At 42.1% G+C, this 62,852-nt stretch overlaps 4 protein-coding genes across 6 annotated transcripts in view; 1 reads left to right on the top strand and 3 right to left on the bottom strand.

Moving 5' to 3' along the window:
* meak7 (MTOR associated protein, eak-7 homolog) overlaps positions 1–1,281 on the top strand; it is a 7,468-nt gene extending 6,187 nt beyond the window's left edge. For 2 of the 3 annotated variants that reach the window (XM_079500578.1, XM_079500579.1), the window contains one exon: positions 387–1,281. In XM_079500578.1, the coding sequence (XP_079356704.1) occupies positions 387–515 (129 nt within the window). In that variant the 3' untranslated portion in view covers positions 516–1,281. The remainder of the gene's footprint in view (positions 1–386) is intronic. The other variant, XM_079500580.1, reaches the window with a different exon arrangement.
* A 2,172-nt stretch (positions 1,282–3,453) lies between these two features.
* On the bottom strand, positions 3,454–6,066 carry cUnh11orf96 (chromosome Un C11orf96 homolog). Its single transcript, XM_079501180.1, has 2 exons — positions 5,747–6,066; positions 3,454–5,081 (listed from the first exon to the last, which is right to left on the bottom strand). Exon 2 carries the CDS (start codon positions 5,034–5,036, stop codon positions 4,602–4,604), a length of 435 nt encoding a protein of 144 aa, XP_079357306.1. The 5' UTR covers positions 5,037–5,081; positions 5,747–6,066; the 3' UTR covers positions 3,454–4,601.
* Positions 6,067–8,595: 2,529 nt separating this feature from the next.
* LOC306924010 (kinesin-like protein KIF2A) lies at positions 8,596–11,073 on the bottom strand (the record flags this gene model as incomplete). The annotated part of the gene is made up of 1 exon (XM_079502353.1): positions 8,596–11,073. One exon carries the CDS (start codon positions 11,071–11,073, stop codon positions 8,596–8,598), a length of 2,478 nt encoding a protein of 825 aa, XP_079358479.1.
* A 20,246-nt stretch (positions 11,074–31,319) lies between these two features.
* Positions 31,320–59,904, bottom strand: alkbh3 (alkB homolog 3, alpha-ketoglutarate dependent dioxygenase). The gene is made up of 10 exons (XM_079501044.1): positions 59,803–59,904; positions 57,761–57,934; positions 55,820–55,902; positions 55,081–55,115; positions 54,380–54,427; positions 51,648–51,751; positions 43,686–43,774; positions 41,555–41,764; positions 40,790–40,888; positions 31,320–32,892 (listed from the first exon to the last, which is right to left on the bottom strand). The coding sequence occupies exons 2-10, from the start codon at positions 57,837–57,839 to the stop codon at positions 32,773–32,775; spliced, it is 867 nt and encodes a 288-aa protein (XP_079357170.1). The 5' UTR covers positions 57,840–57,934; positions 59,803–59,904; the 3' UTR covers positions 31,320–32,772.
* Positions 59,905–62,852: the final 2,948 nt, after the last annotated feature.

Below are 62,852 nucleotides of genomic sequence, written 5' to 3'. Positions count from 1 at the left end.
ATTTGCCTAGAAACTCAGCAAGAAGGAACCCTACTAATTTTGGTGATTCATGGTCATTCTTGTACAGTAGCCATCACCCTTAGGCCAAACCTTCCACTTGCACACAAGTTGTCTCAGAATTGAATAGGCGGATTGCAGGATAAACCCTACTAACTTTGGCAACCCTGACTAGCGTCTTTCCACAGCGCTAGCTTTCAGCCAACATTTCCATGTGGGTGTAAGGAGCAGCAGCACAGTCTCTAGGCTGCCAGTGGGACTTTTAGACTCTTAGCCTTGTTTTGTGCAGTGCCAGGTGTCTTAGAATACAATAGAAATGGAACTGTATTTATTATTTATGTCTATAACCAACCTATTAATTTCAGTGTCTGACAATATCTTTTTTTCAGGATGAGAACAAGAGTGAGAACAAGAGGAGCATCTTGGATGTAGACCCAGAGGTCCAGGCCATGATGGAGATGGCAGGGAAGACACTCCACAGCCAGGGCCTCAGGGAACCAGAGGAAGACCAGGAGTGAGCCTGGGACATTTTCTCAAAGCATTATGCTTCTCAATTACAGTACATAGGTACTGTACATACCTGCATTACATGCACACGTACATAAGTGTTAACAACTGTAAGTGTTACAGTCTGAAAATGCTTTTAGGGAAACCATGTCTTGACAAATTCATTTTATTTTTTGCCTCCCCATAAATGTTGTGAACAGTACACTCCACTACAATCACATAGTACTTATACAAGCCTCAAAGCTTGAAATTGTCTGTGCAACCATTTCCCAGAATTGACGCCTTTCTAGTTTCTTCTGTCCTGAGCCAAAGCAATACCCAAATGCACTGAAAGTAGAAAAACACAACAAACGCACGATTAAAAGCAATGCGTAAGAAATATAGTTTGCACAAATACTGTAGTTAAAACATGAAGATAGAGGAACATTTACTTTGAACACTTTAGAGATTTCGTTTCCCTTCAAGACTATTTTCAGAGTCTGAAAGGCATAGTGAGTGGTTTTGAGGATGTCTTATTCTTTGATACAGATTGCACTGATACAGATGGTGTTTATTGTTGTTCTCAGATGTGTAATGATTTACAGTTACATGTTGTGTTAAATTATATGGTATTTAAAGTCCAGAGGGAGAACTGGGATTGTGTGTGTGTGCGCGCACACATTTATCAGCATAATGTATAATGTTCTATATCTACTATAGTAACAATTAAGAGTTTTGCCTGTAGGCCTACAGTATGAACATGTAAAGTTTGTTGTATTAAAATAACAGGGAACCCGAGTGTCCACTCATTACTCATTTCAAATCCATAGGCTTCGCTCTGGATTACAGTAGCCTAATTCATTTCTATGTGATGTTTGATTATCTATGGTAAATGGTGCATTTATATAGCGCCTTTATCCAAGGCGCTTTACATAGATTGTGCATTACATTCACACACACATTCATAACATTCACACACACATTCATACACTGATGGCGGCGGAAACCATGCAAGGTACCAACCAGCACATCAGGAGCAATTAGGGGTTCAGTGTCTTGCTCAAGGACACTTCGACACTAACTCTGGGGGAGCCCGGGTTCGAACTGGCGACCTTGCGGTTACCATCCGGAAACTCTACCCCTGAGCCACCGCCACCCAACATCTATGTTGAGTCAGAGATGTCAAAACCTTGCCAGTTGCAATAAATAGTCAAATAGGCAATGATAAATTCCCACATTGTCAATACCACTCTTAACCACAAGGCCACTGAGCTGGCATGTTTGCTACTACAAGGTTTATTTCTAACCTATAATGTATTCAGATACATAAAATGAGTAATACTGTACACTGTCTGGATGTCATCTTAAAACAGAGTAGTTCTGTAATTAAAATCAGCTGTGTTTGGAGGAACGTGAAGCAATGGGAATCAAACAGGTGATCGCATTATGTCATCACGCAGAACGTTTTCGTTCAAAGGAAGTAATTAAAAATTGTGTTTTTTATCTATAATAAACCTCCTGTGACACAAAACCTGCGGTCCACAAACTTGGACCTCCTCTGTCCCCAAGGCAGTCAAGCGAACCTTCGGGGACAGAGCGTTCAGTGTGGCAGCCCCCACCCTGTGGAACTCTCTTCCAATAGAGATTTCCCATGCTCCAACACTGGACTCTTTTAAGGCTGCCTTGAAAAGACACTTATTCTCTCAGGCTTATGGCATATAGTTTTTGATTGTTGTTAGTACATTTTGTAAAGCGTCCTTGTTCGAATCCATTTGGCCACCATTTGACACAGTCTTAGGGCAAAGTGCAAATATGGGCAAGGCTTCTATCATGCTGCATTCACGTCATCATAAAGAAAAGATGGTAGTTACCGGTATGTGCTTAATGCTTGAATTCCTTTCAGCTCTCAATTTGAGGCCGTTGTGCAATCATTTCTGCAGTCAGACCTAATCAAACCACTTTTGCCTTTTTCTCAGCTAGTGTAGGCCTACGTGCCACAGACCTTTGCAACTATGTATCACTTCCAAAGCAAGCAAATAAAATGTCACTTCTACTATACATTCATTCCCAAATGATGTGAACACAGCAGCATGAAAGGTGCTATATAAATTCAAGCTATGATTATTATTATAAAAATAGTACACAAAAAGGGAAAATGTTCCATTGTTTTGGCATCTATTGTTAGGTATGCCCATATGATGACCTCATGTCCGGATATGCTCTAGTAGTCTAAAGGTGTGAAAAACCTATTTTTCATTTCACTACGTCTTTAACATTTATCAAAACACCCCCCTAGAATCTAGGGGGGGTCTAGATGCCAAACTGATGTGTAGACTCTCCTCTGTTGTCCATTATGTAAATTAGGCTACTTGAGTGACAAGGGGAGGAAAATCCACTTTTTGTTTGACAGGCTATCTGTTGAGGTGGGCCGTAGGGACATGTGGGCACCGGGAACCTGGAGAAATCTGGTCACCGGGAAAAACTGGGCACCTAGTCCTGAAACATGACTAGTGTGAGCACCCATAAGGGTGGACAGCCATGGTACACACAAGAAAAAAGGTTGTTAGACGATAATGTCTCCGATTTTAACCTGTCACTGAATAGCACATCATGTACTGTAGCTAAAGTGTGTATTACATACATACTGGATTTGACAACATTCTTTAAAAAAACACTGTTGAGCAGTAAAGCCTCTTGTCTTGTTACTGTAACGGATGAGTCCGAAAAGGGGTAGCCTATATATGTAACCTATATATGTAACCTATACTGTATATGTAACCCACATTTTGAATTGGGGTGTACAAAATGACATAATTCAAATGGACTGTAAGTAATTCCTAATTAAGAATTATTTATTTGTATTGGCCTGTTAGCCGGATTTTAAAAACTGCTAATCTAGATGAAGGCGTACAGTATATCAGAATTATGAATGTAATGCAATGTTTATTGCCAAAGATAATTGAGCCTGACTCATTTGCAAATATTTATTATATTCCATATGACAAACAAAACACATTACAACATTATAACAAATATATGTAAAACAAAGTACAAAGGCTATTTATCTACAGTAGAGTTTTCCCACAAATTAAAGAGAATAAATACCATGACATAAGAAAAGGTTTGTTTTTAGAAAGATACATAGAGTGCAGATTTCACTCACTTGAAGCCAAACAGAATGGCTTTGTTAAGTTACTCTACTTCAAATGACAGCCAGGTCACATTGAATCAGCACACATATCAGCACTTTGTCCTGTTGAAAAATATTTACAGTTTGGTAAGTAAGTCATAATAGTTACATTTAAAAAAAACAAAAAATACATATACAATTTTAGCATGGAAAAAATATTCTATTTTCAAGTTTCTCTATCCTCATAAAAATCATCCAAGTGTAGAAAAAGGAATATGTTTATATAGCAAATCTAAGTAAAGAGAAATGGTGTTTTGATACAGTGTCACCATTCCACTGTAACCAGCCAGTTTACATTACTGGTAAGAATAGGCAAATATGCATAAAGCGTATATTTTGGCAATATACTTATTGTGGACAATGTTAGTACATACTACGCTGTATAAACATATATTGTCGCCGACAGTGACAACTACACACAGACTGAGACTGGCAAACAGTCTAGTTCGAATCCATTTGGCCTCCATTTGACACAGTCTTAGGGCAAAGCGCAAATATGGGCAAGGCTTCTATCATGCTGCATTCACGTCATCATAAAGAAAAGATGGTAGTTACCGGTATGTGCTTAATGCTTGAATTCCTTTCAGCTCTCAATTTGAGGCCGTTGTGCAATCATTTCTGCAGTCAGACCTAATCAAACCAACTTTTTCCTTTTTCTCAGCTAGTGTAGGCCTACGTGCCACAGACCTTCCAAATAACATTTTCCAACTGTATCACTTCCAAAGCAAGCAAAGAAAATGTCACTTCTACTATACATTCATTCCCAAATGATGTGAACACAGCAGCATGATATCCAGAGTAGAGCACGAAGGAGATGTAGAGAGGAGGTGGGAGGGACCGGGGGGGTGGGGGGAAGACAGGAACCGAAGCGGGGCATGTCCATACTCCCCCCCCCTCCCACCACCCCCCCAGTGGCCCCCACCCGCTTTCACTGGGTGGAGTCAGAGTCGCTGGAGTCCAGGCTGGCTCGCGGCGTGGGCGGCGTCAGTGTGCCGTGCTGACGGCTGGTCGTAGCGGTGGCGGCCAGCGGGCAGGCGTGGTAAAGCGTCTGCGTGCTCCTCCTCAGGTTCTCCATGGACTGCAGGAAGGAGCGCCTGGCCCTCTCCTCCTCCAGGGGAGAGGAGCCTTCCTCCTCCTCGGCCACCTCGGCGATCTCGGCGAACGTGACCGGCTGGGTCTTGAAGCGGCCGTCGCGGGGCCGCCGCGCGCGGCTCTTCCCCCGGGCGGCGTGACCCTCGGGCACCGGAAGCTGCTGGGGGAACTCCTCCATGGTGGAGGCCATTAGGTGGGCAGGGAGGACGTGGAAACCCTGGTGGTGGTGGTGGTGGTGCAGGTCCATGGGCATCGGGCGCACGGCAGCCATGGCTGGACCGGGAGGGTTATGGGCAGACTGGATGGAGCCCTTAGCCTGGATTTGGAGATCAAATTTGTTGTTGTAAACTCCTTTTTAACCACATGAACCCTATAGCGTCCCTATTCTGGTCATTGAACTGGTCTGGTCTTAACCCATTTTGACCTGAGATCAGATTCTAAAAATGTCTTCTACATCCTGACAGTTTTCTGAAAAAGCTATGTTTCCATGTCAGTCGTTCTTCAATTTTTCAAAAATAGCAGACCTACAAGCTCGTAGCGCGCCACTCGGTGGCGCGCTATGAGCTTGTAGACCATGAAAATTGCAGATCTACAAGCTCACAATGGGTTGCAATGCGATCAGCTATTTTGTAGATCTTGCACAGTAGATCAACTATTGTGTAGATTGTAGATTTGGTGTAAAGGGGAAAAAAGTATAGGCTACGTGTATAGTGGTTAATTTCTTACTGTATATACAATTTTGTCTTGTTCAAACCTAATGTGGAGCCAGTTGTGAATAAAGACAAAATCACCACTTTGCAAGTACAATTTAGGCATTTAGCAGACACTCTTAATCCAGAGCGATTTACAGTAAGCAAGAACACCACATAGCAATACTCATCAGGGATCATAAGTAATCTAATCACCTATCTAACAGTAGAATATCTGATCTGTACAATGACACTATAAGTATACAACACTATAGAATGCAGCTTTTCTTACCTGAACTCCTGCTGTCTCTGTGTTTCGCTGTCTCTCTCCCTCTGTCCCTCCTTGATCACTCGTCTTATTCAAAGAGTGGTCCGTATTATTAGGAAAGACAAAAAAAGCCAAAGTCTTCTCAAATGTAAAATCCGGAAAACTCCTCAAAGCTTCGACATCCAGGCAAAAGGTCCCCTGCCTTTGCCCCCTAAAGAACTGGTCACTGCTGAGATACTGTTCTCCTCTCCTCGCACAAAATACAACCTGTGGCTGATTAGTTTCAGCTTCAACTCCTCGGAACTCTCTGTCAATCTTTTGGCCTTCTGTCTCTCTCTCTCCGGTTGCTGTCTGTAAGAGCTACTGAGCGGTGACAGCTCGCTTATGTCTTATATAGCAGCTCTCTGCCCACTCAGCTTCAGTTTCTTCCCCCCCTCCCTTGGTTCACTCACTCTCCCCACCCCCTGTTTCTGCTCAGGCTCCCCCCCTTACCTCCTGACTTCTCCTCTCCCCGCTAACAGTCAGTGACAAGAGTCACCCAGCTGAAATAAACGCACAAGAGAGAGAGAGAGAGAGAGAGAGAGAGAGAGAGAGAGAGAGAGAGAGAGGGAGAGAGAGAGAGATGAAGACCGATTTTGAGGCACAGAGGGCATTATGCAGTGGAAAAAGAGAACGCGAGCAAGACACAAGAGTGAAATTAAGAGAAACTTGAAATGCAGAGAAACGTATGCAGAAACAATACCAGCATTCCCCTCATGCTACCTGCTATGTTTAAGTACAGGACTAAACTTGCACTTGACCTTCTCTGACCTTGACCTTGCTTTGACCAATTATAACAAGAACGGGTGGCTTCCCTGTGTGCTCTGTAACTTACTACAGTAGATGACATGTACAGTTCAGTCTTGTTCCATACATATTTGGGCAAGATTGATTGGTAGTTCCGGGGAAAATGTGAAAAATAGCCAAGCAACATAACAGACAACAGTAATACTAATAATAATAATAATAATAACTAGAAAAAGTGCCCCTCGGGGTACAGGTCTCCACCAATATAATATGCGCTATAATATGCCAATGTGAAAAGGGTGCCATTTCTTCATACGCCTTTGATGGCAATTGGATGATTTGAAGCATTTTGCATTTTGTTCAAAAAATGTGTTTTGCAAAAATCAACCTGTTGGTGGCGCTATAACAGGCCAATGTGAAAGGGTGGGATATATTCCTCAGCCTAGTAAGAAAATGTGTGAAAGATTTCACGTAAATTGCATGCTGCGTTCATGAGTTGAGGCTTTTGTTCAAAACGGGGCAATCTTGCAAACTTTGAAAGCCAATTATAGCCAATTAGGATGGAATATGAAATATCGGACAGATCTGACTTGAGCACATGACCATAGAGATACTGTGTAACGATTTGTGGACAGAATCTGGAGGAGTAATATCAAAAAATGTGTTTGACAAAAGTCGGCCTCCTGGTGGCGCTATAAAAGGCAGGTCAAAGGTTTGTCCTTGGCCTCTAGGGAGTGTGCATGCAACGTTTCACGCAGATCGGTGCAGTTTTAGGTAAAAAATGTGAAAAGCTGCCTCATGGTGGCGCTATAACAGGGCGTTCTGGAAAATGTGGGTCAGAGGTTCATCGTTGGCATCCAGGGAATGTGTGTGCAAAGTTTGGCATCGACCGGGTTAACGGTGCCGGAGATTAGCTGTTAACAGACGGACGGAAGGACGGACACACACAAACACGGACGGAGTGCAAAACATACTCTCTCCCCATGCCTTCGGCCTGGTGGAGACAATAACAACAAACACTTCCTTTGTGCACTAGCAGCTCTCACAAAACCCTGTCTCTGAGAGGCAGTGTGTATGTCTGTCAGGCATAACTCAGGCACCGCAGGAAACGTTTTATCAAACTGGGCATTAGTGATGGTATGGTATGACATGTTACAGTGCAGTACATAGGCCAGACAAGTCTATGGACTTTTGTTTAGAGCCCCCATCCCCAGGCAAGTCTATGGACTATAATGTTTGTTTTGGGTAAATGATGATGTAATTCGTGCCAGCCAAGTCTATGGACTTTAATGTTTGTTTAGGGTAAATTATTATGTGTAATTCGTGCCAGCCAAGTCTATGGACTTTAATGTTTGTTTAGGGTAAATTATTATGTGTAATTCGTGCCAGCCAAGTCTGTTTAGGGTAAATTATTATGTGTAATTTGTGCCAGCCAAGTCTGTTTAGGGTAAATTATGATGTAATTTGTGCCAGCCAAGTATATGGACTGTAATGTTTGTTTAGGGTAGTTGTAATGCAATTTTATGCCAACCAAGTCTATGGACTTTGATTTTGATTTTTGTTTAGGGCAGTAAAAGACAACGCAAGACGTCATCTGGCTGATATAAATACACCTTGTAATACATTTGCTTTATTTTTCAGACATGATAACATGTCTGAAAAAAATCTGGGCGCCCCTCACTTCACCTGTTAAAATTGAGTTTAGTCTGACAGTCAACTAGGACTCTCCCAAATTGGAGCATCAGTCATTTATGTACTGTATGACACAGCAACTAGATCCCATTGCGGCCCAGCTGGTATTTGAGGGTCTTCAACATCTCATGTTTCTGCCTGTCCACTTCCAGAGTCTTCTCCAGCCACTGGTTCCATAAACCTTCTGTCAGCTTAATCTGCTCTATTGTCTTCATTGTTGCTACATTGTTGAGGAACCAAAACCTAATAATTGTACTCTTGTGTATTCATATAAGATGTAACAATAAAAAAATCTTCATCTTTCTCCACATCCAGAATCTGCTGTATACAGCGGAGCTTTTGATCTGTCATGTTCCATGCTCTGCTTCGCTGCCTCCTCAGCCTCTGCCAAGGGTTCAGGGCTTAGCAGTCGCCGTAGCAGTCGCCTTCCAGAATTTCCACCAACGACCCTTCTTTGGTTTGTTTTTGAGGTTGGCCTTCCCTTTCAAAACCTCCTTGTGACTATGAGAAAGAAATACTTTCTTGGTAGGTTTGTTGGCGAGTTTGGCAATCTCCTCTTCCAAAACCTCCCTGTGACTGTGAGAAATAAATACTTCCTTTGTAGGTTTGTCGGTGAGGTTGGCATTCTCTTCCAAAACCTCCCTGTTAGTATGAGAAAGAAATACTTTCTTGGTAGGTTTGTTGGCGAGTTTGGCAATCTCCTCTTCCAAAACCTGCCTGTGACTGCGAGAAAGACATTCTTTCATGATAGGTTTGTCAGTGAGGTTGGCATTCTCTTCCGAAACATCCCTGTGACTATGAGAAAGAAATACCTTCTTGGTAGGTTTGTTGGCGAGGTTGGCATTCTCTTCCGAAACATCTCTGTGACTATGAGAAAGAAATACCTTCTTGGTAGGTTTGTTGGCGAGGTTGGCATTCTCTTCCGAAACATCCCTGTGACTATGAGAAAGAAATACCTTCTTGGTAGGTTTGTTGGCGAGGTTGGCATTCTCTTCCAAATCCTCCCTGTGACTGTGAGAAAGAAATACCTTCTTGGTAGGTTTGTTGGCGAGGTTGGCATTCTCTTCCAAATCATCCCTGTGAATGTGAGAAAGAAATACTTTCTTGGTAGGTTTGTTGGCGAGGTCGTCATTCTCTTCCAAAACCTCCCTGTGACTGTGAGAAATAAATACTTTATTGGTAGGTTTGTTGGCGAGGTCGTCATTCTCTTCCAAAAACTCCATCGGACTGGCAGAAAGATTGACTGTATTGGTGAGTTTGGCATTCTCCTCTCTCAGAGTGGCATTCTCCTCCTCTAGTTGACTCAGTCTCAACCATTTATCTTCTTTAGAAGACAATTGCTGAGCCTTGGGCTCTGGCTGGTGGCTGACGGGCCATCTTTCCAAGCTCTTTGAGCTGCTTGGAGAGCTGCTTGGCGTCAACTGGTTGAGTTGACGCCCTTTCTTTACCTGGTTGGGGTCAACTGTCAGCTCCTTCACTCTGTTAGCATAGTGTAATGTGTTCCGTGTATCTTCACATGACATCATACCAGGAGATATGGTTGCAATCATGCACAGACGGGAGTTCTCCTCAATGAAGGAGTCTCTGAGGACCCGAGTGAGCTTGCTGTCTCTAAAAGGAGTATGAGGCTTGTTACGTCCCAGAGCCCTGATGTACTCCTTTAGTGCCAGCAGACTTCTGTTAATCTCGGCTCCCTCCAGGCGAATCCGGCGGTCAGCATTGTATGCATTGGCTCCTCTTACGCTCCCAGCCAGGTCGATGAGTGAGAACTTCCCATGCAACTTCCCATCCCTCTGTAGAATGATCTGGAACACGGCATGGCTCCTAGAAGAGCGTTCGTTGGCCAAAGTCTTCGTTGATATTCTGTATTTGTGTCCCACCTCTATGAGTTTGAGAACATCCTCCATACATTTGACACATTCTTCCTGTAGTCCTACCACCTGAACCTGCTGTTGACTATCCTCCATCACCTTCAGCTTTGCTTTACCATTCAGCAGGTCAAACACACTCTCATTGTAGATTTCAAAGAAGGTTGCATACACTTGCAGTTCCAACTTCATATAGTCGGGTTTCTTCAACATGCAAAATACATCGCGAGCAGTTAATGCATATAGTCCTTTGGACCAGTCGTGGCTATCTCCAGAAGATTCTCCACCCATAGTATGTGTTTTTCCACTCCCTGTCTGTCCATAGGCGAAGCAGGTCGCCATGCCCCTCTCAAAGATGGTCTCCACAAGAGGCCTGGCTGTGAACCTGTACACCATCTCGTTGGTTGTGGAGTCGTCAAAGGCGTGGTCGAAGCGGAAGGTCTGGTTCTCCAGGTAGCGGGTCATGTCAAACCTCTGTCTGGGTTTGCTGACTATCACCACGCCTTTACTGGGAATGGCTATAATATCCAGCTGTTTCATTATCAGTTCCTTCTTGTTCAGTGGACGCTTCCTCACACAAACAATTATTCTGTTTTTTCTAATCAGGTCAGCTTTGGGCAGAGGTTTGACATCTGGACTAGCTTGAAAATCCCCCTTACTTACTACGTTCTTGTTTTTTCTAATCAGGTCAGCTTTGGGCAGAGGTTTGACATCTGGACTAGCTTGAAAATTCCCCTTACTTACTACGTTCTTTTCCGAGTCACTCTTAGACGGTGTCGGTGCACCTGGGGCCACAATTGGGGCCATATCTGGGTTTAAAGCAAATATACTTAACAAGTCAACCTCTTTCTCTTTCATGACTCCGTTATTCTCAATCCACTTTACTGTCACGCTGTTGCTGTCCTCATTCAGCGAGGTCACAATCGCTTGCTGAATCTTCCAATTCCGCCCATTACTGCGCTTTATTTCCACATAGGTACCCACAACAATCTTCCCAAAATGCATTCTGCATTAAATATCAAGTGAAACCCAAGTGTCCTAACTGGCAAAAATAAATCTCTTCATGTGGTGAGTGGGTCTTCAATCATAGAGAGATATTCACAACATCTAAATTCTGCATTGCTGACACATTCATTTATATCCCCAAACTCTCCCAGGTTGGTGTGTAATGCTGCACACTGATTGGACAGAGTTTACAACCTATAGGGTGCCATGGTATGCTAGCAGAGATCAAACAGACTTGTTTTTATATGACTTGGCTCTGTAAGAGGCAAATCCTGTCTGTGTCAATCTTGTTTGTCTGGGCCCATCAGCAACACATCTCGAGCACGCGGCTAACAAAGTACTTCCATGTTTTCACGTTGTATATCGTATTGTATAAGCCATTTTTCTTTTTTTTTAAGATTTTGTTTTTGGCTTTCTGCCTTTATTGATAATATATCAAGTGAATATGGACAGGAAAGAGGGAGAGAGAGAGAGAAGGGGAGAGACATGCAGCAAAGGTCGTCATGAATGGGACTCGAACACGCGACACGCTGTCATATGTGGCATGCACCTGGACCACTTGGCCAGCGGGCGCCTCTGTATAAGCAATTTCTGCATAAATACTCAAATTTAATGAAACAAACATACTTGATATTTGTTGAGGAAAGGAGAAATTAGGTCAAATGACCGCCAAATATGACAAATTTGTGCCAACACAAACATTAAATGCTATTGACAATGAAGGGAAAATTGACGTCATACATGTATGTAGACGAGCAAATCGGCTAACCAATCACATAAATTCAGTTCAATTCAGTTCAATGAAAGGAGAAATTAGGTCATATGTGCCTCAAATATGATGTAGATTTTGTCCCCACACTCAATATTTACCATTTACAATGATAGGGGAAATTTACGTCATATGTAGGCGAGCAAATCAGCTAACCAAAGTCCATAGCCACATGACGTCACGTGGGATGTTCTGCACAAACAAAGCCAGTTGTAGGAGTGGTTTACACCACTCAAAAACAAAGCCAGTTGTAGGAGTGGTTTACACCACTCAAAAACGGTGAATTAAACACATTAAACAACTAGAACTGCACTCTGTCGAGTGCCTACTTGCTTGTTGCACACAAGTAGGCCATAAATGACCTACTAGTGCGCAAGCAGAGCGCGCAAGTACTATATGTCGATCAGTGTCGGGTGGATGTCTATGTATATGTAATTTGTAAGTTGATTAGCGGTATACTGTGGTTACTTTGCGTATGTCCCGTTTGATGCGTATGTATCGTAGCAGCATATGACGTCAGGGTATAACTGGTACAACTAGCTCTCAATGATGACGTAATAAAGATGTGGATTAAAGGACCAAATGCCAGGGTGTAATTGGTTTTCGATGGTGACGTAATGGCGATATGTTTTAGTGTCGGGAGGATTAAAGGTAATGCCCCTATGTATACATGTATGTAATCTGACACCACTGCCATATCAAGCACAAGTAGTCATTACGTCATACGCATGAGTGACGGCTTTCGATGGTGACGTATATGTCGATCAGTGTTGGGTGGATTAAAGGAAATGCCTCTATGTATATGTATGTAATTTGTAAATTGATTAGCGGTATACTGTGGTTACTTTGCGTATGCCCGTTTGATGCGTATGTATCGTAGCAGCATATGACGTCAGGGTATAACTGGAACAACTAGCTCTCAATGATGACGTAATAAAGATGTGGATTGAAGGACCCAATGCCAGGGTGTAATTGGTTTCCGATGGTGACGTAATGACGATATGTTTTAGTGTCATGAGGATTAAGGTAATGCCCCTATGTATACATGTATGTATGTAATCTGCGTATTCTGCGTATTACGCAGCACCGACACATTGATTAAATAGCGGGGAACACGGGTTACGCAGTAGAACTGTTAATAGACTTGGCTGCCATATGACGTAATTTACAAAAGCCAGACGTTGGAGGGGCTAGTGCCCCTCAAAAGGAGGGTGCCGAGCATATTTGATTAATGTCTTCTATTTTTGAATATGTATATTTGTATGTGCTTTTTATTTCATTGTTAATGGTACAAGATACCGGGGTTGTGGCTCTTTCAGAGCGGGAACTCTGGAGGGAGGGAGGGGTAAAAAAGTTAAATTTTTGTATGCTATTTTTGACTGACTGAATGTGACTTGAAAATGAATAAAGAAACTTTGATAAAAAAAAAATCACACCCGTGTGAACTGAGTGGTGTAAGGTCTTATATAGACTGATCAGCTGTGGTCTGACGTAATGTCTGACGTAATGAAATCACACCCGTGTGAACTGGGTGACCATAGCAACCGTGCTAATTTTTTGGTACGAACAGACAGACAGACAGACACGTAAACTAACAAAGCCAGTTGTAGGAGTGGTTTACACCACTCAAAAAAAGGGAGAGTGCCGAGTATAGCGTCCTGGAAGAGCTGGGTTTAAGTTGTTAACAAGGATGATAATCACTCTGGGTGGGAGTGGCAGCATGTCATGTCCATTTCAAGACCCTACTATGTGCCATACCTGCTCAGCCATAGTTGTTCTGGACGAGAGCGACTGCTGAATGTCTATGCTCTAACGCAATGTTACAATGACCTCATCATGGCGGTGGCGCTTCCTACACAGTGTGACGGAACGCTCTAAAATGGCTTACGTTCAGTCACACATTCCAGGGAGGACCTTGGGACACGCACGCACGCACACGCACGCACGCACAACTATTTCCCTGCTCTATTTCAGTCAATATAAGGTGACCCAATACCAACTGCTTGTCAAGTGACATCATACAACACACTCGCTCATTTTCACCCCTGCATGGACGTGTGTGTGTGTGCATGTTTATTTGTCTGTGTGAGTATTTGACACTTGAGTCTTATGTGGTGTGTTGCCACATCCGTCAAAGGCCATTGTTTGATATACTGTGTTTGTTGTGTTCATTCAGACTTGCAGGCCTGTGTTACAACCATACCTTCGGTCATATGATTTATCGTCGTCTTTGGGAATCCCTTGTGTGCGACACTCGAGAATTATGAATTTGCAACTCATGTACATGCAGAGTTGTAGTGCTATTTTTAAAAGTGGTGTGTGTAGTTAGTACCACAGCCCCTCCCTAAACTGTTATAGCTTTAACCACTTAAACCCTATATACTCCCTGTACGTCAAATAGTTTGGTTATGTTATATATTTTTTAATTTCTTGTAGAGAGCAAATATAAGCATGCTGCTGTCATAAATCAATTATATTTACTAACTATATGACATCCAGGAACTGGGAAGCGTCTTTGAAAGCATACCATAAGTTCAAGTTGAAATGAGTTCAAGTTCAGCTTTGCACCTGCTATTGGTTGTTCTAAAAGGGGTGGCTCAGAGTGATTTTTCTTTCTCCATAACAACATAAAAGGGTCTTAAAGTTTCAAAGATGCATGAATGAATGTGTACTGGCGTGTAGACTGCATGGGATATTATCAAGTAAAGACTACTTACAGGAGTAAATGCACACACTAGATAGATCCAAATCCAAGATCCAAACCCTTGGATCCAAACTTATTTGTCCAGACAAACATTCATGTATTCATCAAATGTTTTCTAGATGGAGCACGATGGAGGAGTGACTTCACTGATTTCTTAAGATTTATTTTTGTGCTTTTATGCCTTTATTGATAGGACAGTAGACCGACAGGAAATGGGGAGAGAGATGGGGAGTGACACGCAGCAAAGGTCGTCAGGAACGGGATTAGCACTGCAGCCTACAGTGCCCGGAGTCGGACCACCAAGGCCAGCGGCCCGCCGGGCCACGTCACTGATTTCTAACCCGAATCCTACCATTCTGTTGTGAGGAGGACATGTGAAAAGGTCTCTTGAGAGATCAACCTCAAATGGTCTTTTAGTATTACTATAACTTTGAAAACACTATAGAACACTTAAAACCGTCAAAAGCCTAGACATCACACACACGCTTAATGGCACACACTGACAATAAAGGATAAGGCATCACAAGCTACAGGTCCAGCACCTGTAGAAGTTCTGGAGATGTGTGTGCTTCCTTCTGGATCCTATCACAAGCTACAGGATCACGGTCAGAATTGTGCAGTTGTTAAATCTTCATGTGTGTTCCCTGCCCTACTCTCTGCATTTTGTGGCACACGTCGCATAAAGTACGTAAATGTCTGCTTTTCAGCAGAAGGGTCAGAGTGCAGACGTAATCAGGAGCGTTATTATTGAAACAGGAAGGGGTTTCGTTGACTACCTCAAGGACACTCTGACAGAGCAGGACACATTGTCAACATCCTTGAAGTATTACTTAGTTTTTCTACCAGAGACAGCCAAGACTGCATGAGCCATGCACGGTCAACCTTCAATAGCTAGGCATCAATGCTTGCAATGCTAAATTAACAATATTATCTCTGTTTTTAACCACTTTTACTTGACTTGACTGAGAGTATGTGTCATTATTTAGGGCAACTCCCTATTTTCACACAGACTAAATTAGTCAAGTAACCTTCTTAGATTTGTTCTTGGTGTATTCAGAAACAGTGAAAGAAATGTCACCAATTAAGCGCAATGTAACTTGTTCTATTTCTATTCCATTTTATTGTATAGTTTTTTTGTCTACTGAATGTCTGACAGCTGCTGGTGTTTCTATAGAAGGCCTATAAATAGCCTGGCATTTGTCTTCTCCTTCCCTCCTACTGTACATCTCCTCTCCCCAATCATCCCTCGTTCATTAAGTCCGGGGTCTCCAGTGGCTCTGGTGTACAGAGAGAACAATCAGAGGAATAGATAGAAATCTGAGGAGATATCGTCACTAATAATGAGGACACGACCTGGCATACTATAAAAGAATGCAGTTTACCGTCCAAAGGTACGCCACATAGCGTGGACGTATTAAACAACTCATTCCCTGCCAATGACGTGTATAACACGCTTAGAGTATATATTAATAGAGACGGCACCCGGAGGAAACCCTGAGGCCAAATGGACATAGTGGCCGAATTTGTCATTGCAGCGCTGGTCCGTTGACTATCATTGCGCACGTTCATGTTATTGGGCCCATGACACGTGAACGAATGTTTCATACGTGAACGCGCGCAAACGGCGCAATTATAGTCAACGACCAGCACGTTCATGTTATTGGGGCAATCCATCCCAGAATGCATTCTGTTCCTACGCGTTCCACTTCCGCGTCCTCCCAGCATGGCATTTTCGACGAACCATAACAAAAGAACGCATGGACTGCCTGACAAACTTTATTTTATTTTGTATTTATTTTTTGTGAACGGTCAGGGGCTGCAATTGTAGTGGAAATAAATATTCTGTGACTACTTAAAAGCTACTAAGGAAACACAAAAAAAATGAAGTGGGTGGTAATTTATGCATTTAATGGCAGTAAAAGTGAGGGGAAACTGAGGAGCAGTGTCACTGTGGCAGGGGTGATCGTACGCTGGCAGTGGGACGAGATTTCACAATTGATCAGGGAATGGATGTGGTAAAGTGGGAAATGGGAAAGTGACCTCAACAGTGACAGACGGACGCCCATTACTGGCCCCTTATGTGTCAGCCCAGTAATGGGTTAAATTAAGAGTCAAGGAGATTAACCCATTTAGACCTGAACTGATTCTTCTAAAACATGACTGAAAAACCTGTTTCTATGTCAGTCGTTCTCAAACATTTTCATGTCAAGGACCCCCACAAATATATGTATTTGGCCGCCAGGGACCCTCCCAGGAGCAAATATTTGAGTTAAAAACGTTCGCTCTGAAAGAATATATATTCAAAGATTTGAGGCACATTTTTACGATTTTCAAAAATAGCCGATCTACAAGCTCGTAGCGTGGTACTCGGTGGCGCGCTATGAGCTTGTAGATCTGCTATTTTTCAATAAGTATAACATAATGCTTAAAACACCAGAAGGGGTTCCCGCCCGAAATGGGTTAAAATGTTTCTTCACTAAAGGTCTGGACTCACAGCAGCACACATGTACAGACAGTACATTAACATCTCTCCCGAGACTAAAATGGAATCATCTTTGACCATGGTAAACCACCGCAACACTGGAAAACACCGGAGAGGACAGTTAAAGCTGAAATTGCTGCAGCTCCAAACTGTAATGGTCTGGAGCTGACAGTTACACCCTCATTTGGAAGGGATAATTATCTGTCTGTCTACCTCATTACTTACAGCGTACCCTGAGAGGGTGTGCTTTACCGTGATTATTACCTCATTACTTACAGCGTACCCTGAGAGGGTGTGCTTTACCGTGATTATTACCTCAATACTTACAGCGTACCCTGAGAGGGTGTGCTTTACCGTGATTATTACCTCATTACTTACAGCGTACCCTGAGAGGGTGTGCTTTACCGTGATTATTACCTCATTACTTACAGCGTACCCTGAGAACGTGTGCTTTACCGTGATTATTACCTCATTACTTACAGCGTACCCTGAGAGGGTGTGCTTTACCGTGATTATTACCTCATTACTTACAGCGTACCCTGAGAGGGTGTGCTTTACCGTGATTATTACCTCTTTACTTACAGCGTACCCTGAGAGGGTGTGCTTTACCGTGATTATTACCTCATTACTTACAGCGTACCCTGAGAGGGTGTGCTTTACCGTGATTATTACCTCATTACTTACAGCGTACCCTGAGAGGGTGTGCTTTACCGTGATTATTACCTCATTACTTACAGCGTACCCTGAGAGGGTGTGCTTTACCGTGATTATTGGCATGCAGCGTCGCTGCAGCATCAGGAACGAGGCTTCAGCCGAGTTCCGTAAGCAACGCTTGTTTTAAATTTCAGTTTCCCTCTCAACCCATAGCCACCCCTATCCCTGGACTGAAGAGTGATGAAGCATTCTCTGTCTGAGTGGATACTGTATTACAGCAAGACCCTGGGTCACTGAGAGCACTCAGTGTGCTTATGAAACCTCATTGGGACCAAGGCCACAGAGTGGAAAAGGAGTCACATGGACCGGTTTAAATTAACTAACCAAATTAACTTTCATTTCTCTGTGCTTCCGTTGGCATAGTGATACTCCATGACTGTGTTTGTACACTATATGTAGGGGTGTGTGTGTGTGCGTGCGTGTGTGCGTGCGAGTGGAGGAGGTGGTGTTGGGTTTGTGTGGCCATCTGTGTCCTGCATTTTAAATACCTGTGAGGTGCTGTACCACAGCACCTCAAAGGCCCTTAAAACCAGGCTCCAGACTTCCCAAAACAAACTGGTCAGGCTCCTACTTGACCTAGCCCCCCGAACCCACCTCACCCCTGCCCACTTCGACAGGCTGGAATGGCTTAGGGTCGACGACAGAGTACAGCATCTTGCAATGGGTCTGGTCCACAAGATTCGATACACCACCAAGATACCCATGTACCTGTCTAGATACTTCCTTAATGTTAACGAAGTCCACACCCACAACACCAGAGGGAGTGCAACGAACCATGTACAACCCAGATTCGGCACAAACAAGGGACTAAATTATTTTCGCTCCTATGCCACCAAAATGTGGAACGCCCTACCAACTGTCATTAAGACATGCAAATCCCTTGACTCTTTCAAAACCGCTCTCAAAGGGCACCTACGGACGGCTGCAATTCGAAACTGGCCCCTGTAAAATCGGAATCCCTCAAACACGAACGCAAGGACAACACAAGAGACGGTCGCGGCCACACAGCCAACTCAAGGTATGGCCACTGAGCCAACTTGGGGACCCAACGCAAGGACAACACAAGAGACGGTCACGGCCACACAGCCAACTCAAGGTACGGCCACGGAGCCGACTTGGGGACCCAACGCAGCTCCTCCAAGGAAAACAAACAAATTAACGGAGCTGAACGTGAATCCCCCCCACCGCCCACCCCCTTTTTTCCCCTCACTGTATGTTTCTTTTCCCTTTTTACCCTTTTTACCTCCTTTATGATGAATTCCTGTTCTGTCTATAGAAGTGTCTATTTGTACGTCTCTAAATGTTTTGATGATTTGAACATGGTGGACCCTATTGGAAACAAGTGTAATGCTTAATTGGGTCGTCCACTCACAGTTAACAGCTTTTGTATTGAGTTTGTGCTTGAAATGTACTGTAATTCTGCAAACTGTTAATAAATTCTTCAATCAATCAATCAATCAATCAAAAATATACCAGAATGCAGCAGAGACAATTATTCAGTGGAGGTACTCACATATTTTACTTAAAGGTAGAGTAAGAGATATTTTTGGTTAAAACAAAACATTTTTTGTTAAAAGGTTAAATCACTATATTCTGATAGTAATCATTGTTTAAGTTATATAGTGTTTGTTCAGTAACAGGATGGATCCCTGTCTCTTCAGCTCTTTAATAAACAGAAAATACATTTTCAGGTAGGGGACTACCCCCTGGGAATTTCAGCCAATCAGGAGAGAGTAGCTATTTATGAGCTTATTCTTTATAGTGTTCCAGTTCCAATTTTGTCTGCTCACTTCTTTGTGTCATCACTTAGAATTCCACTTGTTTAATCTGTATCCTGAATGCGTTCTCTATCCTGATTGGATAAATTTGGTATCCCAGTTTCAGTTTCTGAAAATGCATTTTCTGTTTAATAAAAAGCTGGAGAGACATGGAGACCCCTGTTACTGAACAAACACACATACCAATGAGTACTATCACAATATAGAGCTATATATATATATATATATATAGATTGATAGTAGACCGACAGGAAATGGGGGGGAAGACACGCGGCAAAGGCCGTCGGGGTCGGGAGTCGAACCCGCCGGGCCAATATTCAAAGAAAATCACTTACACTACCGTTAAGTAAAAATCACACCCGTGTGAACTGAGTGGTGCAAGGTCTTATATAGCCTGATCAGCTGTGGTCTGACGTAATGTCAGTGACCATAGTAACCATGCTCATTCTTTTGAGGGACAGGTACACAAACACACACACACGGGTACTAACAAAGCCAGTTGTTGGAGTGGTTTGCACCACTCAAAAATATCAATACTGAAATGTAGAAATACTCTGGAATTAAAAATGTACTCGAGTAAAAGTACAAAAGTACTGGCAATCAAGAATGGGAATGTAAGTGTTTATCTGTGAGCTTGTAGATCTGCTATTTTTGGAATAGGCAACGCTAGAATCTAAAATGACACTGATACTTCCCCAATCCATTCTGGACGGGAACCCCTTTTGGTGTTTTAAGCATTATGTTATACTTTAGCTATTGAAAAATAGCAGATCTACAAGCTCATAGCGCGGCACCGAGTGCCACGCTACGAGCTTGTAGATCTTGTAGATCCATGTCCCCTACCAGTGCTACCACGATGGTAGTCAATTCAAACAATCAAATTATGACTATAAACATATTTGCCTCTAAACGGACGGTACACAATGTCAGACTACACAAGCACCGCGTCTGACGAGGCAGACCTTGGCGTTACTTGATTGTGTCCACCAAGCGAACAACAACAGAAAAGCACATAAAAGGAGAATTAGAGAGAGGAGAAGAGGAGGAACATGGTAAAAAATGAGAGAGAGAGGGAAAGAAAAGAAGAGGAGCAAGTAGCTTTTAGTTGGATCTGTGAGGTCAGGAGGTTAGGAACATGGAGCCACAGGAAACATTCCTAACCAGCACCACCTACTGTACCATACCTATGATACCATGACAACCAGGGCCTAAATGTCACACCATGGGGAGGAGAGGAGAGGAGAGGAGAGGAGAGGAGAGGAGAGGAGGGGAGGGGAGGGGAGAGGAGAGGAGAGGAGAGGAGGGGAGGGGAGAGGAGAGGAGAGGAGAGGAGAGGAGAGGAGAGGAGAGGAGAGGAGAGGAGAGGAGAGGAGAGGAGAGGAGAGGAGAAGGCCTCACAGAGAGCAGTTGGATGTGAAAAGTTAGTCATCATAAATTAAGTACACTCGACAAGTGTATTTAACATAAGTTATATAACTGTGTGCTGATACTTGAAACACTTTCAGACCATTGCAGAGAAAAATGCATGTGAACCAGGATGTCTGATGGGAAGAACTAGGCCACGAGGAGCATAGTCAAGTTGTTCTAAACAAACAATAAATAATCTACACACACAAAAACACTAGTGAGTGGTAGCTATGGGACACGCACGCACGCACGCACGCATGCACGCACGCACGCCAGGAAGACTCCCTGGGGACATATCTATTCATAGATAAGGACATGGAGAGAAAGAGACATTTCCATCACTCTAGTCTAGTCTAGTCTACACAGCAACATCGCCAGAACATTTGAATCTTCCAGTGGTGTAACGTAATCTCAGTAATCTTAGTCCACTACAATGATTTGAAAACTTTACCAATTACTTGGTTGTTGATTATTATTATCACAAGACGTACAATTCAAAAATGTCTTCTAAATCATGACAATTTTCTGAAAGATTTGAGGCACATTTTAACGATTTTTCAAAAATAGCAGACCTACAAGTTCATAGCGCGGCACTCGTTGCCGTGCTATGAGCTTGTAGATCTGCTATTTTTCAATAGCTAAATTATAACAATGTATGTAACACCAAAAGGGGTTCCCGCTCAAAATGGGTTAACCACGTCGCGATGTGACGCATTGTGAGCCTGCTATTCTTTTTACATTTTATACATTTAAAAACTTGTGAAAGAGTATTTCTACATTGCAGTATTGGTACTTTTAGGTAAGTAAAACAATTTAGCACCATTTCCTTCAAGAACAGACATCATAACGTCACTGTCGGGAACCATGACCGTTACCAGGAGGAAAACATAACCTGTTCCAATGGATCCAATGGTGGTATTATTATAAACATAACCTGTGTTCCAATGGATCCAATGGTGTTATTATTTATTATTATTGTTATTATTATTATTATTATAAACATAACCTGTGTTCCAATGGATCCAATGGTGTTATTATTTATTATTATTGTTATTATTATTATTATTATAAACATAACCTGTGTTCCAATGGATCCAATGGTGTTATTATTTATTATTATTGTTATTATTATTATTATTAAAACATAACCTGTGTTCCAATGGATCCAATGGTGTTATTATTATAAACATAACCTGTGTTCCAATGGATCCAATGGTGTTATTATTTAGACACAAGCTCTTATTAATACTTTTCATTGACTCAATATTTATTTAAAAAAATCACACCCGTGTGAAGTGAGGGCCGGCGCTCTCATCATAATACATCATCTCATGAACAACTGAATTTATGTGATTGGTTGGTTCAATTTACGTCACATTTGACCCAATTTCTCCTTTCATTGTCAATGGCAAATATTGAGACGTGTGGGGATAAAAGCTGTATATAGGAGGGGCCCTCAATAATCAGACCTGTCTGAACTGAGTGGTGCTGTGTGTGTGTGTGCGTGTGTGTGTGTGTGTGTGTGTGTGTGTGTGTGTGTGTGTGTGTGTGTGTGCATGTGTGTGTGTTAATCAGGAGGTTGATGACCTGCAGCTGCACTCATGGTACAAACAGACAATTCCGTGCTCAAACGGACAGACCTACAGACAAAGCTGTCGATTGGAGTGGTTAGCAACACCACTCAAAAAATGATTATAGTGGCAGCATACCGCTTGCCGACTCAATTCCACGTCAATTCCGTCCCCAGTGTAGCTCGGCTGTAACAGAATTGTCTGGAGTCTGGTTACGGGACTACAGCATTGACAGACAATCTCTTCAGCCAATCAGCATAACAGAAAAAGCTCATCTCCAGTCTCCAATCAGTGAACAACACTAGGCTGGAACACGGAACCTGATTGCAGCTTTCAGCAAGTATCATGGCATGTGGGGGACACATCACAAACTCCATATCGCTCGTTATTTAATGTAGAAAGCCTTTATGTTTAATTATTCTATATTCTTTACTGTTGTGGAGATGTGTATATACTGTAGCTGTGTATAATTATTGCGTATAGCTTTTTTTCTTTTTGGGCTTGACCCCGTCTGATAGCTGCTTGCAGCTATATTTATTATTATTATTATTATCTACTGCATTACATTTGTCACAGTGCGAAGAAATATCTTGGAATATCTTATGTAGTTTTGATTTGGAATAAGGGAGTCTATGAATGACTCGAAACTGAATAATAAAGCAATGTCTGGATGTCTGTCTTCCCAGAGCTCATCTGAAATTTGAGTCCCCAACTAATTTTCCCATGCCAACTTTACTGCCAATGTAGTAGGCAGTGGCGTGCACAGACATTTAGAGGGGCAGGTGCTCAAGTTAAAAAAGGGCACCTTGGGCATTTTGGGCGGGAACCCCTTTTGGTGTTAGCATTATGTTATGCTTTAGCTATTGAAAAATAGCAGATCTACAAGCTCATAGCGCGCCACCGAGTGGCGCGCTACGAGCTTGTAGGTCTGCTATTTTTGAAAAAAATAGCAGACCTTTTTTTCTTTTTTTTTTCAAAAGGGCACATTGCCAAAAGGGCAGGGGGTGCTCTAGCACCCCCTAGAGTCTATCTGTGCACGCCACTGGTAGTAGGTATAGGTTTACAGCTTGTATCAACTCAACTCGTATAAATGTGACACCTTCATGTCTGGTTCTACATTATTATTATTAAAGATGACGGTGCTATATCTCAAAAGTAGGAGAAAAGTTACGGATGTAGTCCCTAACCTGTAGTAACCTAAAAAAGGAGAAGAAAAAACAAGACATGATGACAGTCATATTATCACCAGCTGCATATTAACTGCAGCAGTGTGCTATGTAATGTACATACACACACACAGTATAATGGTTTGTAGTTTTGTAATCTTCATCCTCTGGTACAACATGGTACTGATATGGATAAGCTCCATAAGCAAAATTCAAGCTGTTTTTATTTAGTCCAGGATTAAGTGGTCTAAGTGGCTTTACGTCCTTTTGCCCATTTCGGTCTATCATCTGTGTTATGCGTTGAATCCTAATCATGGAAATGTACCAGCAAAGTTTCAGTTTTCTTGCCAATTTAATCTCTTAAACCCCATTTCAAAAATAGCACAACGAGTAGCGTTGCAACCCATTGTGAGCTTGTAGATTGGCTTGGTTCACCTTTTTTTTTTACTATTTATTTTTCTTTTTTGTGTTAAAAGCTTCAAGGGTAAAGAAATTGCAGCACGGTCAAGACAATGCAATGGGTCGAGAATGGCAAGACAAGTGGGAGACTGGTCGACTTTGTTCCATGTACCGACTTTAGATAGTGATTCTTTTATCATAATCAAGTTAGCCAAGTCCTCTAATGATCACACTGATACTTCTGGGGGGACAGAAGTCACACAGGAAAGAGGTGACTGTAACACAACAGACAGATGGCTATTGCTCAACAGTCAGAGAGTGTGAAAGATAGAGCAAGAGGCAGACAGACACAGACAGACAGACAGACAGACAGACAGACAGACAGCCAGAGTGGTGTGAGACAGGGATGTGGGTCAGAGATGTTGTTGACATTGGCTGAGGTACTGACATTTTACCCAGCATTCTAGAACAAAAAATAGACACATCTATTAATAAATAGGCACTAGTAGTAGCAATCTGTTTACAAGAAATTATGAAAGAACTTTCAGCAAGAGGAACTATATTTCAATATTTAAGAAGTTGTGTTGTCTCCCCTCTCTATGTGTCTGTTTCACTCTGTAGACAACATGTATCATTTAGATTTGTCATGTTCCATTCCGACATTTGTGGGAGGGGTCTGTTTTACGACCTACCCCAAATTGAAAGGGTTCTAAACAACACAACGATTTCGGAATAGGGAGCACCACAAATGCTATAAATGTCACATTGCAGAAATCCCTCCACCAAATTATAGGTACAAATGCTCTCGTGAGTCATGTGACAATGACTGTCAAGCAGGGTTTTGATCATCTGCATCAAACAGCAATTAGCTGCCTTCACAAAATTGTGAGCATGGCTTATTTCTTACAAGAAAAGTATGTCTGTCAGTCCCTCCGGGTACACACAACAACACTGACCACTTTCTTAACACCCCACAACTGACTCAGCCCTAGGTAGGCAACCCAGCCTGGTGTAAATCTGTGCTCTGAGGAGCAACCTTTTAAAGTTGTATTTTATTTATTAATTTATTTTAATCTATTTTGTTTTTTGTTATATAAGTCTATATAAATCGCAAATCTATACAGCAGTTTTCTGTATGGCAGTGATGCGTCGCATCACACAATGCATTGTGAGATTGTAGCTCTGCTTATTGTTGGTCCATTTTTTTAAAAGTGTGTGGACAATATAATTATATATATTTATTTGATGATTAATTGTCACAAATAATTGCGATTAACGATTTTTTGCATTGAACATTGAAATGTTACAATTTGCGTTTCTGGATTCGTGATCACAAATTGCACAGAGCAGATATGACAACTTAATTATACAAACAAATCACACTTAATCATTTTTGTATTGTTTTCTTTCCAAAGAATTTACAAAATCCTGACGTGTTGTAAGCTTGTAGATCAGCTATTTCTGCTATTTTCGAAAAATGTATGAAATTGTATGGACATTTTTCAACGTGGAAACGATCGACGATTATGCAAGAATAATTGCGATTATCTCAAATGATTGCAATTAGGCAATTATGTAATAATTGTGACAGGCCTACAGTAGTTGTACTATATATGATAAAATAATAATGTGTGGTTGACACAAAATCCTGAGGCACACTTTGACCTGTCCCACGGCACAGCGGTGTGCCTCGCTACGCCGTTGGAAGAACCACTGGACTAGACAGAGTACAGAATGAACCACGGTGTCAGTGGGGCGAGTGGTGAAAATGAAACTCGGAGGTCAGGAAAACTTTGCTTTGCATAAACACAGGACTGACGCACACACAAAAGACAAACTAAAACAAGTCATGAGCCAGTGAGAGAACAAGTCAGCCCGCCACCCCAACTGGTCCTGACCGGATGGATACCAGAGAGAGAGAGAGAGAGAGAGAGAGAGAGGAGGGCTGTCAAGGAGGCCAGTGAGGAGAAAAAGAGATACAAACACAGAATGAGTGAGGGAGAGAAGAGGCGTGGAGGCAATGCAATATACACCCAAAATTGCTTCTAAATAGCACATCGCTGCTGTCGGGAAGAAACCACCCAACTCCAAAATTCTCATTTTTCAGGAAATTAGAAATATAGATTTTTCAGGAAATTAAAAAAATCCTTATATTTTGAGAGCAAAACAATAGTGCCACATCAAGTTTGGTGTTGTGACTTTATATATTGTCAATTTCTTGCATGACATGGGGAGAGGTGGTGGAGTTAGTTGCTTTAGCAGATATTTTGAGGGTCCAATGGAGTTAAGAGGTTTTGTCCGAAGCGTTTTTTTTACTACTTTTCATTGGTTCAATATTTTTTAAACAACACACAGACGTAAAGGGTGTTCAATAGCACCGATTTATGCTAAACTAAAATCAAAACCATAAAAAATGGAGTTAGGAGGTTTCTTCCCGACAGCAACGAATATTAATCTCAGCAGAACTGCTTTTGGTGCTATAGCACATATCTTATTCACTGAATCCTGTCATAATTATTTTTGGCATGTCATATACAGTAGGCAATTCTTTTGTGTGTGTGTGTGTGTGGGGGGGGGGGGGGGGGGGGATTTTCACTTCATTTTCGTTATTTATGTATTTCTAAGTGCTTAATCACACTCAATATAAAAAATGAATTCAAATTTGTCATGTTGATTCCTTGAGATCCTACTAATACGTGTAAAAAAAAAGAAAAACATTGCTTCTCGATCGTTTGGTTATAAGTCGGTAACTGGTTCTGGAAATCGGTTTCAAAAGCCTAGATTTTCAGTCACAGGACTGGAAAGGTAAGAAGAGACAAAGAAAGGAGGGGTGAGAGATGGGGGGGTCATATCGGTCAGCTCGTTCCCAGACTCACTGCCCCACAGAGCCCAGCGGGACGCACAGCCAGGAGGATGAAATGTTAGATTTGTTTGAAAACACTAAAACCACAGAGGTGCCAAATTAATGGCAACTTCACTCTCCTGAAATCTGTCGCTGTGTTTTTGGATTACGGTTATTGGCATTTTGACTTGCAAACAGACAACGAACGATAAACATTGTGTACAGATTGTATATCAAATCTCTATTCCGGCTTGCTGTTTCTTTTCGATTGTAACATTCCTGTTTATATGGTCTGTTGACGGCAGGGTGCCTGATGGAAACATAAATTGTCACCCATTCATTAATTCAATGGTCTAGTAAAGTAAAGGGCACTCACACACACAAGCACATACACAAAATGTACAAAGATGCACACATGTACATACACTGGGGGAAACACACTGGGGGAAACTATTGTCTATATTAGGACAGAAACATAACGCAAATTTGTAGATGTAGAGAGCTCTAGGGTTCAGGTGGTTATGTGACACTGACCCATTTTGCAGTAGGGAACTAATAAGTAAGTAATACTATACTAATATTTTTCATTTAATCAAAAATTACTTTTGAAATAATTTCTCAAGACAACAGAAAAACTGTCTGCACCACTGCCCTAAATAAAACTTGTGGTGTTGTTAGTAGGAATAAACACAGAAGCACTAGGACACGGAAATGTATTTGTGTTTTACAGTTAATACAGTTTTGACTACGTATTGTTGCTTTAGTAGTGTTTGTTTGTGCTCGTGCAGCAAATCCTTGTTCAGACAAATATTTAAAATGAATGTTACACATGACTGAATATTGCTGCACACATTTAAACTCGTTCATTGTAGTGACATGACTAGAAATAAATATCATACAGTAACAGTATGAATGCCATGTTTATCCTATCTCAATAATAATAATAAATCAAATCATAATTCGTTTTTGGTTCACAAATATTCGGTTTCATCTTCTCACCTGCATATAGAACGCATGTAATTTCTTCCCTCCCTCGGCTCCTACTGTACGTCTCATAATTGTGTATAAAAACCAAAAGCCTATAATCTATACTTCGTCATACAACATAGTATCAATTACGGTAAGCGTAACAGGAACCATAACACTAAAACCAAAGTAAAGTGAGTGTATAGTCGAGTCTAATTGGGGTGATCCAGACGGCAGCTCTGGTAGCCAGTGGAAGATGACAAGTAATCCCAGGAAACCAGATCACCTTTGTCTCACACAAACAGGTGTCAGGATCAGGGAGATAAACAAAGGAATGCATGGCAGCTGGGCAGTGGTTGCTGAACATATGAAATGTTGACAGTAACAACAAACAAACAGACATGTGACCGTGCCTTAAACTGTTTATTCTGATCACAAGGCAAAACTTGTGGAACACTACAAAACAGTGGTTTTTCAACCACTGGTCCGGGGACCACCAGTGGTCCTTGAGGGGGGTTCCAGGTGGTCCCCAGCTAAATGATGGAGAGTGGACCAAATGTCACTAACCAGAGACCAGTGACATAATGTAGGATGCTACCTCCCATACAGTGATCTGACTCCAAGCAAGATTGCGCGCGCATGCACACACGCACACAGTGGGATTACAGGGAAAGTTGGTGGTAGTGTGTGCGTGTGTGTGTGCGTGCGCGTGCATGTGTGTGTAAAAAAAGTGTGTTTCGTCAGTAGCAGAGGAGAACACCCAGAGGAAGCCGGTTCTTAACCATAATGCACTGCCAACAGAGTTGAGGAAAACATTGGGACTTTCATTAAGCTCAGCAACAAATCAGCGGTGTGGTAAGATCTTATCACGAGCCAGACAAAGCAGCTCACTGGGGGAGCTGAGGGTACACGACGGCCTGGCTGGGAGACGTTATGCAACGTTTATACAACGTGTAGTCAGAGAGCATGTCGAATTAAGGACTGTAGGTCTTAACCTATTAGGACCTGATTCTACAAATGTCTTCGTTCTAAATCCGAACGGTTTTACTAATAACTATATCAGTGGTGCTCAAACGTTTTTCATGTCAAGGACCCCCAAAATGATATGTATTTGGATGCGGACCCCCATCTCAAAATATTTAGTTCTATGGACCCCCAGAAGCAAAGATTTGAGTTAAAAAAAACATCAAAAACCCCTCCCGGCAGCAGATTATTTAATAATAAATTCAAAGATTTGCACGAATTTCCACAGGTGTTTCAAAAATAGCAAATCTACAACCTTGTAGCACAGCACAAAGTGACGCGCTATGAGCTTGTAGATTTGCAATTTTTGAATAGCCAAAGTATAATGGTTAAAATCTAAAGTGAGTGAGGGTGTACAGATGGAACTGTGACATAGATGAGGATCATGAGAGAGTGCCATCTGCTGGACAGGAATGGCACAGCCTTGACATTGACAGTCAGGTAGCCTACAGCAATGATTCCCAAACTTTGTCATGTCAAGGACCACCAAATTGACACTCATTAGCCCGTGGGTGGTCCACGGCATATATTTGAAAATATATGCCAAGGAATTTCAAACCCCCAGTTTGATATACATTAGTCTACGGACCCCCATTGAATGGCAATTTCTAAGTTAATTTAACTCTCGAGTTACAGGCCCATGAGGGTCCGTTTGGTTCCTAATTAATTATCATTTAGCTGGTGACCCTCTGGACTTCTCTCAATGACCCCTGGGGGTCCCCGGACCCTTTGGAACCACTGGAAAACCAATGGAATTTGTTTCTTTATTTATTCATTTATCATTTATGAAACCTTTTGAAAATCTTTTTTTTATCTTTTGAAAAATAATAATAAAAAAAAACATAAAAACGAAATGGAGGAAAAGGAAAACAAACCGGGAAATGTACCCGCAACCCATTAAAATGGGTACACGACCCAAACGTGTGTTTGGGAAACCCACTGTTTGGGAAAGGGTGATTACAGTAAGGCCGATTAGGGAAAGCCTCTCGTCGAGTAATCAATACCACACAAACAACTATTTATAACCCAGATGGCTGTTGAATGATTGGCATCATGGCACATAGCAGTGAAACTGAGTCACTCGGATGTCTAATTATAATGTGTGTCAACATGAAGTTGAACATGATATAAGGACAGCGGGGTGCAATCCCTGTGTACACGAAAGATCTTCAGAAACACAGAGAGGGTTTATCACTTAAAGGAGTAGTTCACCCAAAACATGACACTATTTTCTATCAATTAAACACTTTGTGATGCCTTGAATTCTTGGAGATTTTTCTTTGTCGGATTCCAGGACCAATCATTTGATGACCAGGGGAGACTCAAATGCAGGTCAATCGCATCAAGGTTATCAAATTATTGGTTTAGGAATGTGACAAAAATAAAAAGATCTCCGTGAATTCGAGGCTTTATGGGGTGTGTAATTGATAGAAAATAAGTCATTTCTGGATGAACTCCTTTAAAGAAGATCCATTCTGCGGTCTAATGTCTCCAGACTAACCAGTTATGAAACACATCATGCAGTACAGTATCTCAAATAATCGAATCTCACAATGTATGGACAGACATGACCGTGGCTTGAAATGTGAGCTACTGTAAGCATTTGTTTTCTGTTAATCACATCCACACAAACAGGTTCAGAATAGAAGGGTGGACTGGGAATAACAGCTCTGAATAGCAGTTGTATTCATGTCACTTTCGCGGTGGAAACATCGTGGGCATGTAGATCAGCCATTTTCGCTACTTTTGCAGACACTCTTGTACTACCTACAGTACCAACTAGGGCATTAATGGGCATTCTCAGAGGATGGAACCCATTGACATTTTACAGTATATTGGAAATAGGAAAATGTCAATATGTCTCATTCCCGCCATCCACTGTGCGTTTGTTTGACATTAAATGTTAAAGGTATATTCAGTGATTTGACTTAATTCAAATATCACTTATTTTTTCTTTTTTTCTGGATAATCCTCCCTACTATAGAGTGTGCTGACCATATAAGGAGTTCCTCCCTGTCCCCAGTGAGCCCCTGGGGTCAAAAAACCCTAGTTTCAGTTTTGGTGGCGGGTGGCAAAACCTTCATCCAATCAGGATGAGTGGGGCCTTCCTCCAATCATGATCGAGTGGGGGCGGGCCTTGGTGCACATGATGTTGGCCTGTTGCACTTCCCCCCACTGTAGAGCGTGCATGTGCACATTTTGTAACCGGGGCGGACTGGGTGGTTTTCCAAATCACCCAAAGCTCCTTTAAATGTTATTTAGGGCAGTTTATTGCTTGATTCGGCGTGGCGAGAGACAGGAAGCTGAGGGCAGAGAGAGGGAAAGAAGTGACTCAGGTCTATGGCTGGTCGACACACTATTCAGTCAGCAGGTTGAAAGTGGTTAAATGGTTTTTCTTTTTTTAGACACGAGACATGACTCCTCATCACAACTATTACCTTGTTTATTTCAAAACCACTGAACACAAGGAGGCCTCATTTATGGCTTTAATATTACAACATAAATTGTGACTCGATTCAACAGTGAATATCACTTTCCGATCGGTCCAGCACACAACGTACACCATGGCTTTGGGTCAGCACACAACGTACACCAAGGCTTTGGGTCAGCACACAACGTACACCAAGGCTTTGGCCACAGAGGATAAGGTTGAACCATTTAAGCCCTATTATATACTTTGTCGTACAATGAATAGTGAACAGCTGATCTGCAGCTGTTCACTATTCATTGTACGACAAAGTATATTGTCGTACAAGTTGTGAGCTTGCATGTGCTATTTACAATTTTAGAAAATTGACAATATGTGTATATACCATATTGCATATTATGACATGCACAGGTTTATAATAACTTATAATACACAAACAGTGTCTTCAGTAAACTGTTTTTTTAATCATTATTCCAACTGCTTTGAGCCCCAAAGTTAGTGTAGGTAGGATATTTCAGCCAAAAAGACAAACAAACAAAACAAAAACACTGATCCAAGTGGACTTTAGGATGAACTAGAACATGTCCCATTTCCTGATAAACCATGTTCTTATAAAGCACAACAACATCAGCAAAACTCTTGATCAGAACTGAGTGATTTCCATTAATAGATCTAATCGTTCACTTTGCTTGCTCCTTCCCCTACACACTGTATAGTGTAGCTTTATCGTTCTCCCAGAGGAACACCCATAAGCAAACCCAGACCTTGTAAAAGATTATTAAATTAACTAAGTGCAGTTTCAGGTCAAAAAGCAACTCTGGGGAAAGGGTAAACTTTTCCCTTGACCGGAATATACGGTAAGAAATGCCGTTATCAAACAGCAACGTACAAAATACAAATGCACATAAACTGACATTTGATTGCCTTGAGTATCTTCACACCGAATCTTGAATATTAGTCAACATTTGGTTCAAAGTGACCAAGTTTAAGGCAAATTGCAGAAAACAAAATGGTGCGTCCGCCTATGTCACATATTCATCCCATTCAAAAATGTACGTTTCTCTGGAGACATAATGTGTGTCGGATTGTTTCCACCAGGTTCAAATACACAGCAGCACATTCTGGTGCAACTATTAGGAAGTATTTATATATTATATATTATATTATATAATATATATATATTTTCAATATTCCGACTCCAAAATCTCTCTGACAAATGACAATCCGACAACTTCATATCCCATATATTCAGCTTTTGAAGAAACCCATTTCCAATGTCTTCAGTGTGTATAGTGGCCACTTTTATCATTACATATCAAGCATCCAACGTGACAGCATGTGGCATAATATAAGCCCTCTTTACCTTCCAGGTAAAACCGCATACCTGTCAGTCTGTATCTAACATACCGAGTCTAACCTGGTTGCCATCAGTCAAGAGGTGAGCCTATGGTCACTGGGTGGTGTAGCTGAGCTTGGTACCCTGTCTGTGGTACTCTGGCTCAGGGTAGATGGTTCGGAAGGTCAGGTTGATGCGAGGGCCACGGTCATGGTACTCTTTAGCTATCTGATGCTGTGAGGGAAGAGAGAGAGAGAGACACAGACAGTCAGTCAGTCAGAGAGAGAGAGAGAGAGAGAGAGAGAGAGAGAGAGAGAGAGAGAGAGAGAGAGAGAGAGAGAGAGAGAGAGAGAGAGAGACACAGACAGACAGACAGACAGACAGACAGACAGACAGACAGACAGACAGACAGACAGACAGACAGACAGACAGACAGACAGACAGACAGACAGACAGACAGACAGACAGACAGACAGACAGACAGACAGACAGACAGACAGACAGACAGACAGACAGACAGAGAAGAAGTTATAGAAAAGAAGCAAGGAAGGTCAAATGACCTGCTGATAGGTTGCATTTCCAGGGACAGAAGTGTACAAGTCAAACACAATACAATGATTACCATGAGAAAACTGAGCTATTACACGCTTCCTTAAAGCTTCTGCAATATCGTCAATAACAATACAAAATAAAATAAAAAGCACGCATGCACGACGTGCGTGCATGCATGTGTACTGCGTGTCACAGCCCAAGTTTGTTTTGGTGTTTTCAACACAAACACACACTTGCAAAATTAGGACAAAATGTGATAGGACAGACTGTCAACTTTTGACTCCATTAAACTTGTGGCAGTATGTATTGTGTTTCCATGTAAACCTATCAGACGATGATCTTTTGAAATTCAAAACAAACACAGATGTCTAGGGAATTGCTCAACTAGTTCAACATTCAACACAGTCCAGTGTTGTGGTGCCTGGATATGAAACCGAGTTCAGGGCAAATCTGTCCTCGCACACCCAGTACACATCAATGACACAAACACACATGACCTACAGGAGGTCAAGTATAGAGCGTCGCAGTCCCTCCCCCGACGAGGGCTATAGCTACACTACAAAGGACATGGCGGTACAAGGTGGTAGCATGTGCCCGAAAGATTTAACACACATACTGTACAGTGTACAGACAGTTCCATGAATAACGTCTGTACTGGGCAACTGCTCATTAGTTCAAAAATAACACTGTCAAAACAGGGAATAAAAATATAATGTTTTACATGCAGTATAGGTAAAGAAACTAAACTTTCTTGAAGAACACAGAATAATCATCATGGCCTTTTTTGGCACACTATATTATTGATCTCCACAGATCAGAATCATGGAATTTAGGTTGAAAATCTGCAAAGATTCCCTTAAAGGGTCAAGGGAAATATAACCATAAAGCACAACACATCCATGAGCAAAAAGCAGGAGATAAAATTTCCCTGGAAACCAGACGACTCTACCACAGGAGAAAACTTATCCATGGGGATTGGTCTACATTTTGCTCACCCCAGAGTTGTAGGTGACCAATCAGAGCCCGTTATTCAATGTGAGACTTTTTTTGCTGTGACGTTGGAATCTGTTTGTATTTGTAACCGCCTCTTGGAACAAAATCTTCCACACCAAAGTTTCAGACTAATATCTATGCAGTGACATTAGTCTGGCCATGCCAAGCTCAGATCATCTGCAACATGGACAGACCTGAATAAATATTTATCACTTAGCTCAAATTCCCTTTCTTGCTGGCTGAGGTGCAGTGAACTGAATGCAGTAGTGTCATGGACACCAGAGAGACAGGAGGGATGTCTTGGCAAGCCCTTGAAGGAGAGATGACGTCTTCCCACTAGACCCACTGCTCTATAAAACCGTACCTGGCCTTCTTCTCTAGTCTGTCATTTTTCAAGGTTCAAGGTTGTACTTTATTGTTATGTCTTGTGTACACTGTACAGGTACATAAGAGTAAACTTGTTTTTGTTTGTCTTCCTTCAAACAATGCAGCAGCATAGATAATAACAGCAGCAAATAAAAAGATAATATCAAGAGAGTGCAATAAAGAGCAAACAAATAAAAGAGTATCATTATGTACATGTGCATATGTTTTCCCTGTAGTAGCAAATGTAGGTGAACTTTGTGTAAACAACTTCACAGAAGGCTATGTCCCATATGGTCTCTGTCGGGAGGAAAACATATATATATATATAACTCAATTTTTGATTTATTTTCATAAATCAATGATATTGAACACATCTATTGAACATTTCCTGATTTATTTATTTATTTTTAATTTCCTGAAAACTCAACATTTTGGAGTTAGGTGGTTTTTCCCCTCAGACAGCGGAGCTATATTGAAGTTTAAGTACAATAGTGCGAGAAGAGGATGTAGGTGTGAGGGAAGTGTGTGTGTGTGTGTGTGTGTGAGAGTGTGTGGGGGGGGGGGGGCACATATTAACATATTATAAACCATAATCCTTCACTTCACTGTACATCTCCTATCCTATGCACATATAAACATCTAGATGTATTTTAAACACACAACGTCTCACTTCCTGTACATCTCTTTTTTTCATGTGTCTGAAGAAGAAGAAAAATGTTTCCATTTGAAAACTAGAGCTGTTTTAGCTCAATCCTTTCTCTACGTCACCCCGGCCTCTGAGATCCTCTCTTTCTTCTCTATATACGCTTGAGCCATTTTTCATACTTTGTTGTACCTCACAGCAATGCATTTTGAGCTGGTAGATCTGGTCATTTTGAAAACCTTCGCCTATAGGCCTAATGATATTTTTTTTGTCCTGTGTTTCTGACTGCATTGCTGCCAGGACAATTGAATTTCCCTCAATCACTGTCGATGTCCTGCTAACATCATGCCCATCGTTCATTTTTGCAGTTTGCCCTCCAACACACATTCTCAAGCTAGTAAAAACGGCCCGGATTTCGTATCTTTACTTATTCTCAGAGGATAGGCTACACAAACACAGGAACCCAGCAGACTTAGGTTACGGGGCACTGTCACAGGCCAAAAATGGCAGAGTAACTTCTCTTTTTTCTGAGGCAGAGCAGTGAATGACTATAATGAGCGATGAGGTTACTTTAGGAACAGCAAAACATTGTGGCTTATTTTGGTTACGGTATTATATTTGTTTAATGAGGTGAGGTTGAGAGAGACAGCTTTAACTACCTTAAACCTTAGCCCCCTCCCCTACAAGCTCACAGTGCTATGAAATGCATTGTCGCAACACTGTACACTAAATCCCTTGGCACTATCATCTCGGCTCACAATATATCCTATCACTGCTATGCCAATGACACACAACTGTTTCTATCCTTTCTATCCTAAGACTTCACTCTTTTGTTTTGTGTTCTATTTTTGAGGGGCATCCAGCTTTTAGTGTGTGTCCTGTCCACAAACTTTGTCCTACACAAACATCAAATTTCACACACACACACACACACACACACACACACACACACACACACACACACACACACACACACACACACACACACACACACACACACACACACACACACACACACACACACACACACACACACACACAGCCAATCAAATCATCGCTATGGGGTGATTAGCCAATCATCAGCCAATGTTTGTGTCCACACAAACCGTCAAAACTCCTACTTTTTTATCCTCACTTTTTAAGCCCGTCAGCCAATCAAATCATCGCTATGGAGTAAACAACACGCACACACAAAACCGGGCATCTTTCAGAGCCAAGCTGTCTCTATTAGCTGAGATGAATGGCTCGCCGAATCGAGCAAAACCATGGCCAGATAGGGAGTAAAACCATGGCCAGATAGGGAGTAAAACCATGGCCAGATAGGGAGTCATTACATCATAGACGACTGATAGACTGGTCACATGAGGTCCAAGTTCCACATGAAGGCATGCCAGCTTATTATTAGATCTTGTTTCTGTTATAAAAGCTCGTCTTTGTTCTGTTCCAGATGCTCGACGTGCAGAGATGGAAAGTAACGAAGTACAAGTACAAATGCTTTATCAAGTTTCTCGAAGCTGTCCCTGGCAGTCAGACAGCGTCCCAAGTCCCTAACTTAAGTAACAGACACATGGATGCAGTGCCCGCCTCCTGCACACACAGTATCTGTGAGTGCGATAGCCTATTTTGATTTAATTTACTGCCTCAACAGGTCAGCCGAACCACAGATTAGTCTGAACTTTGAAGTGGTCGTTTTTGTGCAAACCAATATCCTAATAAATCCTAAAACTGATAATGAAATGAATTGAGAAAGCACATGCAAAGAATGCACAAATTGTAATTTGGCTAATTCATCTATTTGTGTTAAGATATCATGGCTCGCCATTGTGTGTAATATAATGTTTACAAACATTTATGTCCGATTTAAAAATCCTATTACACCTGTAGCCAATAAAGCTGAAAAATGAAAATTACATAATTATTATTAGGAATACATTAGTCTCCTGTGTTAACGGTGCATACTGTATAGGCCTACAGTATATCTGAATAGGATGCCCATTTTGGGCGGGAACCCCTTTTGGTGTTTTAAACATTATGTTATAATTTAGCTATTGAAAAATATATTTTTGAAGAATCGTGAAAATATTTATTTCAGAAAACTGGAGGATTTAGAAGATTTCTTTTTTAAATTTCGACGTCAGGCCTGAATGGGTTAACCTCACGTCACCAGGCTTTCCACCTCAGGTCTAAAGCTGGTACCACATCACCGTTTTGAAACCAATCCTGGCGGGCCAGTTATAAGAAGAGGGTTTGGTGGGGATCTATTCAATTGAATAGCCTTCAATTATTTTAGGTGAAGTTACAGTTGGCTTTGCACAGAAACATCCAGTAAAAATACTTTTTACTTTTACTCTAAAAGCGCCTGTACCTTTTTTTACTTTTACTTGAGTAAATAATTGAATGAGTACTTTTACTTTTACCAAAGTCGTTGGTAAAGGTAATTGTACTTCTACTTTTCCCATCTCTGTCGACGTGGCATTACTGCACATCACTATTCTTGGTCGGCCCCCCAAGGTCTGGCAAAAATTGTAATAATAGTGTTTAAAAGTCTGTCACAAGGCAATATTAGTGATGTTTTCATCAGAGGGCCGTGAGAATCCCTCAGGAGCTGATGCTCACACAGATTCCTTTAGATCCCCCGATGAGTAAATTGTTATGACTCTGGTTACGGGACTACAGCGTTGACACACAACCCCATCAGCCAATTAGAGTAACCAAAAAAACTGATGTCATCTGCAGTCTCATTGTGTATATTATCTGTGTATATATCTTTTTTTCTTTTTGGGCTTGACCCTGTCTTATAGCTGTTTGCAGCTATATGTATTGTTTGGTTCAATACATCAAACATTCCCAAAAAAGCTAAACTTTTCACGAGTTAAAAACCAAATTCAATGTTTTTTCCAGTAATTTCATGAAGAAATCAAAGAAAAATCGAATAAATTCCATAAATTAGAAAATAAATCTTTAAAGAAGGAGTGCAGTGATTTTTGTTTTATGTGTCTATGGGGTTAACATTACTCACATTTATAATATTATATTATAATATTCACAAGTCTTCCCTGTGTATTTTTTGTTTCTTCCTGAAAAGCCAAATCAAATCGAATCAAAATGCAACACATTTTGTGACATCATAACCCTAACCCCTCCCCCATTGTCATACAACAACAGCTGTGGGCGAGGCTTAAGTTCAGGTGGTTTTTGATTGATTGATTGAAGAATTTATTAACAGTTTGCAGAATTACAGTACATTTCAAGCACAAACTCAATACAAAGGCTGTTAACTGTGAGTGGTGCTAAGGTGAAAACCAGGTATAGAGAGTATGCACATGCATGATTTTCCCATCAGGACACGCCCCCCTCATCTAGACTGAGTGGCAAAACATTGAGCAGCATGGAGTGTTGGAGTTTGGAAGCGCTTGTTGGAAATCACTCAACCGTCCTACGTGCCACCTGTTTCTAAATGTCACATAATGCAGGAGGCAGCAAAATGTGTTATTGAAAACAAGCACTTCCAAACTCTGACACTTCAAAATAATCAAATGCAGGGCATTTCTTGACAGAAAGTAGCTCATAACGTTTCTATGGTGGATTTTCATGAAACAAAAACTTTGCAGATAGAAAGAGGATAATTCAAGCTTTTCGTTCAGCTGCAATGTTGGTGAGTTTAACATTGTTTAATGCAATCAGACAGGACTTTTTTGTTTGGATGAATGGGCTGTCAAGGCCAGAAAGTAGTTTTTTGCCACTCAGTGGGCATTCCCGCATAACTTCCAGGTACGATGATGCCACACGCCTACCCTCTATACTTAATGAACTGGTGGGTGTGGCCATTGTACTTTTACTTAAGTCATTTTCAATTAGAGAATATGTACTTTTACTAATAGTAAAGTAAAATATTTTTCTACTTTTTCCACCACTGCCTCTAAGAATGTATTTTTCTCTCTCATGGCTGCCAGTTCCCACCTGATGTCGTGTGGGAGTTCTGATTGGTCCAGAGCGTACTGAATAACTACTAGCTTACATAAGGTCTTAAGACTAGGACTCAAGTCTAAGATGAACAGCTCATCAGAGATAGTGTCTCTCCTATCTCCTTTCCTTCCTCCAAAGAGGATGATATGATCTCCCACAATGCAACAGCACATACTATGCATTGGACATGGTCCTTTCCCGTTGGGCTCAACCTTCTTCCAGGAAAAGGTCTCTGGACTGAATCTCCACACATCATTGAAGGTCTGGTTACCGTTGCAGCCACCAAATATGTACAGCTCTCCATTGTAGGTAAATGCTGAATGGCAACAGCGTCCTTCTGGTAGAAGCTGTGCAGAAGGTGTTCTCATCCAGTCGTTGGTCTCTGTGTCAAACACTCTGAGGCTGTTGTAGAGCCCCTGGTCCCCGCAGTCCTCAAATACAAACATCTTTGTCCCGATGATGGTAGCAGAGTGACGTGATGAAGCAGGCAGTGGAGTTCCTCTGGTGTTAATTAAAGACCAGACCATTGTGCTGGTGTCCAACTTGTACATGTCATTAGTGTATCTAGTCAGCTTGGTGGATCCTCCATGGATAAACATGACCTTCTCCAACACACAGGCTGAGTGGTAGTCCCTCTCCTCTGGAACAGTCCCAGAAACCCTGGGTTTGAACCATCCGTGGGCATCGACATCAAATGCATAAAGCACATTGCAGTAAGGAACACCTCCCCAGATGTATACTGTATCTTCAACCAACACAGCTGTGTGGCCGTAGCGCCAGGATGGAACCTCTAGGTGGCGTCCTCCTCTTCCGGGTTCCACTGGAGGTAACTTCTTCCAGTATGAAGACACAGTGTTGAAGACATGGACATCCATCTGTTCCATGTTGTTGATCCATCCAATACAGTAGCCTCCAAAGGAATACAATTTGTTCCTCACTGCTACAGCAGCATGAGAGGATCGCTTTGGTCCTCCTGCTTTGGAAACGGTCCAAGACAACGTCTGTCTGTCTGTCTGTCTGTCTGTCTGTCTGTCTGTCTCGACGTCTACAGTCATTTTCAACATGGTGCATCATCGTATATCTTCTGGTGTGACATCATACGTGACACAAACTGTTGCCATGCATGCCTTAACGACGCCAATTTGTGCATCTGCACCCTTTGACCGTCTTTAAAACCTGTTCATTCACACGTATGCCGTGCCTTACCCGCAAGCATTAACTATTATCCGTGAATTACGCATTTAGGAGCTTCTACTGTGCGTAAACGGTATGTTGCGGCCACTACACCCACTATACATTATGCCGACACCGTTATTTGCGGGTGGAGGTGTGTCTGTAGGCGTGTAGATGCGCTTTCCCTATTATATTATTGATATCTTATGCACACAGGTTTAGGACAATGGAAAGTGCCTCTTCAAACCACCCGCGATGCGAATGCGTTAGATAAAAGAATCCTGAGTTGGAGCTGCCTCGACACAGAACAGCTCAGACGTCTCGTTCTGTCTTAATTCTCCAAAAATCTCTCGAGCTAAAAGGTTTGGGAACCACTGCCATGTTGTTGGTGTCTGTGTGTGTGTGTTCTGATGTTTGGGCTGGTGTAGTGTCGCCTACCTGCCAGTCATCCTGTGTGGCCCCCTCCATTAGCAATAGAGTGCCATGGCTAAGAGGAACTCGGATCCTTTCCACATAGGTATAGTCGCCATTCTCCTCCTGTGTGGCACATACACATAAATGCTAGCTAATAACACCTTTCACTAATGAAAAATAACAGTACGTTCATTAACTTAGAGACATAAGCTCAGACAGATACCAAGTTAGAAAACAATTTAGGCATTTGGCACACACTCTTAATCCAGAGCAATTTACAGTAAGAAAGAACACCACATGGTAATACAACAAATACATAGAAATAGTCATCAAGGATCATAAGTATTAAGCCTTTGCATACGCCTGCAAGGTCGTCGGGGCTAGGGCAAGTGCTACGGCAAGTGCTGTGGGCTAAGGTGGAGTCTGAAGGTGAGTTTTCAGACTACAGTGGAAGATTGGGAGCGAACATAATGGAAAGTGCTTTTCTAAGACAGCGCTAAAGCCAAAATCGAGGTAAAAAGAATGGTCAATAGCTCAGCCCTTATTCAAATACACACCTGTAGTATCTGAAAATTCTAAACCCTATAGGCCTATTCATAGAATCATAGTCCAGTTTTTGGTGTTTTCCAAAACAGTTGTTAGTAAAAATTTGATGTTGTTGTGTGAGCGCCGGTGACCACCGCAACGTGACGTCATGGTGTAGTTTTTGGTGGTCACCTCTTCACCAAAAACTGGACTATGAATAGGCCTTTAACCCGGCTCCACGCCTCCCTGTGTCTCCTCACCCACCGGTGGAGGCTGCTTACGGAGGCTGAACACTCGGGTGTCTCCCAGGCTGAGGGAGGCGATGGCTGGCATGGAGCCCAGCGACGCCTCGTCGTCGCTATGCCAGCCGATGCTGTCGCGCCCGTCCCGGTACAGGTTGCACAGCAGTGAGTTGAAGCTCCGCCCACTTGCCTGCTCCACCTCGCAGCGCAGCGTAGACAGCAATGGATGCCACTAGGTAGAAAGAGAGAGTGTCTAGGAAAAAAAGAGTCCGGCCACCAATAGTCAACCTATTGCAATGAATGACAAAGTGGGTTCTGGAACAAAGGTACACCAGTGGTGTAAAGTAACTAAGCACAAGTTCAATTTTGAGATATTTTTACTTTACTGGAGTACTTTAAAATGTCAGTACCGGTACTTTTATTGTCTCCACCAGGCCGAAGGCATGGGGAGAGAGTATGTTTTGCACTCCGTCCGTGTGTGTGTGTGTCCGTCCGTGTGTCCTTCCGTCCGTCCGTTACCAGCTAATCTCCGGCACCGTTAACCCGGTCGATGCCAAACTTTGCACACACACTCCCTGGATGCCAACGATGAACCTCTGCCCCGCATTTTCCAGAACGGCCTGTTATAGCGCCACCATGAGGCAGCTTTTCACATTGTTTACCTAAAACTGCACCGATCTGCGTGAAACGTTGCATGCACACTCCCTAGAGGCCAAGGACAAACCTTTGACCTGCATTTTCCACATCTGCCTTTTATAGCGCCACCAGGAGGCCGAATTTTGTAAAACACATTTTTGGATATTACTCCTCCAGATTCTGTCCAAAAATCTCAAAAATCGTTACACAGTATCTCTATGGTCATGTGCTCAAGTCGGATCTGTCCGATATTTCATATTCCATCCTAATTGGCTATAATTGGCTTTCACAGTTTGCAAGATTGCCCCGTTTTGAACAAAAGCCTCAAATCATGAACGCAGCATGCAATTTACGTCAAATCTTTCACACATTTTCTTACTAGGCTGAGGAATATATCCCACCCTTTTCACATTGGCCTGTTATAGCGCCACCAACAGGTTGATTTTTGCAAAACACATTATTGGAACAAAATGCCTCAAATCATCCAATTGCCATCAAAGGCAAACATATTACTTATTTATATTACTCCTAAACATTTTGCCAAACATCTCACACAGTCCTATCCTCCTGGTGGAGACCTGTGCCCAGAAGGGCACTTTTTCTAGTTTCCACTATATCTCTAATCTCAGAGGTACATTTTCAGTAGTAGGTGGATTTCTTTAGGGGTAGGTTCATTTTAAAAAGCCGTTTATATTTTGTGGGTTGGAAAAGTGAAAATATGTTAGATGTAATGTAACATGTATTTTTTTAAATTTTTTATCCCATGATTTTGTAACCCATTTTTCACCCCTGTGTCAATTATCTAATGTGATCCTGGGCTCTACACACCCTCCGCCAACCTAGTCCCCATATATGGGGGACATGGGGAGAGCAACGGACTTGAACTCATGCTTCCTTCATGCCTGAGTGTCCAAGTTGCTCCTTTACACCTGACAGGGGGGAGTTTCCCTGTTTGGACATAGCGCATGGAAGGAACACGTTATTCCAACCAGTTCCTTTCCCCTCCATCAGGCACCCAGGCTGGCCAGGGGGAGGCAGTTTAGAGACTAGGATTACTGCATGTTTTTTGTGAGGGTACCTACCCTAGGGGACACGGGGAGAACATGCAACATGTATTTTAGCTGTGCATTGACTACCATGGTGGACTAAGTGAGAATATGTTAGATGTAATGTAACATGTATTTTACCTGGGCATTGACTACCATGGTGGACTAAGTGAGAATATGTTAGATGTAATGTAACATGTATTTTACCTGGGCATTGGCTACCATGGTGGACTAAGTGAGAATATGTTAGATGTAATGTAACATGTATTTTACCTGGGCATTGACTACCATGGTGGACTAAGTGAGAATATGTTAGCTGTAATGTAACATGTATTTTACCTGGGCATTGACTACCATGGTGGACTAAGTGAGAATATGTTAGCTGTAATGTAACATGTATTTTACCTGGGCATTGGCTACCATGGTGGACTAAGTGAGAATATGTTAGATGTAATGTAACATGTATTTTACCTGGGCATTGGCTACCATGGTGGACTGAGAATATGTGTAGGGCAACTCCCCATACCAGCAGGTTAATCTGGGCTCCTGGTAGGCCTCACCTGGAACAGCACACACGTAATTCATTCAATGATCTGGAAGTTCTCAGATAGGAAGGAAGGAAGGAAGTGGGGAATGAATGCAACGTGTTTGTAGATGAAGCGGTTCAGCAGGGAAGATGCACTTTATGGCTTGTTTCACTTCACATTTGAACTATAGAGGCCTACAAGACTGTAATATATGTCTTCATACATGCGACAAGACAAAATGTGCTCAGCACAGATTCCAAAATTAGCTGCAAGCAGCCTATTGTAAATTATATTCTACTTCCATGTTGCTTGTGATCACAACCAGTCCATGTGTCCGCGCACGCACACGCGTGCACGCATACGCACGCACGCGCGCGCGCACACACACACACACACACACACACACACGGTTAGTTCTCTCAGACACCCCTGGTCTGACTCTGAACATGGTGTTGTTTTCATTGGATGGCAAATAAAGTTCTAAGCATTTATGTCAGACCTACAGTTGGAGGCCATCCATATTGTCCCTTTCTTTTTGCTGAGGTTTGCGTGATCTGCGCAAAAGGACAGTTAACCCATTTTGGGCGGGAACCCCTTTTGGTGTTTTAAACATTATGTTATAATTTAGCTATTGAAAAATAGCAGATCTACAAGCTCATAGCGCGCCACCGAGTGGCGCGCTACGAGCTTGTAGGTCTGCTATTTTTGAAAAATCGTGAAAATATTTATTTCAGAAAACAGAGGATTTAGAAGGATTTTTTAAAATTTTGAGGTCAGGCCTAAATGGGTCAAATGCTAAGGGACAATATCGGTGGCACCCAACTGTACGCACCATGAAGGGCTCCAAATTGTAATGAAAGGAATGGGACAGCACTTTGAAGATGAGTCTGCCATTCATGACACTGTGCCTCACTTTTAAAACGACACTGTCCTTACAGTCAGTGCTTTAAACATTATACAACATAGAAAAGGTGTGGTAAAGCCGAGGCTTTATTAAGCCTACCCTGGGGTTGTAATATTATTCATTATAAATTTCATTTCCATATTATTTTACTTTTCTCATTAGTCATTTCTCATCTTGTTACTATTATTATTAAATATATAGCCTATATATCCTTCCATTCTGTCTCCCTTTGAGAACAGTGACAAAGCACTATTGTTTATTGACATTCTGACCGCGATTCAGAACTAATTTGAACACTTAAATGATTGACGTTTGAGGGTTGCCCTCATTCCCCTGGTAACGCTATGAATTGTGGGAAATTCCTTTGCCAAAGTCAGCATCGATGCCGACTTATGGAAAGGGTGCATAAAGGGGCGGGGCTGAGCCCTCACTGATTTACCGATTTCAAATGGGACAGCTCTCAAGCCCTCGCAGACTTCACGCGCACCTAAGTCAGGGAGGGCTCAGTTAGTCAGCAAGGGAGCGGATTGGAATTGGGCCATTGTCTCAACACAATCATTCCCGGGATTCCTTCAAAATAGGAGCTCTGGGGTGCCAGAAAGACATGGCCGCGTATGTGTCGGTTGGATTCCCTATGACGTTTCCAGACGTCCTATGGATGGGATGTGTTAAGACAGCCCTCCCCCTCTCCACAAGGATGAGCACTGCACTAAAGCAATAAAAGCATTATGGTCATTGTAGGAATTCAGCAATCCAGTCAAACCCTAGTCAAACACACAGACTACATTATTTTTCTGGCCATAGGGTGCAAATTTCAAATTGTGCTACTGTTGTTATCTACTACAAATACTATAAACATTGAGTGACTGCAGTTTCTTCCAGCAGTGAAATGTCCCTTTAGTAAAACATGCGAGTAACTTTTCCACCACCGTAATTCCGTAAAGGATGATGGTGGTGTGTTTAGTGTATTAGACCAATCCTAATCTGTTCATCTGTTCCTTGAAGGAGGAACGTAAACAGTCCATGTGCCCTGCAGTCTCTCCAACTCTCTCTCTCAGTCACTCTGCTTCCCCTGCAGTCTCTCCAACTCTCTCTCTCAGTCACCCTGCTTCCCATCGCACTGTGCTTTGCTCTCGTACTCCCTTTACAACGAATGTCTCTCATTGTCATCCTGAACGCATTTCTCTTCTGCTTCAAAATATAAATATTTAGTCATCCCAGCATTTTGGCAGACATATGGGACGTGGAGAAATGGCCGCTTCAGTTTCACTTTGTGTACCTCCGCATGGCTCCAACTCACTCACTCCCTGTGTCTTTCTGCCTTTCTCTGGAATCTCTTTCAATTCATTTGAGCTGTAATTGTGTGTACTGTTGCCAAAGAAAGCAATAAAAGGACAAGTTTGGGGTCTACCTGATGTTGCATTCAAAATATTTATAGCCCCCTCCCACACAAACGAACAAGGGCAAAAACATAGTTTTCGCCTTCCGGCCTGACCGCCCTGGGGAGGGCAATCACAATGGGATAATGCTGCCGATTGTGTGACTTGATTCTGCCTGTCTGGGAATTCATATTGTGCCATTTCTTTGTCTTTTTGGATTAGTTTTGAATACATGGATGATTTTCCTGGACAGCCAATTACACATCCTTTGACATTTTGGCGCGCAAATATATCTACGTTCTTGTATAAAGGAGAAATGGTTTCTTTGTTCTAAGTCTATCTGCACGTGTCTGCTTGAAACGTCTCTTTCTCTCCGTCTCTGCATCTCTCTTTCTTTCTACCTCCCTGCCTGCCTCTAAGCCCTCTTCCTAGAACCAATATTTGGAAAAGAATAGTGTTTTGCCAAAGGCTTGGTATGGGGACACGATGTAGCCAAAACACTGTTATGGCTGTAACACAGGCCCCTGGCTTTTTATGGTGCTGGGCAATTCAGGGGAGCCAGGGATAAATATTTACTCAGCCTCTGAGTTTTCATTTGAGGGGAAAAAGCTGCACTCTTCACATAAAAAGATGTTATCAAGGAGAAAAACATCAACATGGCCATTGGTGGAGATCTATTCAAACTCTGGGTGGAAAAACTGACTTACTGTTTTGGAGAGTAGGAGAGAGATCAGCGAAAACAGATAAAGAGGGAGGAGGATGCAGTAGACTAGTACAGGGGTTCTCAACGTTTTTGGCCAGGGACCCCCGGAAATGCTTTGGCAATGTCTCGGGACCCCCACCCCGCCCCCTCCCGACCCCCAATATAAATTGACTGCTACAATAACCTTAAACCATTTTGGGCGGGAACCCCTTTTGGTGTTTTAAGCATTGTTATAATTTAGCTATTGAAAAATAGCAGATCTACAAGCTCATAGCGCGCCACCGAGTGGCGCGCTACGAGCTTGTTTTTTTTTTTTTGAAATAATTTGGGGACCCCCTAAAATAATTTGGCGACCCCCCGAGGGGTCGCGACCCACGGGTTGAGAACCCCTGGACTAGTAGAGTGTATGTGGCAAGATAATGGGTGAAGGAGTCAGTACAGAGAGATGGTCTGAGAAAGACCAACCTGGAGAAATGACTAGGGCTGTCATTATTACAATTTCAAGTTGACGATTACGGTAATTGTCACACAAATAATTGTGATTAATAATAATAAAGATTTAATTGTGTTTTTGACGTTATATATATTGGAACATATAAATAAATAATACATTTCGGTTTGCCTGGTAATCAAAAAATGCACAGGGCAGATATAACAACATTTAAATATATAAAGAAATGACTAATTGTTTTACCTTTAACTTAACCCATTCAGGACAGGAAACTCTTTTGGAGTTGTAAGTAGTATGTTATACTTTCTGCTATTGAAAAATTGCAGATCTACAAGCTCATAGTGCTGCACCGAGTGCCGTGCTACGGCTTGTAGATGTGCTATTTTTGAAAAATTGTGAAAATGTGGCGCAAATATTTGAATATATATTCTTTCAGAGTGAACGTTTTTTAACTCAAATCTTTGCTTCCGGGGGGGTCTCGACTGGAACAACATGGGGGTCGGCTGCCAATTACATATATTTCTGGGGGTCCTTGACATGAAAATGTTTGAGAACCACTCACATAGAAACATAGGGTTTTTCAGAATGTCAGGATTTAGAAGACATTTGTAGAATCGTCCTCAGGTCTAAATGGGTTTAAAAAGGGGGAATAAAATGTAAAAATAACTGAAATAGCAGATTCACAAGCTTACAAAGCGTCACAAAGTGATGCGTTGTAGATCAGCTATTTCCGCGTTTTTGAAATGTATGAAGATTTTTCAACATGGAAATGACAAAAAAATGTGATTATCTCAAATAATTGTGATTAAACGATTATGTAATAATTGTGACAGGCCTAGATATGACTTCAAATCAATATTAATCAATATTAATTTCTCTTAATATTAATTAAGAGAAAATCCACCAGGTCAGTGACGTGGACTCCGTGGGGGCGGCAGGGCTCCAGCCCCCATGAGGAATTAGACCTGAATATATTCGCCTCGGCACGTCCTGTTTGTACCGCGCCAGGTCGCACCGCGCCCGTTCGCGCAATTCTCGTCTTTGCATTGACTTTGCATGCAATCTCGCCGCTCTAACCATCCAAGTCTGAACGCACCTTAACACATTTTGTGCCCAAAACGTCTGTGGACGTCCTGGGTATTACCGCACGTGCATAGCCCAAGACGTCTGTGGACGTCTTTGAAAAAAAAAATATATATATATATATTTTTATTTATTTTTTATTATTTTTTTATTAAAAAAAAATCAGAAAAATCAAAACACTTTTTTTTTTTTTTTTTTAACACGTGGTGCCAAAGTTTGTGTTTTCGCCATTTAGAATGCATTTGGCGTTTAAATTAAATAACTCAGAAACTATAAAACATTTCAAAGTAAAAAGTTCCAGCATGTGTCTCCACAGTCAGCTGAATTATAAAAAATGTGAATGGATTTTCTAGGTGAAAGTGATTTTGGGCAGTTTTGCGTGGGCTCTCAATGTGTTAACACCTCTTTTGTCCTCACTGTCCGGGGCGGGGGGTGGGCCGCGTTGCCTGTCCCCTTGTACACATGCAGATCAGGCATTCAAATGCTAATCGGGTGGCTTGTTTTCACCTGCCAGGTAGGGTATGCATACAGTACTGTACTCTGCTTAGGCTACTTGTTCACAATGAAACCACCACCTGCTGGTGGTGGTTACTGTATGAACACCCTGGCTGGCAACAGCGATGCCAGCCTGCTGTTGAAACCTGCCGCCCGCCGACCCAGCGACAGAACACAGAACCTGCCGAGGCGGACAGAACTAGTGTCTGTCTACATTCACTGCACCGCACAGCGCACATGTCCTGAATTTAGTTATGCAGGATGTTGTCCACAACATCAAAGAGTGTCAGGATGTCATGGTAACTGATCAGAAATTCACCAAAGCGACTAGCCTGCATGGTTTAAGGAGTACCACATGACTCAGTGCAATCATGGCATTTAAACATGCTCTTCTGTTTATAATCTAAACACTGACACAAATAAGTGCTTAGAACAAAGAAAAGATAGGGGGCTAAGCCCCTGCCTTTTTGACCGTCGGAGAAAAGTATCCTCAATCCTCTCCGTCCTGAACTGCATGTTAAAACAATTCCCCTCTCGGCTCTCGCCCCTCTGAGGCTCTGAGTCTGAACCTGGCCGTCATCAGCACAATGAGCGCATCTGCATTAAATCTTTCTTAATTGAGTGTGTGACCGTGCAGGCGTGCACAGTGCGCACACACAGAATTATAGGATCTACAAGCTCACAATGCGCCACCTGCTATTTTGGGTGTGCGGTACCGCCGCCGAGAGCTACACTGCTGCAGTGTGCGCACAACCCAAACGAGTGAAGTGAACCGCTCTGAGACAGATAGGCGGCGGCCTATGTCATGTCACGTATGTGTATAAGTGTTGGGCTTAAGTTATATATGTTCATTTGAGGGACCGTCACGGCGTCACCTCTCTCTCTCTCTCTGTCAGTCACTTCTAGGCAATCAAGCAAATGCGATTATGCATGCGATGCAAATGATGCAATAGCCTACTTAATATTAATAGCAGTAAAGCAAGCAACTGCTCATTTTACTTTGATAACCAGTACTTTGGGCTGCAGGACAGACTGGTTGGGTCATTTCCTATAGTGTTTAAAATGAGATATTCCTCTAAATCTGGGTATATGTAAAAGAAAAATAAAGGTGCCTCCTCCCCTCTCTCGAAAGCAACTGAACTTGCTGTTTTTTTTGTTTTTACGGGCCGTGGGGCGGGCGGGTTGTTGATTAATATATTGTTTTGCGGGGCAGGTTGGTGCGCAATGGTGCGGGCTGGCTCCCGTGGCGGGACGGGACGGGCGGGGTTATGCAAAAAAGCCGGCCCGCGCAACACTAACGTACAGGTCTAGTAATAATAATAATTAAATAATAATAATAATAATAATAATCGGGAGGCCCCTGGAGGCTCGAGGCCCGTTTCAATTGAAACATAAGGCCGCCACTGAGACTATCTACAGTGAAATAAATAATTGTGGGTCGCTGCAAGTAACACTACTGTAATATTTTACAGGGTAAAGTTTGGCACCTAACTACTCCTACACACTTTTACTTTTAAAATATAAACTCAATTCAAACTTTGACATGTTCAGCTTACTGTGGAATCGTGTGGGTGTACATGAATATTTGAAATGTTCTGTTGTTTTTTTAGATAAGGGTAGCAACAGCAAGAAGAAGTCTATATCTTTTTCAAATATGCTCTTGTAAACCAGATTGGGGAGCCCAGGGAGTCAGATTATGCCAGGATTCGATCCCATGACATTGTGGTTCAGAGACATTTGCATTTCCTTTATTGAGCTACCCAGACACAAGAAACACGGTAGATTAACATTCCATGAACGTGCAATTTTTACACTACAGATATATTTCTTTACATCACCAAGTTCACACGGGTCTGCTCTCCGATTTAATCCAAATATCTAAGCTGTGTGACGTATCCATTTTGAGTTAAGACCATTAAAATGTCCCTGCACTGTAGCAATTAGCACAGCTGGTGATGTCATTGCAAAGTAACTAAGTACATTTACTCTATTACTATACAAGTGCTTACAATGCAGAGTACCATTTTGAGGTGCTTTTACTTTACTTTTACTTTACCATTTGTACTACTTCTACTCGGGGGCGGAAGTGGCTCACGGCCCGGAGCCAGAGCCAGAACCATGAGGTTCCCAGTTCGATCCCGGGCTCCCCCAAAGATAGTGTTGAAGTGTCCTTGAGCAAGACACTGAGCTCCTAATTGCTCCCGATGTGTAGGTTGGTGCCTTGCATGGTTTCCTATGTCACCATTTATTTACTCCACTACAATTACAGCATTTGACAGCTTTAGTTTATTCTTACTTTGCAGATTTTATTAATACAAAACCTACAGTAACCACATACAGCCAATCTAATGACTTGTTATGAGCTTGTAGATCTGCTATTTTCTGAAAATTTGAGTACTTGGTACTCAAAGTATATTTTGATGCTAAGATGTCAATCATGTACCAATCAAAGTCACTGGATTGGTTTAAAGATGGGGACTCAATGTTGTTTTTTTGTTTTTTTTGAGGGGCACAAGGCCAAACGTCCTTTGTGGCCTGCCTGAACTCCAATTGGTTTTACAGTATAAGCATTAAGCATTTTGGACATTAAATAAAAAGCTCTTGAACCAGCAAGTGACAGTGTGCGGGTCTCCCTCCCTCTCTACATGTCTGCAGTCTGCTGCTGTGTCGCCGACGCACCTGTTGTCATTATAGTAGGTCGAGTGTGCGGAGGTCTTCCCTTCAAAAAGTTTTACAGTTTAAGAAAACAATCAGTGTGATAGTAATTTCCTCTACATAGCAGAATGCTCTGATGTTTCATGTTGGAGAACATTGCCAAGTCACAGCACAAAGCAGATTTGTAATGAATTTTCAACGTTTTTCATTTGCATAATTACAATTATTTCCCCCACCTTGTCGTTGGTTGGTTTTCTGGGACCAGGGCAGCTCTGCTAACAGTTTGCTGAACATCCAATCAGCTTCTTCTGGAGGCAAAAAACCAGGGAGCAGACGCAGTCTGGAAAACACACGCACGCAAGCACAAGTTTCTCATTGGCCTATTACCAGAGTAGTTGGGTTACAGCAATATAATCTCAACAAAACATGTGCATAAATACACAGTAACAAGAGTCCAAAGCATGTACGACAAATGGTTATGTTTGTGTAATATTAAACTATTTACATATAGAACTAGAAAAAGTGCCCTTCTGGGCCCAGGTCTCCACCAGGAGGATAGGAGTGCGTGTGATGTTTGGCAAAATGTTTAGGAGTAATATAAACATGTGTGTGTGTGTGTGTGTGTGTGTGTGTGTGTGTGTGTGTGTGTGTGTGTGTGTGTGTGTGTGTGTGTGTGTCGCGACTTGGCCTGTTGTAGCGCCATCATGACGCTGATTTGAAAACTGTCAAGTGGCATTTCTTCCTCAGCCTAGTGGAATATGCATGCACAGTTTCACAGCAATCGGACTCTGTGTTGAGGAGATTTGTACAAAACGGGTACAAAGCGGGCTACTCCTGAAAACTTCAGGATGGATTATGAGAAATCAAACAAACCCGTCTTGATCACATGACTATGGAGAGCATGTGTAACGATTTGCATGAAATTTGGTAATATTAGAAAATGTGTTTTACATAATGTCGACCTCCTGGTGGCGCTATAAAGAGCAGATGTGAAAAATTCCAGGCAAAGGTTTTTCCTTGGCCTCTAGGGAGTGTGCATACAAAGTTTTACACAGATCCATGCAGTTAGAGTTGAAAACACTAATCGGCCAGTTATAGCGCCACCATGAGGCCGAGTTGAAAATGTTCCAGTGGTATTTCTTCCTCTGCCTAGTGGGAATGTGCGTGCACAATTTCACGGAAATCACACGACGTGTTCATGATTTGCGGCATTTTGTTTGAAACTGAGCACTCTTGCAAACTTTGGAAGCCAATATTAGCCTATCAGGATGGAGTCTGAAAAATCTGAAAGACCCGTTTCGTTGAATGGCTCTAGAGAGACTGTGTATCAATGTGCGTAATGTTTGGACAAAATCTGTAGGTGTACTGTCCAAAAAATGTTTTTGCACAAAGAGGCCTCCTGGTGACGCTATAAGAGGCCAATGTGAAAACCTCGGGGCAGAGGTTCTGCTGTGGCATTCAGAGATTGTGTGTGCAGAGTATGGCTGCGATCAAGCCAACGGTGCCGGAGATTAGCTGTCCACAGACTGACGGACACACGGACGGACGGACAGACACACAAACAAACAAACACACGGACGGAGTGCAAAACATACTCTCTCCCCATGCCTTCGGCCTGGTGGAGACAATGACAGCAACGGGTAAGTGAGGTCTCAACAGTTACCAGGGGAGTGACTGCCATCTAGTGGATTAAACATGCCACTTGGAGAGAGAACTACAAAACAACTTCAAAACCTGTATACCCCATATACTGAAGATATAATTTATGTGCACGGCAGTTTTGTGATCCATGTTCTAGATCAGGGGTTCTCAACGTTTTTGGCCGGGGACCCCCGGAAATGCTTTGGCAATGTCTCGGGACCCCCGCCCCGCCCCCTCCCGACCCCCAATATAAATTGACTGCTACAATAACCTTAAACCATTTTGGGCGGGAACCCCTTTTGGTGTTTTAAGCATTGTTATAATTTAGCTATTGAAAAATAGCAGATCTACAAGCTCATAGCGCCCCACTGAGTGGCGCGCTACGAGCTTGTAGGTCTGCTATTTTTGAAAAATCGTGAAAATAAAATTTAAAAGAAAATCTTTTTTATTTTTATTTTTTTGAAAATAATTTGGGGACCCCCTAAAATAATTTGGCGACCCCCCGAGGGGTCGCGACCCACGGGTTGAGAACCCCTGTTCTAGATAAATATAACCATGTGTACCGTTCATAACGCTACGCTGAAACAACAGGTCAGTTGTTGCCCAGTGTTGCATGGCATTGTGCCAATAGTGAAATAGGCAGTACTTGGAGGAAGCCATATATGGCGTCGTCATCCTGGACGGGTGGGGATGGATCAACATATGGAATGTCAGAACAGATCAGGTCCATATATGGAGATCTAAGGGTTTGAGGTCAGATGGCCGGCTCCATATATGCAGATCTAGGTGTCTTCTCTATGTATGGCTATCCAGGGTTTGATGAGGTCAGTGTCGTGATCTTCATATATGGAGACGGCCATATATGGAGCGTGTCACGAGGGGTGATGTACTGACAAGTTGTGACAACCATATATGGAGCGTGTCACGAGGCGTGACGGACGGACGGACTGACTGACTTGCAGGATTTCATAGTAATCTGCGACCTATGGTCGCAATAACTGTAGTGGGACAATTACCATCAGATGGATAGACTACAGTAATAGCATGGATCATATATAAAACATGACATCTGGAACAAGAAAAGAAATGTCATGCGAGAAAGAGCAAAGGCCCGAATTAATGTGTTATGAGTGAATATGCTTGTATGGTCAATTCAGGCACACGGTTTTTAAAACCCAAAGCAGGGTGCTATCAAACTGTATGCTCAGTTTTCAAAATGTACAGAATATGGATTGTAAACCTGTGCACAGCTTATTTACCTTTAAGGTATGAATATTTCACATAACGATATGTTTCCCCACAGCTCTGTAATGTAGACTGGACTCACCTGGACATTCCCGATGGGCCATGGCTGATCTCATGGTCCCCTGCCTGTCTGTGCAAAGCAAATACCATACATTCATTACATTAACACAACACATTAAAACTTATATGTGATGTATTCCAGTTCTCTATCTAATTATTGGACAGTATAAAGATGTTTATATTAATTTTGTATTCATCTTTACGGACCCAAATCATACCCTAGAAAGTACTTACATATATATAATTATAAATATTTATGAGAAAATGATATTGTCTTATAATATTTTTTATAATGAGTTATAAACATGGCATACATAGCAAGTTATGAAGTATTATAATACTTGATATTATAAGTCATTATAATAGTTTATAATGTGTTATGATTAAGCTTATAAAGTATAATGATTATTTATCAGCGCTTATAAATATAATTATACATGTTTATAAGTGTTCATAATGCGTGGGATGCATAGCAAGTGTTGCCAATTTTCTTTTTTTAAGTGTGTGGAAACTGGAAATAGTCAGGCCTTTTGCAAATCCACACGAAAAGCACAACTATATGTCTAATTGGTAGTGTAAAATAAATATATCAATTAAATAGATTTTGAATATGAATAATATATGACTGACAGATGAATACATCACTATTTATGCTAAATCTTATGGAGGTTATGGAGATATGAGAGCAATAAAAAGAATAATAAACATAAAGAGGTTACTTACTCTATCAACGTCTCTGGTGGGATATTTCTAACTGGCTGTGGTGAAGGAAAAAAGACAAAGATCCGTTAGCAGTTAGCTAGTATCTACTAAGTAAGACTATACCTTTATGCAAGGGATAGGTTATGAGAAAATAACCACCGTTTCTGCAGCTGAAGTACAGACATTTTTAGATACTGCCACCCCGTTGTTCATGTTGTATGTCTTTATATACTGAAAGCAGGCCTCTAGTAAGTAGAGGTTGACACAGGAGTGGATTTTCACTTCCATCCCATCCCACTCCCATATCTCCCAAGAGTAAAAAAAAAAATCACACCCGTGTGAAGTGAGGGGCGCTAATAATATAAGTCTAACTCATGTGGTTAGGTGATGTAATGGTGATGTTAAACAAACGGTGCCAACACAAACAATAAACGCCATTAACAATAAAGAGACAATATGGTGTAATGAGTTACATTATGACATACATTTTCCCTTCATTGTCAATGGCCTTTACAAAACAAACATTGAACTAAAGACAAACATTAAACCTGTGTATAGGAGGGGCTAGCGCCCCTCAAAAAAGAAAAAAATCCCATCCCGTCCCACTCCTGCAGAATGACAACCGATCCCATTCCGCCCACTCAAAATTACTCCCACTCCCATCCCGCTAATGCAAGTCAAGAGTATTGGCTCATTGAAAGAACTACAAATTAAGGAATTTGGAAAGATTTCGTTTTCCATGTTCTTATGTGCTCTCTACCTTGGCAGGTTGATGAAACTCAACGGTCCTCTGTCCACCTCCCCAGGAGCCAGCAGCCGGGATGGAGTTCACAGGAGGAGCAGCTGTTTGAGGAAATGATAGGACTCAAGACTTTGTTGGGTCAACACCCTAACATTATATAACATAATATTAAACAAAGGATATGGGATTAAACTGATAAAAGCATAGTGGGAAGAATTACTGTGTGTGAGTGTGTGCAGTAGTTGTATCTTTTAACACATTGTGTGCTGTGTGCATTTAATCACGTTATATTAAAACTGTTTTTTGGGCTAGGGAGTACACAGGACAAGAACATTTAAGTAATAATATTCATAACTAGAACTGCACTCTGTCGAGTGCCTACTAGCTTGCGCGTTGCACACAAGTGTGCGCAAGCAGAGTGCGCAAGTACGCTACGAACTTTCAAATCTCAGCCTCTCTGTGAAATATTGGTTTCAATATTGAGTTATTAGGTTTAGGTATTTCAGACCCCATAGGCCTTAAATCGCTCTGGATTAAGAGCGTCCGCTAAATGCCAAAATTGTAAATTGTAGAGGGGATTCCCCAGCTAAATTACTGAGATGAATAGATCTAACATTAGGACCTAAAACGCATATCAAACTGGGTGTCCTTGAAATTAAAAAGTGGTCTAATTAAATCAAGTGGTTCTCAAACTGTGGGTCGGGGCCCCCATCGGATTCCCAAATGATTTTGGGGGGTCTCGAGATGATTTGCAACAGTAAAGAAATCAACAAACTTATAATTGAAAATAGAATTCTCTCTCTCTCTCTCTCCCTTTCTTTCTCTCTGGTATATGAAATGTATATTTATTTGGTCATTCGATTGTTTTGAGGTCTCCTCCATCTGCTGTCAGTGCGTAGGCTATAAAGATAATGTCACCAGCTGAATGTGATTAACGGTTCATAAGATTGACGGGTGACAAGCTGAGAAAGGGGAAAAGCATGATATAGTTATTATAGTCTTTGGACACAGCATCTTTGTTAATGTCCTTATCTGACACTGACTGATTGATTGTATCGATCTCCATGATTATTCGTAAACAATTAAGAGAGACGAGTGTAGCCCAATAGACTGTGGCCTCAAGAAAAGGCTTTAGCCTGGTAGACGATTGTTGGAAAAGCCACAAGTTAGTTAGTTAACCTTAGTTAACATTTAGTACTGAGACCAGATTTTACAAAATGTCTTCTAAATCACAGTTAGCTGAAAAACCTGTTTCTATGTCAGTTGTTCTCAAACTATTTCATGTCAAGAACCCCAAAATATATATGTAATTGGCCGCGGACCCCCATCTCAAAATATGTTGTTTCAGGGACCTCCCAGATCGCAATGATTTGGGTTAAAAACGTTCCAAAAGAATATATATTGAAAGATTTGAGCCACATTTTCAAGATTTTTCAAAAATAGCAGATCTAGAAGCTTGGTGCCGCGCTACGAGCTTGTAGATTAATATATTAGTTTTAATATAAGAAAGAGGCAAACAATATTTATTGGGGGGGGGGGGGGGGGGTCCCAGTTAAAATAAGGTTGCACGGTGGCACAGTCGGTAGTGCCGTCGCCTCACAGCTAGAAGGTTCTGGGTTCTAACTAAACAGTTTTAGTTAGGAAATGTATTTATAACTGTATGTAAATGAAATGTTAAAAGTAAATAAAAGATAATAATAATAAAAAAAAAAAAGAAGGTTCTGGGTTCGATTCCCACTGGCCAACCAGGGTGCCTGATGGGAAAGAAGTGGAACTGTTAGTCGTATCATGTTCCTTCCTCCACGCGCAGAAGCAGCTTGGACTCCTCATGCATAGATGGAAGCATGAGGTCAGAGGAAGTGTAGCACCCAGGATTACATTAGATAATTGACACTGGGTGAAAAAATGTTTCATGGGATAAATATTTAATTCAAAAAGAGAAACACTGGTCTAACCTACCTGTTGGATGTGGCTGTTGTTTTGGCAGCTGTTTAGCCCATGAGCCCTGGACTCTGGCACGCTGGCGTTTATCCGACATTTTAGTCTCTCGAGACACTGTTGACTCAGAAAGCTAGAGGGCGCAGTTTTCCCTTTGTTTCGCAGATAGGTTCCCAGATTGATCCGACATCAAATCTAGTTAGAGAGGAACAACACAGGTGAGAATGGATGACGAGAGGACATCATTTCAACAACTGTGGTATTTTGGGGGATATACGGTGTTATTATACCAGTGGTTTTCAACCCTTTTCATATCAAGGCCCATTATTTATTCGGCATTTGAGCCACGGACAACCATTTCATGAGATTTAGCCTTTCCAGACCCAAGACGTGAGAATATTTCGTTCGTTATCGTTGGATAAGATTTTGTCCACATTTCATGCTGTATTGACGTGGTGTTTAACAATAATTTAACTCTTGAGAGAGTCTAGTCGCTCCGATTCTCCGGCTGATCTCCTTGTCCGTCCTCCCCTCACTCGTGAACAAGACCCTGAGATACTTGGAACTCCTTCACCTGGGGTAATGCCTCATTCCCTACCCGGACTGCACAATCCACCGGTTTCCTGCTGAGAACCATGGCCTCAGATTTGGAGACGCTGATCCTCATCCCAGTCGTAGACTTGGCTGCGAACCGGTCCAGTGAGAGCTGGAGGTCTTGGACCGATGGTGCCATCAGGACCACATCATCTTCAAAAAGCAGTGATGCAACCCTTAGCTCACCAAGCCGAATACCCTCTACGCCACGACTTCTCCTCTAGATCCTGTCCAAATGATCAATATTCTTCTACATTCTATAATTGTGTAGACGTCTTGTAAATGAAGTAATGCAGATGTTTAACGATAATTTAACTCTTGAGAGCACGGGTTCATTTGGTTTCATTTTACGCTCTCAAGACTTAAAGATTTATAGGCCTAAGGGTCTATTTGGTTACCAAGTCTCCATCATTTCGCTGCAGGGGACCACCTGGAACCGCCTCAAGGACCACTGGTGGTCCCCGGACCCCTGGTTGAAAACCACTGCTATAGACAGAAATGGAGAAACTGGGCAGAAATAACTCCTAGAAAATAAAAATGCCTCCATCTGTGTATTTACATAACAGTTATAGGAGGGTGATTTCTATTTTCTTTGAAAGCTCAAGGACTGGAGTGAAGCACATATCATTTTATAGTATGTACATTATAAATACGAATATGTGTCATGTTGAGTCCACCCTACATCCGTTTCATTGATTAAGATGTACTAGACTAGACAGAATAACATAATAAAAAACTAATTTAGTACAATTTAAATAAAACAATAATAGATCATAGCTGAGTAATATGATGTCATTATACTTTCACATACATGACGTGATATACCTAGGTAATATTACTGTGTGTATATATTTATGACATAAGTGCTAGGTCATGTATAACCCTAGCCCCTCTTGGAACCCTACGTTAAAGTTTTCTGAAACATCCAAATGTTTAACCTTTACGGGGGTCCCGAGAGGGGCTAGTATAACCCAAACCTTGGGCTAATGAAATTCCCAATAAAACACATTAATTAACTTTAAAGCTCAACACGTTTCACATAATGGACAGTGGCTCTGCACGTCTCCACGTTTGAGGGGATTCTAACCAATGTTGTTGTTGTCACGATTCACAAGCACATCTGGAAATTAGCAGTTTTAAAAGGGGGAGATTACTATTTATAAACCAAACCAACTACCACCTTCTGTGCTAACGCAGTAGCTCTGGTCCATAGCTCTAATGGTCTTAATGTAGCCCAAACATTTAGACTGTCGTAGAGGTTTTTTTCGATTCTGACGAAAAATGTTTGGGCTAGTCTTAATGCAACGGCAGCAAGAGCAGTAAGGCTATGGACCAGAGCTATGCTAACAGCTACAGCTATATTGGCTAGAAATTAACAAATAAGCTAAAATTCCAGATTGTCGGCGTCAACGTTTTATTATTTAGCTATAGTTTCACGACATTCATACATTACATTGCTTGGTGCTCACCCAGTAGCCGATTAAACAATCTAAAAGCACAAAGTAGTCTATTGACATGAGCTTTTGCTTTGACGCACGTCTGGTTTGAGCGCTACGCCAAAATAATTCCGACCAAGCACTGCAGCAGCAGTCATGGAAACATTTATATAATATGTTTCCGGGCTGTATGTGTGTGTATGTGTGTGTGTGTGTGTGTGTGTGTGTGTGTGTGTGTGTGTGTGTGTGCGCGCGCACGTGCGTGCGTGAGAGAGAGAGAGAGAGAGAGAGATATCTTTCCCATGCAATCACTGTATATGTTTCTTTTCCCTTTTTACCTCCTTTATGATGAATTCCTGTTCTGTTCTTTGGCTATATAGAAGTGTCTATTTGTTTTGATGAATTGAACAAGATGGACCCTCTTGTAAACAAGTGTAATTAATGCTTTATGGTGTCGTCCACTCACAGTTAACAGTTTTTGTATTGTGTTTGTGCTTGAAATGTACTGTAATTCTGCAAACTTAATAAACACTTCAATCAATCAAAAAAGCCTTCTCAAGCTGACACTTGTCTCATAGCTGTCAGCTGTCTATATTTGAATACATTTGAATCCAGCATTTAGTCTGCTTGAGGTGCATCCATAGCCTACCTACATGTCATGTTTATGCTGGTAAACCCATGGTGCAGCTTCCTTCATAACTTGCGCTATTGCGAGTGACAGCCTGAATGCCCTAATCAATTGGCTGAGGGTTTAAACACTTGCAGTAACGTATCCGTATCATGATGGTTTAGGACTTTTGGGGTTACTTTATTGACACAAATTAATAAGCCCATTGAAAATATCAGTGGCAAGGACCGTGTGTGTCACTGTTATTCACTGTTTTTTTTTTTTTTTCTAAAGATATTTTTTTGCGGCTTATGCCTTTTATTGGTTTTTGAAGGGACAGACAGTAGGCTGACAGGAAACGGGAGAGAGATGGGGGAAGACATGCAGTAAAGGCCGTGTCGGGCTCGGGAGTCGAACCCACGGCACACTGCGACTGGATTACCAGTCGGGTGCCCAGACGGTTACGCCACCGCCTGGGCCTCTGTTATTCACTGTTAACCCTTTTTGGGGGGCCCTTAGCTTGAGCCTCTTCGCGGTCACGCGGACGCTCAAGCTCAGGGCCCCCCCTAGCTCAGGGGCCCCTGGGCCTGGGCCCAACAGGCCCGTTGGATAATCCTCCCCTGGTAGGTTGGTACTGTATAATCCATTTGGAAAAACTGAATCCATTCTTTTTGGATCAAATAGTAATCTCAGCAAGGCAGATGGCTACTTGGTTAAAGTGGGTGACAATATTAGCACACGAAAAGATTTAATTACCTACCTAGGTTCCATCCTGGACTCTACCCCGAGAGTCCAGGATGGAACTGAAGTATATAAACTACAAAGGAGAGACTGCTTTTTCTCTCTCTATAGCCCATAAACAGACGTAAAGACTTAGACTAAAAAACACTCAGGACGGAGACTGAAGTCAACAGCAGAGACAAAGGCAGATGAAAGTGGTTCCGGAGTTCCATTTATTTTCAGAGTTCAATACAGCATCAGACAGCCATGGGGCCGGAGCCCCATGGATCCTTCCCTCAGCCTCTCGGCCTCCGGACTAACACACTGTTACAAGCATTTACAGTAGACTTTTATACAACTGGAGACAGAGACATCAAAGGGAAATGCAAAGGTGGTCCCAACCCCCCTGTACCAAATGGTCAAACATGTCTAAATAAGGTAGTGGTCACCAGGAAGGAAGCACAGTGCTGCTATCAGCGAGCTGATCTATTAACATACAGGGACCCCTACAGGGCCTGCAGCTGTGGGTCTGTCCTAACATGTCTCTCTCTCAGGGGAGACAAAGATCCGGGTTTACACTTTAGCTAAAACAGACTATATTAATGTGAATTGTGGTTTCCATATACATCAGAACCTAGGTAGGTAGAGTCGCTGCTTCTTCGACTGGAAAGGAGCCAGTTTAGGTGTTTCGGGCACGTCCCACTGGGAGGAGACCCCGGGGAAGACCAAGGCACAGTTGGAGGAAACACATTGACTCACTGACTGGCCTTGGAATGTTTCAGGATCAGGAAGTCACTAATGTTGCTCTGGAGAGGGAAGTCTGGAGCACTCTGGTGGAGCTGTTGCCCCCGCGACCCGACTACGGATAAGCGGTTGAAAATGGATGGGATGGATGGTTCCATCCTGGAGGCAAATCTTTCCGGTGAAAAAATGGCCACCAACGTAACAAAAAAATCAACCAAAGAACAAGATTCCTGTCGGATCTCCTCACTGGTCAACAAAAACCCCTTGAAGACACAGGAGCCTTCATACAAGGTTTATTCAACTATGCCTGCACTCGTCCTCTTGGTACCACAGCACCTCAAAGGCCCTTAAAACAAGGCTCCAGGCTTCCCAAGAAGACAAACCGGACAGGCTACTACTTGGCCTCACTCCCCGACCCCCCTTCACCCCTGCCCACTTTGACAGTCTAGAATTACGTCTTAGGGTAGCATCTTGCAGTGGGTGTGGTCCACAAAATTCGCTACACCACTAACATACCCATCCATCTACCTAACAGGAATACATTGATGTATATGCAAAAACATTACTGCAGCTGAAGCATTATCAAGAGCAAACTGTGGCAGCAATAGTATGAATTGTAGTTGAAATAGAGCCAGTGTAGTCCAATGTAGTGGACTACAAACGCTACAAACATGATCAATCGTAATTTCCTCCCAATACAAAATCAATACTTATCAGATTAGATGTTACTTTTGTACTTGAAAGGGTCTCCTACTTTAGAAGAAATGGATAGATATCCCTGAGCTGTTATGGGCGTGTTTACAATCTTCTTTGCTGTCTGAATTGCTCTCCTCTGCCCCACCATTGGCTTGAGGATAGTTGGGGGTGGAGGTGATGTGCTTAAAGACAGGTCACACACACAGGCTACAGTGGAACTTTCAAACACTGCTTGTGAATAGTTTGGCATTATCAGTGTGAAGCTCATCTGGACAACTCCACCTAGAAAATCCAGTCACAAACCTTTGTTATTGTC

This window comes from Electrona antarctica, assembly GCF_951216825.1.
Source record: "Electrona antarctica genome assembly, chromosome: 5".
Lineage (NCBI taxonomy): Eukaryota > Metazoa > Chordata > Actinopteri > Myctophiformes > Myctophidae > Electrona > Electrona antarctica.
The sequence above is the reverse complement of the archived record's forward strand: the minus strand, read 5'-3'. Positions and strand labels throughout refer to the sequence as shown.

Bases quoted from the DNA above. Each gene is read 5' to 3' on its own strand.
- cUnh11orf96 (XM_079501180.1), bottom strand. From the start codon at position 5,036: ATGGCTGCCGTGCGCCCGATGCCCATGGACCTGCACCACCACCACCAC.
- alkbh3 (XM_079501044.1), bottom strand. From the start codon at position 57,839: ATGTCGGATAAACGCCAGCGTGCCAGAGTCCAGGGCTCATGGGCTAAA. The intron at 55,903-57,760 runs GTAGGTTAGACC...TTCCTCAAACAG, and splicing joins ACAACAGCCACATCCAACAG to CTGCTCCTCCTGTGAACTCC. The intron at 40,889-41,554 runs GTGGGTGAGGAG...TGTGCCACACAG, and splicing joins TCCGTAAGCAGCCTCCACCG to GAGGAGAATGGCGACTATAC.